The sequence below is a fragment of the Copadichromis virginalis genome, unplaced genomic scaffold, assembly GCF_057382275.1.
Source record: "Copadichromis virginalis isolate Kocher_CV1m ecotype Utaka unplaced genomic scaffold, C_Virginalis_male_GT1.1 unmapped_scaffold_1, whole genome shotgun sequence".
NCBI lineage: Eukaryota > Metazoa > Chordata > Actinopteri > Cichliformes > Cichlidae > Copadichromis > Copadichromis virginalis.
This window is the reverse complement of record NW_028188589.1, coordinates 8288566-8360654: the sequence shown is the minus strand read 5'-3', so window position 1 is coordinate 8360654 and position 72089 is coordinate 8288566. Positions and strand designations below refer to the sequence as shown.

Below are 72089 nucleotides of genomic sequence, written 5' to 3'. Positions count from 1 at the left end.
AACTTTAATTAATAATTCTAAAAACTAAATGTTTTCTGATCTGACCTTAGAGTATTCAGTTTACAGTTTAAACGTTGTAGTCCAGCAGACAGAAGCTTCACTCCTGAATCCTGCAGCTTTCTGATACTCAGGTCCAGCTCTGTCAGACTAGAGGACTGCGAGCTGAGAACTGAGGACAGAGCTTCACAGTTTTCCTCTGAGAGTTCACAGATGTTAAGTCTGAAGATAAAAACATGAATAAAGATTGTTGTTAAAGTGTAATCAAGGTGCAATAGCTTATTGTCTTGTGCTGAGCAGGTTAGTAAAACTTCTGTTTAACTTTGAAATTAATAAAAATGCTATGAAACAAGGATAACTGGATAAAGACATAAACAAAAACAAACATCAAACACATAAACAAACAGAACTAAACAGAATACAAATTGATCTGACCTCAGAACATTCAGTTTGGCATGTGGACTCTCCACTGCAGCAGACAGAAGCTTTACTGCTGAAGCCTTCAGGCTGTTGGTACTCAGGTCCAGCTCTCTCAGACTACAGGACTGGGAGCTGACCACTGACAGCAAATTTTCACAGCCTTTCTCTGAGACGTTACAGCTGCTCAGTCTGTGAGAGAAAGGAAAAAAAACAAAAAACAAAAAAAAACAATATATGTGATCAAATTAAATTTGTTTATATGTTGAACCCTTTTTTTAAAAAATTTATTTAAACCTATGAGACTATGAGTGCTACCAGTCCAGTGCACATGATTGGTACCTTGATGGTACCTTGCTCAGGGGTACCACAAGGTAACTATTCGGTGGATTCGACCCCTGACCTTATGATCATGGGGAGACCACTCTGCCTACTGAGCTAATAATTCTGTGTACACTGTCATACAATATTAACTAAAACAATTATTTTAGAAAATTTTAGTAATTCAATAATCATGCTCATTACCTGTGTATTGTGAATAACACTTGATTTTAAACACTAGCTGTATAAAACTCTTCCTGTTAAAGGTGTGTATAAAGGAGATGAGCTGAAATGCAGACTTCATGGAGAATGTTTGCTGTCAGCATATATCAAAGACAAAGCAGAGATCCATCCAGTCTCTTCCACTAAGCCCACAGAGGGACAGACAACCACTCTCACTCACACCTGCATGAAGTTTAGATCACCAGGTAACCTAACTGCATGTCTGTGGACAGTGGGAAGAAACTGTAGAGGACCCAGAGTGAACCCACTGTAATTCTGTGATAACACTGGTTATGGAAGCCTTACAGTTACATATGGTTACTGACAAGAAACACGACCTTAGAGGCAATTTCAGTAATGAAGACCGAGTTTCTCCCTCCATACAGGATGAAAACATGACAGCACAGCAGAGATTTATATTTAAAAAGGGAGGGTGTGCACTGAAAGTGAGATACAAACTTGAACTTAAATTATGAACATCAGAAAAAGATGTAGGTGAAGTCTGGCAGGTGAAGTTTGTGCTTTAGAATAAAACAACCAAACTCCTGGAGTTGGAGACAAATGAACAAGCTGAGGATAATAAACCTGTCAGAGGGGCTGAAGCATCAGAGCTCATGTTCTTATAGGCTGGGTCTGGATTGTCCTTTGATAAGAGTTACAGAACAAAGTGTGTTTTAGAAATGCTGGAGTGAAACATTAAAACTACCATATATTTACCGAGTGACTGATGATCATTTAATTTACTATTTTAAAAAAATGTTACAGTGCTCTTTGAACTCAGCATTTCAGATTTATTTCCCATGATTTTAACAATGAAGCGATGACAACATGTTTACTTACAGAGCTTTGTTGGAGGCTTTGACCACTGGCAGCATTCTCAGAAGAGCCTCCTCTGAAGCAGAGTATTTCTTGAAGTCAAACTCATCCAGATCTTCTTCTGATGACAGTAAGATGAAGGTCAGAGCTGAGCACTGAGCAGGAGACAGTTTACCTGTGGAGAGACTTCCTGAAGTCCTGTATTGTTGGATCTCCTCCACTAGAGAACGATCATTCAGTTCATTCAGACAGTGGATCAGATTGATGCTTTTCTCTGCAGACAGATTCTTACTGAGCTTCTCCTTGATGTACTGGACTGTTTCCTGATTGGTCAGTGAGCTACTTCCTGTCTGTGTCATCAGGGCTCGTAGGAGAGTCTGATTGGTCTGCAGGGAAAGACCCAGGAGGAAGCGGAGGAACAAGTCCAGGTGTCCATTTGGACTCTGTAAGGCCTTGTTCACAGCACTCTGGTAGAAGTGTTTCTTTGCAGATTCTCCTGTTTCAGACTTCTGGGAGGTTGTTTGTTGTTGTTCCAGCAGATTGAGTCCAGAGTTGATGAAGGTCAGATGGACATGAAGAGCAGCCAGAAACTCCTGAACACTCAGATGGATGAAGCAGAACACCTTGTCCTGGTACAGTCCTCTCTCCTCTTTAAAGATCTGTGTGAACACTCCTGAGTACACTGAGGCTGCTCTGATATCGATGCCACACTCTGTCAGGTCTGATTCATAGAAGATCAGGTTTCCTTTCTGCAGCTGATCAAAAGCCAGTTTTCCCAGAGACTCCATCATCTTCCTGCTCTCAGGACTCCAGTGTGGATCTGTCTCAGCTCCTCCATCATACTTGACCTTCTTCACTTTGGCCTGAACCACCAGGAAGTGGATGTACATCTCAGTCAGGGTGTTGGGCAGCTCTCCTCCCTCTCTGGTTTCCAGCACATCCTCCAGAACTGTAGCAGTGATCCAGCAGAAGACTGGGATGTGACACATGATGTGGAGGCTTCGTGATGTCTTGATGTGGGAGATGATGCTGCTGGCCTGCTCCTCATCTCTGAATCTCTTCCTGAAGTACTCCTCCTTCTGTGGGTCAGTGAACCCTCTGACCTCTGTCACCATGCCAACACAGTCAGGAGGGATCTGATTGGCTGCTGCAGGTCGTGTGGTTATCCAGAGGCGAGCAGAGGGAAGCAGTTTCCCCCTGATGAGGTTTATCAGCAGCACATCCACTGAGGTGGACTTTCTAGGGTCAGTTAGGATTGTAGTTTTGTGGAAGTCCAGAGGAAGTCGACACTCATCCAGACCATCAAAGATGAACACAACCTGGAAGTCTTCAAAGCTGCAGATTCCTGCTTCTTTGGTTTCAGTAAAGAAGTGATGAACAAGTCCCACCAAGCTGAACTTTTCCTCTTTCAGCACATTCAGCTCTCTGAAAGTGAATGGAAATATGAACTGGATGTCCTGGTTGGCTTTGTCTTCAGCCCAGTCCAGGCTGTATTTCTGTGTTAAGACTGTTTTCCCAATGCCAGCCACTCCCTTTGTCAGCACTGTTCTGATTGGTTCATCTCTTCCAGGTGAGGCTTTAAAGATGTCTTCTTGTCTGATGGTTGTTTCTGGTCTGTCTGGTTTCCTGGATGCTGTTTCAATCTGTCTGACCTCATGTTCATCATTGACCTCTGCAGTCCCTCCCTCTGTGATGTAGAGCTCTGTGTAGATCTGATTCAGGAGGGTTGGGCTTCCTGCTTTAGCGATGCCCTCAAACACACACTGGAACTTCTTCTTCAGGGTGGATTTAAGGTTACGATGACAAACTGGAGCTTGAAGTTCTGAATGAGAAGAAAAATAAACACTCAATTCCAAAAAGAACTAATCTTTAAAACATGTTGCTCCATCTTCCATCTCTGGAAAATGTTCATTTATCCAGCAGCTTAAATCTTTAGATAAATCCTCTTACTGCTCTGCAGACGGTCAGCCAGCTCCTCCTGCTTCATTCTCCTCAGGAAGTCCACTGTGATCTTCACAAACACCTCTCTGCTGCTGCTCCTCTGACTCTCTAAGCATTCTGGGTAACCTGGACTCAGAACCTTCTGGATCTCCTTCAGCTCGTTCTTCACAAAAGTGATGATGTTGTCCTCCAGCAGCTGGAACAGAATATTTATGAATGAGCCAATGAGACTGAAATCATGGAGCCAAACATCAGATCCATGTTGGACACACTGACGATCCACTGGTCTACAAAGAGCAGCATGGAGATGACTGTGAACAGAACAGATGTAACAGTAGTTGTTGTACATGTACAGACCATAAATATGGAGTCCAGCTGTGTTTGATGCTGCTGGGCAGACTGACCACTGGGAACCTCTGAGCTCTGCTGCTCCACTCTGTGGAGGAACCATGAAGGATTAGATCAACACAGGATAAAGATCCAGGAGTTTCTGCTCAAATAACTTCATCTGAATCAAGTCTGTCAAGCTTTAAACTCTCAGATTGTGAACATATCAGTAATTTTCAGTCTGTTTTCATGGACGTCCTTTCAGTGGTGATGTCAGGGATGATTTTGAAGAAGCTCATCAAACTGAACCATCAGCAGATCACTGCTCCAAAACCAGAACATGATCCGAGTCTCCCTCCACCACCAGAACACCAGCTTTACTAACGTGGTAGATCAGTGTAGTACAGATCAATAACTGATGAGTCATTTGATCAAAATCACTGAGTGCTTCACGTCTGACCCTCTGATGCTTCTGTAGACATTTTGCATATTTAATGAATGTCTGACAGTTTTACATTCATTCTATGAACACAGTGGAAATGTTGTGTTATAGTCTCCATGTTGTTTCCAGCATCATAAATTCTTAAGTTCAGAAAATTAGATTCTTTCTTCACAGCTGAAAAACAACAACATTTATTCTCTATTGAAATCTGCATCGTCCACTCCAAAGGTCACAATCTGAAGGTAACATCTGGTTTTGTTCCCTGTGGTTAACTCTGAGCATCAGTATGGTGGGATTTATCCACTACATCCACACCACTGTGGTTCAGTGTTGTCCTGATGGAGTAACAGCAGCCAGTATGATCCAGGCTTTAGCTGCTGGGTCTCTGTGTGACCTCTCAGACTGTTTAACAGATCAGACACAAAGAGAATCAGAGCAGCTCTGTTCTTTAAAGACAAACATGAACCCACTCAGGTCACACTTTCCCCACAGATATGAGCATCACTGTCCTCAAACAGCAAATGACCAAGTCGAACATTTGGATCTTTTCTCTTTCATTGTTTTCTTTTTAATGAATCTTTGTAACAATCTGAGGATGTTTCAGGTCATATTTATCCAGGAAACACAAACATGTAAAGGAGTCATCACAGCTCTCTGACCTCGTTGCTCCAGGTTCACCACTGAAGTTTGGAGGGTTTCCTTTGGACCAGTCACTCCTCACAGACGGACAGCTGGAGCCTGCAGACTGTGACCTCTGACCTCTGCAGACACAAACATGATTGAAGCAGCTGTGATCACACAGACTGCAGATAATGCAGCTGTTTCCTGTCAGTAACATCCTCTTAGATTAGAGTTCAGCTTTTTACAGGAAAACTGGACAAAACTGATTTTTGTTACAAACTCATTTTCATTTCCTCTCAGCTCACAAACACAGTCAGACAATCAACCAGAGTCAACACTGATTATAATGTCAGTGCAGAATTATTTCTGTTACTCAGTGAGTTCAGCTCTCTGACCTCGTTGCTCCAGGTTCACCACTGAAGTCTGGATTTCGACCTTTGGACCGGTCACTCCTCACAGACGGACAGCTGGACCCTGCAGACTCTGCTCTGTCCTCCTCTTCCTCCATCATCATCTTCAGTCAGTCTGAGAGGTAAACCACAAACACTCAGTGAGTTCACATTAACAGGAGGAACTGAGTTACAGTCGCTGACCTCTGACCTGTCATGTGACCATGAAACCAGGTCAATATGTCTGTAGGTTCAGTCATCCAGGTCATGTGATCTAAGGAGCTTGGAGAGAAAAGAGACGTCTTTAAGTTTCTGGAAGACGTTTCATCAGAGAAGCTTCTTCAGCTCTAAAACCAAACGGTGGAGAGTCCCAGATATTTAAACCTGAGAGGGAAAGAAAGCATGTCGCTGACCCACCACTGATGTTATTTCAAGGAGGAAACTGAGAGCCTTTGCACCAGGAGCACAAACATCAGCTCCAGCAATGATCCACTGATGTGTTTTTATTCCATGTATGAATGTTGTTATTGACAGAGATGACGTTTGTGTGTCAGTGATGCAGTGACTGTTGTTGTTACCTGTACAGGCTGGTTAGACTCTATGAAACAGATCATACAGATCTCTGCATGTTAGAAGAGACTATTAAAGGTCATGAATGAGACAAAGGCAGGGAGGCGTCCTTTACAGCTAAACAGCAGAGTGAGAGAACAGCCAGCACCTCTACATTTATCACATTATACAGCACATGTATGATACTGACAGGGATGAGAAGAATTTAGTGATTCTGATCCCATCATTGATATTACTTATTGATTCTCAGTAGCTCTGCTCTGACAGTCACCACCATCACTGAGCAGCATATCAAAGACATTTGTGCACATTAACTGCATGTTGTGGCTCAAATGTTTGTGCATGTTGGAGGCATTTCCTCTTTGTTGTGATCAGTGTTGGTCATTACTCAAAACAGTCATTATTACACATATTACACAGAACACTTTAATTAAAAGTAATGGAGTACGTTACTTCATTACTCCTCATAACATTACTTTGATGTTACTGTGTAAAATGAACAAATGAGCATGTAACAACATAAAGCTGAGGTACAGCCCCACACACCAACACAGATCCTGATGAGGTCACGTGATGTTTCTCTGAGTGTTTATGAACACAAATCAAAGATGAAACAGCACAAAGACACTTCAAAGTGATTCTACTGTAGAAACATGAACAGGTAGAAACCTGCAGCCTGACTGCTCATCACTTTGTTACCTGTTCAAGTTCAGCAGCAGCAGCTCACTTTATCATTGTGAAAACAAAAATGTCAAAAACCATTGCTATTCTCTATAAAACAAAGCATGTCCTGAACAAAAAATCATTATACACACTTTATTGTACTCTGTTGCTTCCATATATGACTTACTGTCTGGAGATATGGGGTAATGCATATAAAACGAACACTCTTCCTATTTTCAAGTTACAAAAAAGAGCTATAAGAATTATAAACCAATCAAACTATATAGAACCAACTAACATTTTGTTTATTAATCTGAATACCCTGAAATTTTATGATTTAGTTGAATATAAAATGGCACAGATAATGTATAAAGCACAAAATAACTTGCTTTGCCCCAGTACTCAGAAGCTGTTCAAAGTCAGAGAGAGTCAATATGACTTAAGGGGAAGAGATTTCTTTAAAAAAAAAACAAGATAAGGACAAATATAAAGCAGAGATGTGTTTCTGTTAGAGGAGGTAACCTGTGGAATAGTTCTGACAGGGATTTAAAAAGGTGTAGTTCATTTTCCTTGTTTAAAACATGTTTAAAAATAGAGTATTAGAAAAATATATAAATCAAGAATGAAAAGAGCAAAAAAAAAAAAACAACCTCTTGATTCTTTTGCTTTGATGTAGTTACTTATCTAAGGTGGAAAGTTTTTTTTTCTTGTTTGTTTGTTTGGTTTTTGCTTTGTTTTCTTATTTGCTTCAGGCCCTGTGTACAGGAGCTGCATGCAAAAAGATATTTTGTGAAAAGGGTTGGCGTAATAAGCAAATGCTTCAGCCAATACCTTTTGATTAGCCTTGTTTCATGCTTACTTGCTTTATGGTCGATTTTTGTTCTGTTTTCACTGAGATATTTGAATGCTAATCAATAAAATCAAAATCAAATCACGGTGCTGGTCTGGGGTCAGTGTTTACTCAGCTTTAACTCACTCTGGGTTCTAGGTTAGCTTAGCGTTAGCATGCTGTGTGCTAGCTTAGCGTCAGAGCTCTGCAGGTGTCTCCTGTGTAAATATTAATCACAGTGAGAGTAAAGGAGGTAAAGGGCTGTGACGTCATCACGTACGCTGCGTCCTCTGTGGGCTCTGAGTGAACTCAAAGTACAAACTACAAGTACACAAACACGAACGTAGCTCAGAGTGGCGGACACACTCGGCCTCGTTGGTCCAGCTGTGAGTCCGTTACCGTGAACTATGGAGCGGCAGATTTGTGCTGAACTAAGCTGCACACAGCTGATGTTAGCCAGGAAACATTACACACTGACTTTAATGGAGAGACCGGAAATACAAACACACACAGTTTGTTGTGTGAAGAACTCAAACACGAGCTGAACAAACAGTAAAGTTCCTAAAGACAAACTGTTAAAGGAGGAAACAAAGCAAACTTACAGTTTCTTCACACACCAACAACAAGCTCCACTCCACACCTGGACACTAAACACGGACACACAGGTGAGCTGCTTCCTGGAAGGAGGCGGGGCTCCACCTGAAACTCAGCACAGGTGGGAGGGGCTCAGCTCTGTGTGTGCTGATGTGTTAACTTTAAAAATATGCCGTCTGACTGCTCAGACTGAGTCAGAGTAAAGTTCACATGCTGACGTGTGGAGACATGAAACCTTGTTGTAGCTGCAGGTGTGAACACACTGATCCCAGATCAGCTCTGCTGTATTTGTAACATGAACATTTCTGCTGCAAAGCTTCAAATGTTCAGCATGTTTCTCTGTTTCCAGTCTATAGATCCAGTCACACTTTCTACCTTCACCTGTGCAGTAAAGACTGAGAGCAGAGCTGAAAGCAAGCGTCCAATCAGTGAGCAGCATCAACACCTGAGCTTCATTCAGACTCTGTTATTGAAGATGTTGTTGGTACAAAGTTCATCTGCTGCTCACATGAATCCATGAAAGATTTATTTCACTGAATGTTTCTTCAAAGCTCATTTCAACCTGTTGAAGTCATGAATGAAAGTGCAGACTGAGAGTGGATCACATGATGTTTGAGGTGTGTCATGTGACATGTTCAGTATTGTCACACATGTCTAGATTGTCCCTGATATCATAACTGCTCAAACACTGATGATTATATTTGAAGAATTATTCCTGATGGCAGCAAAGTTTGAATGGAGCTCTCTGTCTGTGCTGATTTGTCGCCCTCTGGAGGTCAAAGCACAAACTGCATGATGTCACTGTAACCACCACAGTGACAGGAAGTGTTTTTATGACTGAAACACTGAAATGATGCTAACGGCTGTCGTTAGGCTCACTGACAGCAGTGCTGATGTGTTCATGTCAAACACTGGCTCAGGTCAGACTCCTTCATCCTTCTCCAGCGTGAGGCCGCCCTCAGACCCACAGGAGCTCTGACCTTTGACCTCCTGACCCTAACCATTTTAGTCTTGTTGCATCTTTAAATGCAAATCCATCCAAACTGTAGCCGAGCAAAAGAAGCTGGAAGTTGTTCTATGAATGATGTTGTTGAAGGAGCTTGGAAAGAAAAGCGTCTGGACTTCTTTAAGTTGCTTGAAGAGGGACATGGACGTCTTAACACCCACTCACATCCTGGGACATTTGATCACAGGAAATCACATGATAGCATGGGGCTAGATCTCACAATGGGTTCACCCAAAACCTTGGCTGATTGAGACCCACACCCGTTCTCACACCGTGGCTCGTGTGATTAGGTAGAGGATCAACAGGGGCTCCATGTCCCTGAATTTAAACTGAATCTAAACACACCGTGCACAATGCCAAGTTAGATAAGGGTTAAAAGAACAAGATAAGAATAAATAAAAAGATAAAATAAGGATAAGAAATAACTTAAAAAAATAAAATAAAAAGATAAATAACTGCAAATAAGTACAAATAAGTAACTGAAGACACGTGTGGTCTGCAGATGTCGATGTACATGGATGTACATGGAGTTTAATGTGCAAAATGAACTTAGTGTGCAAAGTGACCTGATGTGCAAACTGCAGTTTGAGGTCGGTCAGCTGTTCAGGAGTCTGATAGCAGTGGGGAAGATGGAGTTGTTGAGTCTGGATGTTCTACATTTCACACTTCTGAACCTTCGTCTCGAGGGCAGAGGTGTGTCTCTCCTCTGGACTCTGTGATGGTAGCTGCTCTGCAGAGAGGGCAACGGGGTCCTGATGATCTTCTCCACAGTTGTTATCACTCTCTGCAGGCGTTTGCGGTTTGCAGTAGTGCTGCCGTACCATGCAGTGATGCAGCTGGTCAGGCTGCTCTCCACAGTGCAGCTGTAGAACCTGCTGAGGATCTTGGCCAACATACCAAATTTCCTCAGCCTCCTCAGGAAATACAGCAGCTGCTGAGCCTTCTTGACCAGCTGTGTGAGTTTGAGTCCCTCACTGACTCAAACTCCTTCAGTGACACTTGCAGCCTTGCAGATTAGTTTGCTGATCCTGATGCATCTCTGGAGCTGATGCTGTCCCCCAGCAGACAACAACAACATAGATGCTCTCACTAGTCCACTTTACCCTCTAATCACATCTCTGACATCTGCAGGTTGCTCCATAGAGACTCTTGTGCAATGCCAGGTGTTTGTGTTTGTCTGTAGGTACACATTAGATATGACCATAGACGCACACACACAAGTGAACACAGCAGCACAGATGGTTTCCACCTGCTTCCCTCTTTCTTCACACAACTGTGAGGATGATGAAGAGGTTTCAGGACGAGGTGGTCAGCAAGCACAGGATAAAGCAGGGCCATGAAACTCTCTGGTGCAGCAGATGTTTAATCAGACTCAGCTTTAGGCTTCTTTTCCCACCTGGCAGCAAAGTAACAGCTTCACTAATGTGAACAGTCACAATGTTAAACGTTTCTATATCTTCATATATTTTTATCTGTTGATGCTGCAGAATAAAGTCTGTTAACAGAGTGCAGGATGTGTAGAGCAGGTCCAGCTCTCCCTTTACTGTGTCCACTTTCATCAGCCCCTGTGAAGTGACACAGAGTGCATGTGTGTCTGTCAGCTGTTGTTTGTTGTGAAGGATGGAACAAATGAACACACACTTTTAGAGAAATCTGAAAAAGCAACACGTGCTTGGGCTCCTTCTGTGCTCGTCTTCATTAATGCTGATCTTTCTTTCCTGTTTGTTCTTTGGCACAAGCTTCAGTCTTTTCTCCCAGGGCTCCTTCACACTTAGAAACACACCTACATTCATTTATACACAAACATCATGAAACAAAGGCTTTGTAAAAGAGGACATGAGATCCTCTCTGAACAGCACATTCATATCAAACACAGGACTGAACAGGATATACTGAGTCTGTGCTGTTTTCATTGTTACTTGCTGAGTATTTTTCCAGTGTTTGAAATGTGACTCAAGTCTGATTCTTCTACTGTGTGTGAACTCTAAGCAGCTGCATTAAACAGCTGCTTTTCAAACCAGGCTCAATCCTATGACTCTGTGAATGTAAACTTTTGTCACCTGCATGAATAACAATCCTTGATCTAGTCAGGACTGCAGTGCTCCTGTGATCCCAGCTTATAGATGGAGGCTAGCATGAGAGGCTCAGCAGCTAAAGCAGCACACCTGGGTCTCCCAGCCTATTAAAAGCAGCCCTTTGCTTCACCTGCTTCACTAAACATTATTATTATTATTTAAGCAGAGTGGTGTGATTCATGTAGGCATTGCTGTGTGACAGGAGGACTTTTAGAAACAGCTCGTGTGACGTGAGCTGACGTAAAAACAGTGATGTTAGCTTGATTCTCTTGGCTAAAACTATTTTAAAAAGAGGGTCAATCATGCAAATCTGCCAATAGAAGCCAAAGTTACAGCCCCTCAGAGTTTAAAGAGAAAAGGCCCATTTCCAACACTCGGTTGTGCAAAGGGAAACAGGCCCACAGTGCCTGAGTGTGTGGGTAATTCTTCAAATAATATTCAAAAGCAAACATTTTTAAGCATGTAAATAAAATTCAATCATTTCTGCTCTTCAATACCTAAGAAATGAAAACTGGCAGATGGTCCCAAAATGTGAAACGCCTGGCTATCTGTGCATTTAGTGCTGCAAGTTTTCACTGTTTACCTTCAGAAGCATAAATCTCTGCACAGATAATGTTCATATGTGGATTCCTGGTTTTCTGCAGTTAATTGTGACCCAAAGTGTATTTTTAAAGTGGTTCCAGGCAATAAAGTCTAAAAATAAATACATCTACTTCCTTTTTCTGTGTTCCAGCCTCAGTGACTCTGACACAGTGCTGTAATATTTACACCTCTGATGAAAGCAGAGTTTGTAGTTGCAGAGAAATACTCGACTCATTTTGGGCATTTACGAGCAGGAACCTCAGAAAGCCCCTCGCTGCTTCACTGGTTAAGAAGCAAAGCAAACATTAGTTCACAGTGATGTTAATTAAGGCCCAAAGTTTAGGAACGAACGTCAGCACTTCACTAATGAATGTAATGCTGATTCATGTGCTTGTTTTGTAATGTGCATGTTGTGCGTTGCTATTTCCCATATTCTTTGGCACTGATAGATGAAGAGTCTCAGGCAGGACCGAGGCTGCCAGCTGCTGACAGTGAGCAGGGAGAGAGCAGCAGAAGCTGGGCAAGAGCAGGGCACCTTCAGCCCCCTTCATCAGTCAGAAATCATTTGGGTGTCTGTGTGAAATGTCTGATTTTTAAAATCTTTTTGTAGACATATTTATTAAATGTTTAACAATTATATAGAAGAAAGACAATGTAAAGAACAAAACATGACAAAACAAAAATGAGTTGAAGTTATGAACTGTTTCTGAGAGACAAATAACACCAGGATCCTTTTTGTGTAGCTGACAGCTGGTAACTGTGCAGGGGCGGGTCTAGCAAAGTGTTGCCAGGGGGGCAGGTAGGGCATTAACAGGGAGAGGGGGGCACAAAGACATACTTTTCTTTCTTATTCTCATTTAAAATGTCTCACTTTTAATAAATAATTATCTGAATCTTACAACAAACGTTTTCATCTGATGTAAAATGTATAGAAATCCATTATTGTACATAGTCATTTTTTAGGGTCCCATCATAATTTCTTCAGAAGTAAGTACTGCATATGATGCCAGTGTTTCCCACATTTTCTAGATTCTGCACCAGTACTGTGTGTAAAATGCATCAAAAAGTCCGTTTGATTCTTTCTCAGCTGTCTTTCTGTCTCCTTTCACTTTTTAAAGGTTGCCATGTTAGAAAACATATTTTGCCCTGCCGTGCTGTTTATTGATGTGGCAAATGAAAGGTTTATGAAAACATATCTAAATCTGTCATCAGTAATCAGCAATGATCATGTCTCACCTCTAGTCTCTGTCTTAATGTCAGGTTTCCACCGTGTGTTGTAGATGTTCAGGAGGTTAACTCGACCAACAGTCTACTTCCTGTTTAGAATACCAGGACAGGGAGGATGGTGCAGGTTTAAGTTTATTAGACTGATGCATGTATACCAACAAGACAGCGTCCATCACTGTGACAACAGCGTTTGTTTTCATTCAAAGGCTTCATGGTTTTTCCTTTAATACCTGGGGGGCCGGTCTCCAGTCAAAATGCCCGGGACCATTTTTTGTCCCAGTCCAGCCCTGGTGTCAGATCTGCATGCAGTGTCAATGAGACGATCAACAACAGATCAGACAAAACACTCAGGCGGACACTCCTCTGTAGAAGGAAACATGGAAAGTGTGAGGTAATCAGTGCACAACATCACTTTGTATTTCAGGCTGTTTTTATATAGAACTTCAGCACCAATGTAAAAGTTCTGGTTTTAGGAAGATGAAGAACATTTTCAGGAAGGATGCCGTCTGCAAGCAGAGCTGCTTGAACCTCAGCGCTGAGGTCCAGACTACTTCCTGTGAAGCCACGTGATGTAAATCTGCTGCTGTAACTTCACAGTTTACTGAAGCTAAATGCAACGTTACCATATAATCTGTTTTCAACAAAGGTTTCACTCCGTCCGGTGTTGATGGAATGATTCAGGCCGTACTCGTCAGGCTTCCCGTCGACCACACGCATTTCAGTCACAAACCCCGTGACTGACAACAAGGGAAACAGCAGAAGAAAAGATGTGAAAAATACTGGATGATGATGATGGAGGATTAACCGCGGTGGCTAAACTGTTTCCTGTCTTTGTGGGCGTACTCACAGGGAAGTTTCCAGGCACGTCAGTCTTGGTGGCTAAAGTCTCCATTTTCCAACATGTATCGCTACAGGTGCAAAGACACAACATTAATCATCAGTGTAAATATTTTAATGCTGTCCAAACGGTGTTTGCTTTGTCTGTCCTCTCGCACTCACAGAGGAAACGAGGACGCCACCTTCAACCCATCTTCAGTTGGCTCAACCATGGCCGGACTTCCTGTTGGCTTTGTGACAGCAAACCACTTGAAATGAGAGCAAACTGCAGTCAAGCACCACTTACAGCAACCTGTGGACACGCAAATGGAAAGCACTGAGAATCATACAGAAGCATAAGAGCTGTTTATTGTAACACGTGTGTGTGTGTGTGTGTGTGTGTGTGTGTGTGTGTGCACATTAATAACACACTGATGTATGTTAGTTTGATTTATGCTATATCTGAGAAAACAATTGCAGAATTTTACATCAAAGTTTCCAAAGCTGATGTTTTGTTGTTCACTCTGTTTTATATTCATATAGTTTGTTGTTTTTAAATCAGTGGACAAAATAAATATTATCACACAAAATCCAGGGTGAAACATAACCAAATAACCTAAATGGTGAAGTCATTATAGAAGTACATGTTGCAAAGGTCAGCCTCCTGTATAGACTGCTAAACTGTCTGGGGGGGCCTGCCTGTCCTCGTTGGATAAGCTCCACCCCTTTTCCATAAGACGGAGACATTTGTATGAAAATAGATGGGCAGTAAAATAAAAAATAAAAAATATTATGGATGACTCTGTAAATCAAAGTCCGCCTGAGGCAGAAGCAGAAACCATGAGGAGCACAGCACCACTCCCAGAAGGGCACGAAGTGAAGCCATAGCTGCTGAAGAGTGAAGACGTGATGATGGAGGAGATCACAGATGAAGATCTGCTGCCTGCTGACTCTTTACATAGAAGAGTGAGACTATCTCCCCACCAGCAGCTGCACTTATACAAACCCCAGGTGCTGGGATGGCTTTGAACATGTGACATTTTCTGCAAACACATGGACAGTTTCATAACCAGAAAGATTATTCCTGCAGCGGCAGAATCGTATCCACTGTGTGAGAGGTGAACGTCAGACAGTTCTTAGAAAATGTAGTTTCTCTTTAAGCTTTTAACGTCTCTTTTACCCCCATTTGTCTAAAACTACTTGACAGCCCTTCATGTCAGAGGTTTATTACCTGTGCAGGATGGAGCACATGGTCTCAGTCAGGCTGGACACGATCACTCCTACAGGAAGTAAATGTGATTTTATTTCACCTGTGAAATGATGAAAAACAGCAGAATAGCTCACGCTAACAAACGGGTGTTGAAGTGTTTCATTTTCTGCTGTTTCACAGGTCAAAAAGGGCGTCGAAGCAAACTGAAGCTGAGCTGCTGCTGCTGTTGTAGTGCAGCATCTGCTGTGTGCTTCATCAGAGAACCTTCTGTACACAGCAGACAGAGGCTGCTGCCACTGAAGTCCATCTGCTAGAGAGCTTTAAACACTGGTTATTGAAGTGGCTTTGATGACACTGATACACAGTCTTTGCTGCTGTCACAGGACAGGGATCCACCAGGGAGTAGTTGTCAGGATAAAGAGCCTTCGCTTCTCTAAATATAAACTGGATACTTGTAGGAAACTTTGGGAAGCAGCATTTTTCCTCATATCGTCTAAACTGAAGTTAGCTCAGGTGCTTCTTCCATACTTGCTCTGCAGAAAGCCAAAGAGTTTGGAGCTCTGCAAACATTTGCAGCACAGCTGGATGTTTGTAACTTTGGTCACCTCTGTATCATCCCTCAGATTCTTTCTGCACAGCTTTGAAACCACGACAGCACGAGTGATGCTGAGGAGACGTCCAGTTTAAACAGACCTTTATTCCTGGAACACAAACACATGAAGTGATGCTGCTAAAGAAGAACATTTAATCGCACTAATGAATCAAGCATCTGTTTGTCTGTCAGTCTGTCAACAGTTCCTCTGATCGACTTCAGACTTGGTGGGTATTTTGTTTTTGCAGCGGTCAAAGTCGATCAGCGTGTTGCTTTGTCTGCTGTAAATCTGCCTGTACAAAGGGAAACATGCATGTTTTAGATGCAAACTCACAACATGGCTGCATTTTTGTGATTATGTGTATTTTATATTGATTTATTCTATTATGTTTTGTATATGAATCTTTACAAGTGTGTCGATACAAAGGCTTGATTAAAACAAAGGTCTCAGCTGTGCTGTTAGGGATGCTCTCATATTTGTTTCAAATGTAATAAATCAAAGGATTTCAGGCTTTTCATCCTTTTTATTTGTTTGGTTCTAACAGCAGCTGGATAAAAACATGCAGGTGATGAATATAATTGTGTGATATTATGAGCATTGTGAATAAAGAAAGAGCAGCGATAGTAAAAAGGAAACAGGTGATGGACGTGAGATTTTCAGAACAAAAGCTCCTCAGTGAGACGATCACCTGGACACAAGGTCAGGCAGCTGGGACTCATCTAGAGAGCAAAATGGAAAAGTGATCTGTGCAGAACATCACTGTTGATTGCAGTTATTTACATCAGACTTCTTCTCTGAGATAAGAGCACCATTTGTGGGAAAGATGACAGTATTTCCAGGCTGGATGCTGTTTGCAGGGAGAACTGAATGAAAGTCTCCTGCACCTCAGCGCTGAGGTCCACACCTGTGAACACAGATGAGGTCAATCTGCTGCAGCACGTAGAGCTTTACTGATCAGCAGGTTCAAAGGATTCAGCAGAGCGTAGAGTCAGAGCTAAATGCCACATCACCATAGAGTTTGTTAACAACAGCTTTCTTTGCCCTTTGTCTCGATGGACTGAATCAGGGATACTCGTCATACTTCACCTCAACCACGTCACTGAGAGACCCCAGCCTGACACAGCAGCAGAGATGATGAAAGCAGAAACAGCAAACAGATGCTTCAGTTGTGTTTCTCTCTGTGTGTGCGCTCACGCCCACTTGTGTGTGTGAACTTTCCACGTACCTCAGCTTGTTTCTCCAACATGAGCCATCAGGGCTGAAAAACATCACTAACACATGAATTCTTTCTCTTTTTGTTATCACCTGTGATCATGTGTCTCATGTTTCTGTCATTCACCAGTTCTTGTATAGTTACGTGTAACTAGACTTCTGTGGGACGTAAATGATTGTTTTGTATGCAGATCTGTACAAAGGATGTAAACACTTGATTACAAAGGAGATCTCAGCTGTGTTGTTATGGATGGACTTCAACGTATTTGTTAAAAAAGAGAATAAAGCAAAGTGTTTTAGCTGTTTGGGAGTTTTTCTTTGATTCCATTCAGTTTTATTTCTATGGAGTCAAATAATAAGAAAGGCTCTAGAACAGCCCTGAGTTTGTCCAGGTGACACTCCTCTGAAGAACAAAGACAAAGAGGAAGAAGGGGATTCGTTTTCAAGTCTTGTTTCTTTCAAAATAAAAGCTGAAATGTTTTGGAAGCATGATAATATTTTCAGCCAGGATGCCGTCTCCAAGGAGACCTGCACCTCAGCGCTGAGCTCCACATCACGCCCTGTGAAAGCACAGATATAAATCTGCTGCAGTGAGAAGAACTTTACCCAACACAAGTGTAGAAGTAGACATTTGACTTTACCTACAACCTGTTAACAACAAAGCTTTCATTGCCTCTGTTGTTGATGTCATGTAGGACTAATCATACTTCACATCAGCCATGCACACGTCAGAGGATCTCCAGGCTTTCAGTAATAAAGCCAAGCAGATGATGTGAACATAGCAATAGTAAAACATGCATCATAATCAGCTGTATGTGTCGACTATGTGGCACCTCAGTCTTGTTGGCATGAAGAAAAGTTGTGTAACATGTAGCATAAGGGCTGCAAAGACATCATGTAGACAGCAGTCGTCTGTTAGTCGTAACGTATCTCCTGTTAAAGAGTTAAATGTGCGTTCTCCATCTCTGTCCTCTCACAGCTCGCCGTTTACCAACTCCAGCTGTGGTAAGACGCCACCCGTCACTATGGCGACTCCAATAGGGTTACCTGTCAGCTGTGGACGCATGAAAGGAAAACAGCAGAAACACAGACATGTTTACTGGAACATTTCCTGTTGACAGCTTTATGGAAAAGTGGGTTTAAACACTTTTCTATGTTTTATTTTGTTTATTTATGGATTTATTGTGAAAGGAATTTCAAAGGTTTAATTTGACCTTTCCCCTGTTTTTCATACAGACTGGAGACGAATGGATGGTGCTTTCTTTGTTTGTCTAAAGATAATGAATAAAACTCTACAGACATCTTAAACCACCCTCCTTTCTATATATTTTGTTATATAAATGGAAAGTATATAAGACACAAACTGAGCTTATATGATACTAAGGACCCTGGAGGTCAGTCCACCTTTATAATTCAGCACAGCCTGGAGTCTCTTAGTCAAGCTTGTTTGTGTTTTCTGTGAGGAAGTTTTCAGCAGCAGCTCTTTTCTTGGATGTTGGTTCCCTTTGTTTCCATCCTCTGTTAAGATGTTTCAGTAATGTTGAGGTCTGGGGAGGCCAATCCATGGCTGACGTCCTGTGATGCTGCATTAGCAGCTTGTTCATAGTGAAAAATGAAGCCACTGCCAATCAGACATTTGCACAGTGGATCAACTTCTGATGGTACTGTCCTGAATTCCACACCTATAATATGTTTGCACATACTGATGAATATGTGCAGCTGATTTTCAGTCCAGTTCCTGTGTGACAGACGCCAGTCTTTCTGCCTGTGTCCTTCCTTAACAATAGAGCCATCCTTCCACTGAGACTGTTTCTGATGAGGCTTCACTGAGCAGTAGATGGATCCCTCAGCTCATCTAATCGTCCTATTTCTAACACATGACTGTCAGAAACTGTTAATCTGCTGCAGCTCTTTAACTCCTCCACTTCTTTTTTTGTAATCTCTTAGTTTCCTCATCTTTTAAGGTGGCACTGCACACCAGATCCAAAGTCAACATGCTGTTATATAATGGAGTTGAACCTGTAATGGAGTTTGATTTAAACCAATCAGCAATTAAGTGAATGATGATGAGCAAAGATGGTGGAGGTGGTGGATGAAGACCCGGACAGCTGTGGTCGGCTCCTCGTATAGAGCAGAGTGAGGTTGTGTTTGCACATTATTATAAAACCATGTTCACCATATATTTTAGCTGCAGACAATAACATGATTTCTTTGCTGTGGTGATTTTATTCCACTTTGGTAAAATGGAAAACCATCATTTCTTGCTGTAATTCACACATTATTCCAAGAGCCTCAACACAAGCCTTGTAGTCCGACCATATATAGACAAATCAATAGTTGTGTTTGTAACAGCTCACGAACATGAATCGTTCCACATTACTTTAAAATCATTGCAAACTAAACTGGAATAAATGAGTGTTTATATATAGTTTTGTCTCAGCTGTTCATACACAGTGTTTCAGTTCTTATCAGAGTCCCACCGTCTCACTGTGGTGAACCTTTAGCTCTGTTGTAAGCGTGTTGTTAGACCAGGTTTCCCTCATTTAAAAATAATCTCTTATTAGAAATGGACATGATGTCTAAGACATAGAAATGCTTATTATGGGTTCACTTGATGTCACTGAAAAGATGCACATGGGTAACGTGCAGGCCGTCCAGCTCCGAGGTTTATCTCCTCACCTCGAGTCTGCGACACTCTCTCCGTGTCCTCTCAGATAAGGGCGCGCACATTTCTGCACCATCTTCTAAATTACAAAGAGCGATTCACAAAACAGAAGCTCACAAAACACTCATCACAAACCAAAAATGGCTCCACTGAGCGTCAAACTGTCACCAGAATTTACTGATAATCTAAAGACTCACAGAACTCATTTTGTCTCATTGTGTCTTAGTTTGAGACATAAGTGCATGATCATAATACTGTGTAGTTAGATGAGACAGAGCTGATGCTTGCTCTTAATTATCCTCTTCATGTTTCCCGAGCCTCAGCAGTGGAAGCTACCATGGATAGAAAGACTACGACTCATCTTAAATCTCAAATCTTTGTCTCCAAAGAGCTGCTGATGTGTCCGATATGATCCACAAGCTTAAACTAGGATTATAAGTGTGTGCAGTGATGTGTGTGAAACCTCTGAGGACTCACACGTGTGTGCTTCAGCCCACACACACATATGAAGCACTGCGACCTCACACAGAAGTGTTTTACACATCCAACCTGAATCCTGATCATTTCTACAGTTTATTAAGTTCAGCTTCACCTGAACATCAGTGATGAAGCTGCTCTGACTCCATCACAGCTCACAGCTGTTGGAATGAGTCAAACAATGAAGAAGGTTCAGAAACAGCTGATGATTTTACAGAAACATGATGCAAACATGAAAATGGACACATGATTTTTTATTAACAGACACTGTTTATGTTTCACTGTGCATGACGTCATCAACACTGACACCAGGGGGCGCTCATCACCAGCCTGAGGAAGTGTGATAATGGGGGGAGACGCAGTGTTGTGTGTACTGCAGTCGGACAGAAGGAAAAACTTCCTCCTGAAAACATTTTCATCCTTCCCAAAAGTGTTTGAGTCAAATGTTACAAATATATAAATACAATAAAACACAGGGTCTTACATAAAATTAGTGATGCAGTTGTGCACTGAGCACCTTTCCAATGTTCCTTCCTCAGATGAGTCCAGCTGCTGAACACATTAACATCTGTATGTAAATGTAGCCGAGAACCAACCTGAGCACTGCTGGGAAAATACAAAGGCAACCATCAAAGTGCTGTATTATCTTATTTATTCTGAATGTTGACTTAGATCCACACCACGATTTATGAAACTATAGAACTAAAATAACAACAATCGTCTGCTTCTTTAAAATTTCTTTCATTACATCAAACCAGTGAAAACTGAAAAAAACAAAGAGCTGTTAGCATGTTCAGACCAACTTTGAGACAGAGACTGTAAAGTTCTGCACTTTAAATCCTGCCTGTGTTCCTGCAAATGATTCACACTGAAAGTATCTTAGTTTAGTATTGAGTGAGCCACAAAGCAGCCTGATAGCTTTAAAACAGTAAAAGTAAATGAAATTGACAGTTTCAGTGTAGCTGGATCTATTATTGGGGGGTCATGACCCCCGTAACCCCGCCTGGTCCTGAGGTCAAATCCACCATCTTTGTTTCAGAACTTCATGTTCTCCCGTGTTTGTGTGCGTCCTCTCCGGTACTCCGGCTTCCTCCCACAGTCCAAACACATGCAGTTAGTGGGGTCAGGTTAGCTGTGAGTGGTTGTGTCTCTGTGTTATTCCACCTTAATCAATGACTTCCTGTTAGCATGAAGTGCTTCTGTAGGACTGATGTCATTTTCATGGTTGGATCATTTAAATGAAGCTGGACTCAGATGCAGTAAATAAGCTGATTGATCATTAATGAATAAAGCTGGTCAAACACATCACGTGGACACATGTGATTGTGTGTTGTAGTATTGATCCCAATGCTGGTATCAGTCCTGGATCAATAACACTGGATGGATGCGTTCAGCATGGAGCCCTGAGCTGTGTTACAGACAAACATGGAAACTGACAGGTCTGTGTCATTCACAGTCTGTAACACTTCTAAACAACAGAGGCTGACCCAAGTGCCTCAGAGCCAGGCACGCTCACATCACAGCTCTCTAAATAAGCCAGTTTCAAAATAAGAGCTGAAAGCTGTGTTTGCTTGTGTTAGCTTATTATTGTGGAGACTAACATTCAGTGATCATGTGTTCAGACTCATAATGATTACTCTCAGAAATCCTGATCTTTGTATTTACTGTGTGTTGGATCAATAACTGAGATTCATGGTATCACACAGCTGTGCTGCTGCTGATGTCAGCACATCTGGAACAATACGAGGTATCTGCTACCAGACTGAGCAGGACGTGAGACCTGTGGACTGTTTAAAGCTGTCCCTCCACAGCTCACTCAGACCTGATCCACACCTCAGTGATATTCTCTGACTTCCTCAGTAGAGACAGAAACCATTCAGATCTGGGACCATCAGCTGACTGATGATGTCACACAGACTGTGTTTTTCAGGAACAGTGATTCTGATGTGAGCCTGCTAGCTGACAGCAGACCTGATGAAAGCACATGTTCACATCTGTGAGGACAGACTGGACTCTTTGACTGCACCTTGGTTCTCCTCAGAGGTCTGTACAGGAGCATGTCCACCCCCACTGAAGATCTCAGTCACTGTGAAACATAGAAAGCTGCTTGTGTGGCCTCTGCCTCACATGTAGATACAGCTACAGGTTTCTCTGTCAGTCAGACTGAAACAGTGTCCTGATGCTGCATCATTCAGCTCTGTGCCCCAGTCAGCATCACTGGGAGCTACCAGTGTTTCTGCCCTTTTCCTGTAACACTACACTCAGCACAGGCTCAGCTGGTATCCAGTGTTGGACTTTGGCTTCAGCTGCTGTGATAGATCCTCTAACATAGATCAGCTCTGCTACATGTTGTTAGATAAGTGCAGCTGCTGTCATGTCCTGATGTTTCTCTGGCTCAGCAGCTTCTCCATCAGAGGTTCACATGGAGCTGATCCAGTATCTCCAGTAACTGTGTTCTGTGCCTCACTGGTTCATCCTTCTGTCTGTGTGACGTCAGTCAGATGTTGAAGTTAAACTCTGTAATCTTCACTGTGTCACAGAGTTCAGTGAGTCCCGTTATTCACAGTATCAATCAGATCATCAGAGAACAGCTGATCAGCAATCAGTGGTGCCAACAGCGCCTCCTGTGGTGAGAGGATGCAATAATGCAATGTAGCATTTTTCCACTCAACACTTGCAGTCATGGAAACTGTCTGTTGGATCTGTGTGACGTTGCTTTCTTGGTTAGAGTTCCTCACAAATGTCCAGATGATTCTTCTAATGAGGCGTCGACCATGTTTGCAGCTCTTTGGAAGAAAACGTCGCCCTTTGCCATCCTTACTTTTCTTTGACTTCTTCAAATGCAGCTGAACTCCAGCTGGTATTTTCTTGGACTTTGCAGCTGTTTCTGGTCATCAGTTCATTCCTGCAAACCTCTGAAGCTGAACAACAATGATGCTGCATTGCTGGCTGATCCCAAAAGGTTGATTCTGTTCATCTGGACGTTTTCAGAAACGTTTGCTCACTGATCAGGTGACTTCTTCAGTCTCAGCTGACTGCAGCTTTACAAGCTTACAAACAGCACATTTGCACAATGACTGAAAGCAGCAGCACCTGATATATATGATACTAATATAATACATATACATATATAATCCATACTAATGATGAAGGAACTGAGCTCACAGTCCATTGTTCATTCAGTGAACTACTCAGTTTATTTTGGGCCTCAGAAATGCTCATTCTGTTTGTACATCACTGTCAGCAATAGACTCATTCTGCTGTGTGGACAGGAACACATGTGACATCACTTCCTGTTTGTTTGTGACTGAAGAGGAAGAAGTTTACAAGGAATCATTTAGAAGAGTTTCAAACATCAACTGATTGAATCCATGAATCTGAAAACGTGTTTGTGAGTGAAAGAGACAGACATGTACAGACTGAACTATCTGTTCAACAGTCAGAGTGTTTCTGTAACAGGAGACACTCTTTACACTCCACTCAGCACAGGGACACTGAGCCACCAGACCAGACTCTAAACCCAGGATAAAGAGTTTGAGTGAATGTGGTGTTGAAGGTGTGGAGGTGGATCAGAGTGTCAGAGGAGACTCTGTAGAAGGACAGAGTGCCAGCAGGACAGTCCACATACACTGCTGCTCTGTTAGAGACAGAGGAGGAGATGGATGTTAGTCTGTTATTGTGCCAGAAAGAATCAGGACCATCATCAGAGCAGCTCAGACTCCAGGACTGATCATTTCCTCCAAACAAACAGTCATCACTGCCTCCTTTCCTTCTGATGCTTCTGTAACTCACTGATATATCAACGTTTCCTCTCCACTCGACCTCCCAGTAACAGCGACCAGTCAGACCATTTCTACACAGCAGCTGTTCCCAACCATCAAATCTGTCTGGATGATCAGGATATGACTGAACCTTCCACACATGTGTCACCTTCCTGTTGTTGTCAGACAGTTGGAGCTCTGTGTTCACTGTGTTTGTGTCGATTGTGAGTTGACAGGAATCTGATGGAGAGAACAAACACAATCCAGCTGCAGTTATTGATCCATCATCTGTTCATTGATTGACACTTTGATGATGACTCCTGACATGATGAAGATGGTTGAATGTGTGCTGCTTTGTTTTCATGAATCCCATTAAAAACACACTTACACTTCCTCAGACCTGGTCTCAACCATCGGACTCCAGCAGGCTCCACCCTGAAAGGAGGAGGGGGGTCAGAGCAGCACAGTCAGCATGCACACATGGACATTACATGGCTCTCACACACACACTGTTACACACTGAGCTCAAAGCTCGGCTCCACTGTTTTATTCAAAGAAATCTACATTTATTTATCAGCACATTTAAAAACAGCTTGAGCCAAAGTGCTGCACAGAGTAGAGAGAAAATAGGAAACATACACAGTAATGACTATAAAGACTGGTCAGGATTGAAAGCTACAGAGTACAAATGTGTTTCCAACCGGCTTTTAAAAATGTCCAGTGTTGGTGACGACCTGATGTGAAGGGCGACTGTTCCAGAGTTTGGCTGCAGCCATCGATAAAGCTCACCTCTGTTTTTACGTCTAGTTCTGGTCAGAAGCTGCTTATCTGCAGACCTGAGGGCTCCACTTGGATTCTTTTGTTAAAGAGAGATAAGATGGAGCCAATCCATTCACAGATTTAAAGACAACCAGATCTGGAAGTGGATTCTACCACGTACTGGTAACCAGTGGAAAAAGCTGCTGATGGGTCGTCTAGCACAGACCCACCGCTGGAACCAGACAATTGATGAGGGAGAGAACTGTGACAGCGCCGTTCCTTCACTTGACCTCAGTCGCTCTCGTCTGCTCCCTCGTAACACTGCTCTTTATTGAGCTTACATGAATATGCACAAGTTCATTATGACGTCTTACACAGGTATGAACAAAGAGTACCAGTCTGTGCATAGTGTGTGTGTGTGTGTGTGTGTGTGTGTGTCTGTGTGTGTGTGTGTGTGTGTGTGTCTGTGTGTGTGTGTGTGTGTGTGTGTGTGTGTGTGTGTGTGTGTCTGTGTGTGTGTGTGTGTCTGTGTGTGTGTCTGTGTGTGTGTGTGTGTCTGTGTGTGTGTGTGTGTCTGTGTGTGTGTGTGTGTGTCTGTGTGTGTGTGTCTGTGTGTGTGTGTGTGTGTGTGTCTGTGTGTGTCTGTGTGTGTGTGTGTGTGTCTGTGTCTGTGTGTGTGTGTGTGTGTGTGTGTGTGTGTCTGTGTGTCTGTGTGTCTGTGTGTCTGTGTCTGTGTGTGTGTCTGTGTCTGTGTGTGTGTGTGTGTGTGTTCCAGATGTGACCCTGTGACCCCAAAGCTGGTGCTAAGAGTCCAGCGGTCCCCCTAACAAAGGGCTCTTATACTTAACCAGACACAGAGTAGGTGTCCTCCTACACCAGGGGTCTCAAACTCGTGGTCCGAGGGCCAATTGCGGCCCGCAGGACGATAGTTTTTGGCCCCACCTTAATATGAAAATGTAATGTTAGTTTGATAATGTATGACACTTTACAGTGTTGTGGGCGGAGCTGAATTAACCCACCAATCAGGGTGGGATATGGATCTCAGGGGACACCAGCCGGGCTTGATGCAAGCAGGGAAACATTTCTCAATGAGTCAAAGTTCCAGCAGCGTTGCCCTGGAGTGTTTCTTTCTTTCTGTGCCTGGCTGGCTTCCTCCTTTCTATTGGGCAAACGCCGACATTCGCCCCAGCGCGCTGCGTTCACAACACTTCAAAAAAAGTTGTTTTTTTAAGTTGCTGCCCAGCGGGACATTATACGTATATAGATTTATACACACGTCAGTGGGATTTAAAGTTATTTTTCCACAGAGAGAGATCTCATATTAACTCTCACATGAACATTACATATATTTCAATATAATGTAAAAGCAGTCAAAACAACTAACATCAGAAACAGCTGATGTTATTTGTTATATGTCACGGTGTCATTTCCGGTGTCATATATATATATATCAATCACACAAATCCTTAGCAGAGCAAAGTGGCCTACTTAGCAATAGCTGCTCAAGTTGTAGAAAGCAAGGGAAAACAGTAATAGCATTAGCTGCTAAATGTGCACTTGAGAACAAATTATTGTGAATTCAGCCGTGAATGTAGAGTTTGTCATTATTTAAGCTTCCATTTCCAAATGTTAGCTGCTCCTGTCTGCCTCTTTGTCACACACACAGACTGAAACGATTCACAGCCTTGTTTCATCCTTCTGTCAGCGTCACTGACTGTCACTGTGACTGTGGACATACAGCATGGGAAACATACACATGGTTGACACTTTATTAGGTACACAGTGCCCACTATCTCAGGTACACCTGTGACCTAATAAAGTGTATCTAAAGTTACAAAATGTTGTCTCTGTCCAAATATTTATGGACCTAACTGTAGGTCTACTGTTAATGAAACTCTCAACATGACTTATCAGCTATCATTAATGTTCCTGCAAACAGACTCCTTGGAGACCCCTACATAAATATCCATGAACTATCCAGCTAGACTAGTGTGTCTGACCCTGAAAATATTCCTGCATGTGTGATTGTTCATGTCTCATCTGCAGGAAACAAACAGGAAGTGAGTGAAGGGCACAGGAAATGTTTCCAGCTCTTCCTCCTCTATCAGACATTCTCTCCATACCTGAGAGTGTCCAGTCTCCAGCCTGGTTCCTTCAGTCCAGCCGACAGCAGCTTCATTCCTGAGTCATCTGGATGATTGTAGCTCAGGTCCAGCTCTCTCAGATGGGAGGGGTTGGAGCTCAGAGCTGAGGCCAGAGAAGTACAGCCTTCCTCTGTGATCAGACAGCCTGACAGACTGCAGACACACAAAACAACAATCCGTCAACAATCGTTTTCTTTTTGTCACAATAACATCTATCCATTTACATCCATTCAATGTAACTTTATTTATAAGTGACAATTCCCAAAGGACAACAACAGTCATCTGAAGCTGTTTAACAGTGTAAGGTAACAGCCTCCAATATTAGAGAGAAAGCCCCAACCATCAGACAATTGTGGAGATACAGAAATTCTTTTATTGCTGCCATATAATCTGCATCATTATAACTGCATTAATAATGTTCTTTACAGCATTATTCCATCTAATAATATTTCTCACAGTATTGATATTGCATTAAAGTTGTCTATTGAACATGTTCATTTGAGGATCCTTCCATTATGTTAACTTTTATTACAAGTACGGTCAGAAGTATTTCATACACATTGCATATTTGTGCTTATTTTGAGTTGATGTTCGGTTCATTAAGGGTCTTAAGCTTCACTGGCGTGACTGTCCAGGTGATACATGCTGAGGGAAACTAGAACAGGATGATTGCATGGATGCTTACAATACATATAATCTAGGAATGTGTCAGGCCTGAGGCCTTAACTCATTTGGTGTCTCACTATATTTACTCTACTTGGCAACAGATGACCAGAGTCAATAATTAGCCCCAGAGACCCTGAGGGCTTGAAGTTTATTACCTTGTATGGAAGGTGTTACAGAAAAGAGAAGTTCTGTGTCTGTTTATAGCCGTTAAACATGTACAAGATGTACCATTAACTGTGACTAATGTCTGGAACCTATTTTACTCTGACTATTTTTATTGACGCCAAGGGGGGGGGGGGGGGGGGGGGGGGGCGTGTACCCCACTGCTTTGTAAGTGTCCACAACATGTATTTTTGTCAGAAGACATAGGCTGATGTTTTCTCCTGTGTGTTAATAAACTCATCGTTTGATTGCACTTCTCTGGGGCCTCCGTGGTTTGTCTCACTGCTCTACATTGATAGATTTCGCAACACAATCCACTGTGAGCAGCACTTGGTGATGGTGGGAAGAAGAACTCCCTTTGACACAAAGATCCTCCCAGTGAAAACAGGCTCCAGGAGGAGCATCTACCATGACTGGTTGCAGGGTGAGGGGAAAGAGAAGAGATGAGCTCAGAGAGACAAGAACAAAACAGAGAGACAAAAGTTAAGGACATGCAGTAGTGACATATAAAAGCATCAGGAGTGAAAAGAGGGGAGAAGAAAGCAGAGCATCATGGGAAGTCCACCAACAGCCTGAGCCTATAGCAGCATAACTAAGGGATGGGTCACCTGATCCAGCTCGAACTATAAGCTTTATCAAAAAGGAAAGTTTGAAGCTGATCTTCAAAGTAGAGAGGGTGTCTGTCTCCTGAACTCAAACTGGGAGCTGCTGCCACACCCAGTCCAACATAGCCAGGCTGAGTCGTTAGATTAGTCCAACGTAAAGTCAGAAAGTCATTACTTATGTCATATTTTAGTGCAAATGTAGAAAAACTGTCCAAAAGTTATTTCTAAATCTGATATTAAACAGTTTAAATGGTGAAAAAAGCTGTAAAGAAAACAGAAAGAGTCAATAAAAGCCTCTTTAGAGGGTCACCAGTTTAAAACTCAGACATTTAAACTGGTGATTCTCCTTCTCTGCTCCATTTCCTCTCTAGACTTCCTGTTGCTAGGAGGGATTTGATTGGCTGAACGTCCTTTTAGCCTTTCTTTAGTTCTTTGGGTGCTAATCAAAGAGGAAAACACACGAGTCATGTGACGTGACATAAGGAGCGCTCTGATTGGTTGGGATTGACAAACTATGGTGCTGTTTGCAAGCTTCGCTTTGCAGAGGCAAGAAAATCTCTTAGATAGGGATGAGATGCTCCACAGTGACGTTTCCACACTTTGGAGCTTCTGAAGTGCAGATGTTTGGAAACGCTGCTCCAACGTGTGGTTCAAACACTCAGATCACGTGACCTCAGCTGCCACAGGTGGCATACCTGCTGCTTCCATGTTAGCATGTTAGCTCCAACAGGTGGTCAGTGTGAGAGCAGAAGATGATATCAGTGACATCCAAACAAGGAAGGAAGAGACTGTTGAAGGCAGCGAGCTGTGACTGCTGTGAACAGTGTCCTCACACTATTTTCTCCCTGTGTCAACATGCATGAGGCTGTTTCAGCTGCAACACACCACAAACACCTTTATACAACTAAATATACTGAGAGCACACTGCTGTGGTTGCTCTGGTAACCATCCATATATCCAGCTGTTTGGGGCAGAGTCTGCTTCCTCATCCTTGGTTCAACCCTCAAAGTCTGATGTGTTTTTTTGTGATTTGGTTTTATTTGTTGTTCTATACACTGTGAAACAAAGCTAGAAGCCACTGTGGTTCAGTGGGGGACTCAAACCCAGGACCCAACCTGCTCCAACAACAGTCAGAAGGATTTTGTTAAGTCTCATTTTCTGTTCATTAGGAAAACATCAATAATGAAGAGCACACGTTTATAGAGGCACATTCAGACCAATGACAACAGTCCATTCACACTGCCCTCCACCTTTTTAAATGTGAGTAAACACATCATGGTTCTGGTGCTGACGTGGTATCAGGGACAGGTGATGATTTTGAACTCAGTCTGAGGTTTGATTACATTGAACCTGCACTGCTTTATCCTGTTTATGACACATTTATACCCAAAGTCTCAGCTGGATGACAAAGAACGAGGAGAAACACATTTGTTGAGAGAATTGTTAACAAATGTGGTGAGAGTGTTGTAATAGTTACAGACAGAACTATGATTTATTTATTTAAATGCATTTAAGGACATTTTTTTACTCACGTTATGTCTCTTCCACGATGTTATTTTTCTCTCCTACAACGTACGTTACAATTACAATTACATGACCATTTATCCAAATTAGGCGATGACATCATTTAGCGACTTCCAGCAACTTTTAGGACAGCCAATAGCGATTTTCCTTACTGAGGAATTGGCAACACCAGGAGCAGTGGGTGGATGGCAGCATCATCATGAAGGATCAGTGTGAGAATACATCATCATCCACAAAGAAAACCAGTCTGCGTGTCTGACGCTCTTGTTAGAAAGACGCAGTCGCAGCTTGTGGGTGCAGTTAGCTGGTTTGCTAGTTAGCTGCTCTGCTAGTTAGCTGGGAGCTAACTCACTCGAACATTTAATACTAAACTCTCTAAAGTGTGTGAGCAGCATTCATTGCTGCTCTGTGTTACTCTCCAGCCTCTCTTTCACTTAGTCCTCTCAGTTTTTTCCTCCTTACAAACTAGAAAACCTTCTTTTTCAGCTTCTCCTCCACACCCGAGCTGTGGCTAAGGTGCTACCAGCACGCAGGCTCGGTGTGTCCAAATTCATGGGCTGCATCCTCCTGAGGACACATTTGTAGACCAATTACGTCACAGCGACGCACCGAAGGCTGTCCAAATTCCTCCGAATGCAGCCGACAAATGCGTCCTCCATTTCCCCGAATTTGAAGGATGGGTCGGGTGTGTCCTTCGTGGCCCACCATATCCCAGAATTCATAGTGCGGTCCAGCCAAACTGCAGTTTCCGGTAATGGTGACCGCTACTAAGTTTTAAAATTACTCTTATTAATCTTCCTGGGTCACAAAATAAACTTTTAACATATTTTCAGGCGAGAATGTGGGTGTGTAAACTTCAAATATCTGCTCGGTTTATCAAGATATCGCATATTTGCAAAAGTGCTTCGACGTTTTCGGAGACGTCTGTTACCCACCAGCTCGATAGCTAGTCGAGAGCTCGAGGGTCACTGAAGCCGCAGAGAACGGCACAACTCCCGGCACATCATTTTCAGATCACCGCGAACTTTCACTACTCAGGTTAAAAGTAATATTAGTAACATATGACTGAATCTATATCTCACTTAAAGCTTTCTGTAAATGAAAGAATCAGTGAAAATGAGGCACTTCAGCTGATTTTAAATAAAAACACTGAACATAACCTGATCCAGACCAGGTTATTGGTTCAGCATCAGTAACCACGGTGATGTAGCCAGGTAGAAACAGAGCTAGACAGACAAACATTTATGCTCACAATCACACATCTCCAGTTAACCCAGCATGCATGTTTTTGGACTGTGGGAGGAAGCAGAGAACCTGAAGACAACCCACACAGGCCACACTATCACTCTTATTTACAGAATTATAATCTAATTAGATGATAAAGTAATAAATTATTTGGTATTTTAATGAAAATACATTTTAAGCAATAGTTTATAAGTCAACAATTATAGTTAAATAAAGTGACAAATCAAACAGTCAATAAAACCTTCTACAGCTGAAATTAATGTAGACAATGTTGGGGTAAAAACCAGAGACGATAACTACCAAAATAAAACAGGAAGTGAATAACATTCAAGCTCACTTTAAGCTCAACAGTCAAACTCTGTTTTGTATTAATCTATTGTTTTGAATTTTTGTTTACATTTTATGTTTAAGTGAGGCAATGAGTCATATCACTATGACCAAATATACAGGGAGTGCAGAATTATTAGGCAAGTTGTATTTTTGAGGAATAATGTTATTATTGAACAACAACCATGTTCTCAATGAACCCAAAAAACTCATTAATATCAAAGCTGAATGTTTTTGGAAGTAGTTTTTAGTTTGTTTTTAGTTTTAGCTATTTTAGGGGGATATCTGTGTGTGCAGGTGACTATTACTGTGCATAATTATTAGGCAACTTAACAAAAAACAAATATATACCCATTTCAATTATTTATTTTTACCAGTGAAACCAATATAACATCTTCACATTCACAAATATACATTTCTGACATTCAAAAACAAAACAAAAACAAATCAGCGACCAATATAGCCACCTTTCTTTGCAAGGACACTCAAAAGCCTGCCATCCATGGATTCTGTCAGTGTTTTGATCTGTTCACCATCAACACTGCGTGCAGCAGCAACCACAGCCTCCCAGACACTGTTCAGAGAGGTGTACTGTTTTCCCTCCTTGTAAATCTCACATTTGATGATGGACCACAGGTTCTCAATGGGGTTCAGATCAGGTGAACAAGGAGGCCATGTCATTAGTTTTTCTTCTTTTATACCCTTTCTTGCCAGCCACGCTGTGGAGTACTTGGACGCGTGTGATGGAGCATTGTCCTGCATGAAAATCATGTTTTTCTTGAAGGATGCAGACTTCTTCCTGTACCACTGCTTGAAGAAGGTGTCTTCCAGAAACTGGCAGTAGGACTGGGAGTTGAGCTTGACTCCATCCTCAACCCGAAAAGGCCCCACAAGCTCATCTTTGATGATACCAGCCCAAACCAGTACTCCACCTCCACCTTGCTGGCGTCTGAGTGGGACTGGAGCTCTCTGCCCTTTACCAATCCAGCCACGGGCCCATCCATCTGGCCCATCAAGACTCACTCTCATTTCATCAGTCCATAAAACCTTAGAAAAACCAGTCTTGAGATATTTCTTGGCCCAGTCTTGACGTTTCAGCTTGTGTGTCTTGTTCAGTGGTGGTCGTCTTTCAGCCTTTCTTACCTTGGCCATGTCTCTGAGTATTGCACACCTTGTGCTTTTGGGCACTCCAGTGATGTTGCAGCTCCAAAATATGGCCAAACTGGTGGCAAGTGGCATCTTGGCAGCTGCACGCTTGACTTTTCTCAGTTCATGGGTAGTTATTTTGCACCTTGGTTTTTCCACACGCTTCTTGCGACCCTGTTGACTATTTTGAATGAAACGCTTGATTGTTCGATGATCACGCTTCAGAAGCTTTGCAATTTTGAGACTGCTGCATCCCTCTGCAAGATATCTCACTATTTTTGACTTTTCTGAGCCTGTCAAGTCCTTCTTTTGACCCATTTTGCCAAAGGAAAGGACGTTGCCTAATAATTATGCACACCTGATATAGGGTGTTGATGTCATTAGACCACACCCCTTCTCATTACAGAGATGCACATCACCTAATATGCTTAATTGGTAGTAGGCTTTCGAGCCTATACAGCTTGGAGTAAGACAACATGCATGAAGAGGATGATGTGGATAAAATACTCCTTTGCCTAATAATTCTGCACTCCCTGTATATTTCATCTTTTCAGTCAGAAATAATCAATTGATCATATTTGTATTACTAAATGTTTCTGAAAATAAATTTCTGATATCTGAACAAACAGCTCTGTAAAAACCTTCAGCATACAGGAATCGAACTAGAAGGTTTGGTGGATGAAGCACTGCTAAAATAAAGATTTTGGACTCAGGAGCAGATGGGACATTTCATTGCAAATGAAAGACAGAAAGTAAACAAATATCACTAAAAACCCCAGACACTAATTTCTACATTAAGACTTTTTTAAAAATCTATTTCCTGTTTATGCAGTAATAGAAATCAGGTTTAACGTGATCATCATTGGAAAATTTTAAATCCTGACCTGAGAGTTTCCATTTTACAGTGTGGACTCTTCACTCCAGCAGACAGAAGCTTCACTCCTGAATCCTGCAGGTCAGAGTTACTCAGGTCCAGCTGTCTCAGACTACAGGACTGGGAGCTGAGAGCTGAGGACAGAGCTTCATAGCCTCTCTCTGAGAGCTTACAGTGACTCAGTCTGAAAAATGACAGATAAACATTAACACTGGGATTGCCAGGCTTCTACCGTTCTACCTTTAAAAGCCGGAGAGCAGTCAAATGCTGGAAGTGGAAGCTAAATTGGCTAGTCATTCATATGTATATTGGGTTGTTACCTAGGAATTCTGGAGGGAGGGGAGTGGGGGAGTGGAGTGTTTCGGTTTGCCATCTTAGGGAGAAATCAACACACACGTCCTTTGTTGCTGACATTTATTGATGAAAATAGAAAAAAAACCCAACCATTTGTACACATATTTACAAATAATAACAAAAATTGAGTGAGTACATTTCAACATTTTCAGCAATCACTCACAATCCTGGCACTGCCACGGTATCTGTCGTCTGCATTTACCACATGTGTACCTGTAGCAGTGAACACATCGCACAGTGGCCTGATTTTTTTTGCATCTGTGTTTGACCTGACACGTGGCCCTTTTTCCAGGGCTCGGTGTGGAGGGTTGAGTCCGAAGCAACTGTTCTTTTCTTTCCTTCTTCGCAGCTACATGAGAGCGAGCCAATTCTGTTGCAAGCGCCACCAGGAAGTCCACCCGTCTTTCCTTCGTCCCGGTGCATGCTTGATACAGCACATGTGCATTCAGTGCTGCCATGTCGATCATGTTATAAAACACGGCAACTGGCCAGCGCCGTGTTCCTTTGCGGACCGTGTACTCCCGAACCAGATGGTTCGGGAGTACACGTGCAACACCTACGCTTTGATGACAAGTCCACCCGCAGTGATCGAGCAAAGACTGATAAGTTCGCTGCAATTTCCAGTGTGTGGGGAGCATTTGTCACCAACTGCATCACGTGCTACAACCCTGGTCTACATATCACCGTTGATGAACAGCTTTTCCCATCAAAAACGCGGTGCAGTTTCCTGCAGTATATTGCCAGTAAACCGGACAAGTTTGGGATCAAGTTTTGGGTGGCCTGCGACCTAAAATCCAAGTACATTTGCAATGTCTTCCCATATCTTGGCAAGGACCCCAATCGTCCCACTGGGGAGAGACTTTCTGAAAATGTAGTAATGAGGCTGATGGAACCATTCCTAGACAAGGGCAGAAATGTTACCACGGACAATTTCTTCACATCGCTTTCACTTGCGGAAAAACTTCTTAGACGGAAAACCACCATCCTCGGCACAGTCAACAAGATTCGCAGGGAAATTCCTCAATCCACTAGACAGACAGATCGCAATGAATTCACCACTCAGGTATGTTGCAGGTCTTTTGTGGTTCTATGTTTATGTGTTTCATTGTGTGTAAAAGTGCTATGGAAATAACAATTTATCGTATTTCTTAGGTGTTTTCAACCTCTGCTGCCACGCTGACGGCGTATGCGGCCAAACGGAAGAAGACAGTCTATATTCTTAGCAGCATGCACGGCGTGGTTCAGACTGATAACACTACCAAAAGGAAGCCAAACACTGTCACCCTTTACAACAAAACAAAGTGTGGCGTGGATGTGATGGACCAGATGGTTCGGGAGTACACTGTCCGCAGAGGAACACGGCGCTGGCCAGTTGCCGTGTTTTATAACATGATCGACATGGCAGCACTGAATGCACATGTGCTGTATCAAGCATGCACCGGGACGAAGGAAAGACGGGTGGATTTCCTGGTGGCGCTTGCAACAGAATTGGCTCGCTCTCATGTAGCTGTGAAGAAGGAAAGAAAAGAACAGTTGCTTCGGACTCAACCCTCCACACCGAGCCCTGGAAAAAGAGCCACGTGTCAGGTCAAACACAGATGCAAAAAAAATCAGGCCACTGTGCGATGTGTTCACTGCAACAGATACACATGTGGTAAATGCAGACGACAGATACCATGGCAGTGCCAGGATTGTGAGTGATTGCTGAAAATGTTGAAATGTACTCACTCAATTTTTGTTATTATTTGTAAATATGTGTACAAATGGTTGGGTTTTTTTTCTATTTTCATCAATAAATGTCAGCAACAAAGGACGTGTGTGTTGATTTCTCCCTAAGATGGCAAACCGAAACACTCCACTCCCCTCCCTCCAGAATTCCTAGGTAACAACCCAATATACATATGAATGACTAGCCAATTTAGCTTCCACTTCCAGCATTTGACTGCTCTCCGGCTTTTAAAGGTAGAAACGCAAAATGATGACTCCGCGGGGGTCTAAGGTACAATCGAAAAATGACTGCTCTCTGGGGGTTTAATTAAACAAACACTGTTGTTAAGTTGCAATGAGGGTGCACTAAAGAGTTATTAGATTTAGCAATTAATCCTGTGTTTTTACTGAGCGTCAACAAATGGATGACGCTGACATTTGTTAACTGACAATGGTCAATCAATTCTGGTATTCTATTGCAAATGCCAATTGGGCTCCATGTGCCGGGCAGTGCATTAGCACCAAAGTAGCTGACATATTGATCAATAACGCTCTGCTCATTAAAGTATCATAAAACTATTACAGAAGTTTAACTGACTTTATTCCCATTTAGTGGATTCTTATTGGTTAATTCTGTCAATTGATGAAAAGCACAACATATCTTGATCTCACCTCAGAGTATTCAGTTTGCAGTGTGGACTTCTCAGTCCTGCAGAAAGATGCCTCACTGCTGGATCCTGCAGGTTGTTGTTACTTAAGTCCAGCTGTCTCAGTGTAGAAGACTGGGAGCTGAGAGCTGAGGACAGAGCTTCACAGCCTCTGTCTGAGAGATCAGGGACACTCAGCCTAAAAAACAAAATAAAAACACAATTTGAAAAACTGTAATTTGATAACAAACTGTTATCAAATGACAAGTTAAATGAACTCTCTGACCAGTTACAGAGACTCAGTCTGGGGGAACAGAAAATATTTTAAAAGTCCACGTAGTAAAGAGATTAGAAATGTGGCAGATGATTATAACTTTAGACCAAAAAGGTTCCTCTCGCTCATATATTTGTTAAAACAAGAATAAACGCTCATCTTGATTTGCTTTGAATTTTTATTGACTTCTTATGCTGATTCATAAAGAATATGACTTCATCTGACCTGAGAGACTGAAAAACAATCAAGCATGCATGACTGAATCTGCCAGCAGCTGCAGATCCTTGGAGCTGTACTGGTGATGCTGATTGTAACATACAGAAGTGAACTCCTCTTCAGCTGAGCAATAAGACCAGAGGAGGAATGAGGGAGTTGATCACCTATGGCTCCATCACAGACTTTGAACGTCTTCAGTCAGTACAGAATGATGCTGCGAGGCTTTTAACCAGCACATGAAACAGACTGGACATTACTCCAGTTTAATCTCTTCACACTGGTAACCAGTTCATTTTAGGCTTTATTTAAAGTTTTAGTCCTTACTTTAAGTCCCAGTCTATATTTCTGACTTTCTACAATCCTACAGCTCTTCTCACATCTGAGATCTTCCAGTTAAAGGCTGTTACTGGTCCCACTAACTCATTTATTCAGACTCTAGTATTCAGAGTGGCCTTTAACTAGTTTTAGGCTGTATGATGTTCAGTGTTTGCTGTTTAATGTTTTTATTGCCTGTTTCTATTGTAAAGCACTTTGTGATTTTTGACCTGTGAAAGCTGCTGTATAAATAAAGTTTACTTACAGGATGATTCTGGATATGACTTTGATAAAAGCTGACACCCAGATATGTTTAAGACACTGACATTTACTGCTGCTATCAAACATTAACTATAATATACTGTATTTAGTGCTGATGATCATGTAAATAAATATGTTTAAGTTTTTAAGGGTCCATCACACATTACACTGTTTATGTTATAAAAGCCTGATCACATATGTACTTACAGAGCTTTGTTGGAGGCTTTGACCACTGGCAGCAGCCTCAGAAGAGCCTCCTCTGAAGCAGAGTATTTCTGCAGGTCAAACACATCCAGATCTTCTTCTGATGACAGTAAGATGAAGACCAGAGCTGACCACTGAGCAGGAGACAGTTCATCTGTGGAGAGACGTCCTGATCTCAGGAACTGTTGGATCTCCTCCACTAGAGAACGATCATTCAGTTCATTCAGACAGTGGAACAGATTGATGCTTTTCTCTGCAGACAGATTCTCATTGATCTTCTCCTTGATGTACTGAACTGTTTTCTTATTGGTCTGCCAGCTACTTCCTGTCTGTGTCAGCAGACCTCGTAGGAGACTCTGATTAGTCTGCAGTGAAAGACCCAGGAGGAAGCGGAGGAACAAGTCCAGGTGTCCATTTGGACTCTGTAAGGCCTTGTTCACAGCACTCTGGTGGAGAGATTGTAGGTTTGGTTTGTTAAATAATTTAGATTTCTTGGAGGTTGTTTGTTGTTCTTCCAGCAGATTGAGTCCAGAGTTGCTGAAGGTCAGATGGACATGAAGAGCAGCCAGAAACTCCTGAACACTCAGATGGATGAAGCAGAACACCTTGTCCTGGTACAGTCCTCTCTCCTCTTTAAAGATCTGTGTGAACACTCCTGAGTACACTGAGGCTGCTCTGATATCGATGCCACACTCTGTCAGGTCTGATTCATAGAAGATCAGGTTTCCTTTCTGCAGCTGATCAAAAGCCAGTTTTCCCAGAGACTCCATCATCTTCCTGCTCTCTGGACTCCAGTGTGGATCTGTCTCAGCTCCTCCATCATACTTGACCTTCTTCACTTTGGCCTGAACCACCAGGAAGTGGATGTACATCTCAGTCAGGGTGTTGGGCAGCTGTCCTCCCTCTCTGGTTTCCAGCACATCCTCCAGAACTGTAGCAGTGATCCAGCAGAAGACTGGGATGTGACACATGATGTGGAGGCTTCGTGATGTCTTGATGTGGGAGATGATCCTGCTGGCCTGCTCCTCATCTCTGAATCTCTTCCTGAAGTACTCCTCCTTCTGTGGGTCAGTGAACCCTCTGACCTCTGTCACCATGCCAACACAGTCAGGAGGGATCTGATTGGCTGCTGCAGGTCGTGTGGTTATCCAGAGGCGAGCAGAGGGAAGCAGTTTCCCCCTGATGAGGTTTATCAGCAGCACATCCACTGAGGTGGACTTTCTAGGGTCAGTTAGGATTGTAGTTTTGTGGAAGTCCAGAGGAAGTCGACACTCATCCAGACCATCAAAGATGAACACAACCTGGAAGTCTTCAAAGCTGCAGATTCCTGCTTCTTTGGTTTCAGTAAAGAAGTGATGAACAAGTCCCACCAAGCTGAACTTTTCCTCTTTCAGCACATTCAGCTCTCTGAAAGTGAATGGAAATATGAACTGGATGTCCTGGTTGGCTTTGTCTTCAGCCCAGTCCAGGGTGTATTTCTGTGTTAAGACTGTTTTCCCAATGCCAGCCACTCCCTTTGTCAGCACTGTTCTGATTGGTTCGTCTCTTCCAGGTGAGGCTTTAAAGATGTCTTCTTGTCTGATGGTTGTTTCTGGTCTGTCTGGTTTCCTGGATGCTGTTTCAATCTGTCTGACCTCATGTTCATCATTGACCTCTGCAGTCCCTCCCTCTGTGATGTAGAGCTCTGTGTAGATCTGATTCAGGAGGGTTGGGTTTCCTGCTTTAGCGATGCCCTCAAACACACACTGGAACTTCTCCTTCAGCTTAGACTTAAGGTTACGATGACAAACAGCAGCTGGAAGTTCTGAATAATAATAATAAAAATACAACTTTAACAATCACATTTTACAAAATGCTGATGACAATTTCTGACCCACTGAGAAATGACTGAACACACTGGTGTCACAAGTCTCTCATTTATCCAGCAGCTTAAATCTTTAGATAAATCCTCTTACGTCTCTGCAGACGGTCAGCCAGCTCCTCCTGCTTCATTCTCCTCAGGAAGTTCACTGTGATCTTCACAAATGCCTCTCTGCTGTTTCTCCTCTGCTCATCATCCTCCCTCTGAAACTCCAAGCACTGGGGCTTATTTGGATTCAGAGCCTTCTGGATCTTCTTCAGCTCGTTCTTCACAAAAGTGATGATGTTGTCCTCCAGCAGCTGGAACAGAATATTTATGAATGACCCACCACTCTGAACTTTAGTCCACACAACATCCACTTCTTTACGATCAAGGGGCATATCATCCGCGAACTCTTTACCAATTATAGGTTTGACTTTATCTGATTAACTGAGACTTTGTCCACAACTCCATGATCCCAAAACGTTGATGCTGTTCATATGAATGCAGCGATTTCAGTGGGAGAAACATTTCACTGGTGTTCAGAGCTGAACTACCAACAGGTTGATGATCAAAGCCAAAAACTTGGAGATGTTTCAGGTGACTGAGTTGATCGTACAGACAACTGGTCTTAAAGGTTCACTCTGTTTACACATACAGATCAGTATTTAAGGTTTGACTCTCATCATCCACTGGGGCACAAACTGGGCGTCATCAGGACACTACAACACAGAACAAACACCATCCCCACAGACACAGCAGCCAGGGAAGCAGAAGAACTTCACATCAAGAAGGTCCTGAGTAAATATGAACGCTGGTTTGAGGGCGGAGTCAAGGAGGCCATTTATGTGAAAAGACCATCTCTGAATGGAGGAGGGGCCTAAGGGTACAACTGTCACCATCTTACATGCTGTGATTGCAGCCATTCCCCAGCTCTCTGTGAACTGGACTCATGACCATTGATCAACAACCATTGATCAATGGTCCTGACAATATGCGTACCAATGATCAATGAACTGACCTCCCAGCCCATTGTTCCTTCAGTGGGCTGGTTTCAGTCATACAAATGTCCTGTTTATGAGATTGAAACCTGCAGTCAGCTGAGACTGAAGAAGTCACCTGATGATGATGAAACGTTTCTCCCACTGAAAACATCCAGATGAACAGAATCAAGCTTTTTGGGATTTACGTACCTGGATGATTGAGCATCAAGACACAACTCTGTGACTTTTCTCAGATGAATAAATCCTCTCCTCCAGCTTTGTTTACATCTACCAGCCCTGTGGCGCTGCCCAGGGACAATAATCTATGTGAGAGGTGGAAAGTCATACAGGTGTCTGCTCCTGCCTTCAGTTATTTTATCTACTGTGTGTCAACTGGCTGAACCTCCTCCAACTGTCTACTGTCTCCCTAAACTCAACAATGACTTAGTGATCTATCCATTCTCTGACCAAACACATCCTGCTGCAGGAGGTTAACATAGCAGCCAATGATGATCCCACTCACTGTGAACAACACATTTGGACCTGATTTGCTGCTCTGGTTTACACGTGAACTTCCACTGCTGCTGTCACCAACTTGAGAGGCTCTACAGAAAAACTGGACTTGTCCATAAAAATCATAAACTACATTACAAGGACAGCATTGCTCAATCAACTCTAATTACTACTGACATGTTATCTCTTCTAACTAAGGTACAGACACTCAAACTTGCTGCTTTCAGTGAGAAGTCAAATGTCTGAATATGAGCTGGAAGCCGCTGAGAGTCCTCCTCCTTCCCGTGGGGTTTACTTTCTCTACTACTTTCACTATAAACACGCCCCTTTCATGCACCTGCAGAGGGCCACCAGCAGATGGAGCTGTCTTAAACAAATCCACTTGGATAGTTAGCTGTAGATGATTTTATCAGTATGATTGTAGGATTTTGAGTTATTCTTTAGATTTATTTAAACTCTTATATTGTGCACAAGTGTTGAGCGACCCATAATTTCTCTGTACTTTTCATAAGAGCAGCCAGACTTTCAGCTAGCTTTTGTTTTTTTAAGAGCTCAAAGTTATTGAAGAAACAGTTATTCAGCTTCATTCCCACTGATCTCGACTACAAACTGTTTCACTTTGGTTTCTGTTTAAAGCCTCGATGTTTAAAACGTTTCCCTGTGATCACATTTGCACCGTCTGATTTCAAAGTTTGTTTCTTTTGGTCATTTAGTCCACAGAGTCCTTGGTGTTCTGAAAGGGACCTATAAATAAATGCATTATTATTAATAATAAAGTAGTTGTTGTACATGTACAGACCATAAATATGGAGTCCAGCTGTGTTTGATGCTGCTGGGCAGACTGACCACTGGGAACCTCTGAGCTCTGCTGGTCCACTCTGTGGAGGAACCATGAAGGATTAGATCAACACAGGATAAAGATCCAGGAGTTTCTGCTCAAATAACTTCATCTGAATCAAGTCTGTCAAGTTTTAAACTCTCAGATTGTGAACATATCAGTAATTTTCAGTCTGTTTTCATGGACGTCCTTTCAGTGGTGATGTCAGGGATGACAAAGTGCAAAGCACTGATGACACAACTGCCAAGTGGACAAACTGCAGACCTGTTAGTGTTGTTAATAACATAGTTTTGGTTCCTCGTGTCAAAGACTTGAAGAAGAGTGACAGAGAGTGTTAGACTGCTGCAGGATCAGTGCCACCTCCACAGACCTGTGAAGAAAATGATTGTTTGACAGATGGGCTCAGATTCAGGATCAGCTGAGGAGTTTGTGGCTGACAGAATCCTGCAGGTACAGAGCAGAGCCCATCATTAGCATGCAGGACTGTCCCTGGGGGGGTCGGCTCATTCAGGAGGTTAATCAATGTTTACATGTTCAATAAACATGTTAAGTGTGTAAATTTGCCCTTTTCTCTCGAGTCTGTTTGCTCATGAAATGAACTTTGATTCGTTTACATTAAAAATGATGTTTAATGGTGATTAATCCAAATTAATCCACAGTAACCCTGTGATGAGTCTGATTAAACATTTTCATTAACAGCAGTAATATAGATTATATATTATTATATATTAGTGCACACTTAGCTTTTAGTATATATGTTTGTTACAAAGTTGTATTTACAGCAGAGAAGCTGAGTTAAAGACTGAAAACTATTCAAAGTCTCTTTGAATTGAAGCGTTTAACATTCTTTGTGTTTATTCTGCATTGACTTCATTATATGGTGTAAACGTCTGTTACAGGCTTAAATATAAAGTTGGAAAAATGTAACTGCAGCTATTGATCAAGTAACTGTGATTAATCAGGATTAATGACAGAAGATTGTGTCATTAATTAGTCATGTTTTAATCTACTGACAGCACTAGTGTTCACTCTGGTGCCTCCAACTGTTTTACGCCCTTTCAACACCTTCGTGGTCAAAAGTGTACACGCACAAAATCTACAATAAAACCCTCACGCAGCAATAGGACAGACACACAATCCATTTATCTCTGTGTCTCAAACACACACACGTGTATTCAAAGCCTCGATTTGTTCATATTTCATCTGTTGTGTTTTTATCTTCAGCGTTTTCAGTGTTGCTGCATTTACACCAAAAATGTTTCCATTGATGAATCAGATTGATTTGAATGTGTTTCATCCATACAAATCCCTCCCTGGTGGTCACATGACTCTATAACATAACAGGAGTCATGTGACAAGAGTTTCATGCTGTAAAATGTCAAAATGGTTGAATGTGGTGGAGTAAAAATGTGAGATGTCAACTACTTTTCTTCAATATGAAATGTTTGCAGGGCCTGACAGGAAGTGGACGGACGCTCTGATCACTTCCTGTTTGCTGAAGTGGGTTTTCAGTTGTTTAGAAACCAAAGGCTTGTTTTAAAAGACAGTTTAAATGGGACTGAGGGAACGACGTGTTTGTAGTTTATATCCAACAACATCGAGCAGTTTAATCAAAGAGTTCATGTTGCTAACAGCTCACCTCTCTGCAGCAGACACAGGCTGGACTTTAAAATTAATGGGACGATCTTTAGACCAGTCACTCTGTAAGGACACAGAGCTGGGTGGAGGTCCAGGCTGGTTCCTGTGAATAATGATGGAGCAGTGATGTGAGTGCTGAGCTGTGACATGGAGAAGAGTCATGGACAGTTAGAGATGGTCATCTCACCTCTGAGCTTTGGTCTGGCTCTCATGTTCCCCACACAGAGTGCTTTTAGAGGGAGGGACTCCCTCCTCTCTGTCCTCACACTGATCCATGCTGCTCAATTCAGCTCACACACACTTTCTACCTGCAGAGGAAACACAAATCATTCATGTGCACATCAGCTGAAATCCTCCTTTCATCATGTGTGCTGTCCAAATATCAGCTGCTTCTTTCCTGCTTCATCTCAGTGTCAGCTGGATGCAGTCAGACAGCAGTGTGAGGCAGAGGAAGCTGCCATCAGCTGCTCTGCTATCAGTCCACTAGATGGAGCCTGAAGCACACACGATGCATTCACTGACACACACTGATTCACTGTGACTGGAAGCTTCAGTCAGTCCAACACGTGTGAACAACATTTTAAACATTTCAGCTGATCCAGGATTCAAAGAGGATCAGCAGAGTTAAAGCTTCACACTAATTCTTCCTGCTGAGTTTGCAGAGAACTGCACACACACTGATTCACTGCTAATGAGAAGCTTCTTCCATCCAGTAATTCATCATCCATCAGCTCTGCTGCTGCTCTCAGTCCTGGACTCTGATCACACACTAAAAGCAGCTTTTTAACTCGTGTCTGTAAGAACTCTTAGTGTTAGCTTAGCGTTAGCTTAGTGTTAGCTTAGCGTTAGCTTAGTGTTAGCATGCGGTGTGCTAGCTCAGCGTCAGAGCTCTGCAGGTGTCTCGTGTGTAAATATTAATCACAGTGACAGTAAAGGAGGTAAAGGGCTGTGACGTCATCACGTACGCTGCGTCCTCTGTGGGCTCTGAGTGAACTCAAAGTACAAACTACAAGTACACAAACACGAACGTAGCTCAGAGTGGCGGACACACTCGGCCTCGTTGGTCCAGCTGTGAGTCCGTTACCGTGAACTATGGAGCGGCAGATTTGTGCTGAACTAAGCTGCACACAGCTGATGTTAGCCAGGAAACATTACACACTGACTTTAATGGAGAGACCGGAAATACAAACACACACAGTTTGTTGTGTGAAGAAATCAAACACGAGCTGAACAAACAGTAAAGTTCCTAAAGACAAAGTGTTAAAGGAGGAAACAAAGCAAACTTACAGTTTCTTCACACACCAACAACAAGCTCCACTCCACACCTGGACACTAAACACGGACACACAGGTGAGCTGCTTCCTGGAAGGAGGCGGGGCTCCACCTGAAACTCAGCACAGGTGGGAGGGGCTCAGCTCTGTGTGTGCTGATGTGTTAACTTTAAAAATATGCCGTCTGACTGCTCAGACTGAGTCAGAGTAAAGTTCACATGCTGACGTGTGGAGACATGAAACCTTGTTGTAGCTGCAGGTGTGAACACACTGATCCCAGATCAGCTCTGCTGTATTTGTAACATGAACATTTCTGCTGCAAAGCTTCAAATGTTCAGCATGTTTCTCTGTTTCCAGTCTATAGATCCAGTCACACTTTCTACCTTCACCTGTGCAGTAAAGACTGAGAGCAGAGCTGAAAGCAAGCGTCCAATCAGTGAGCAGCATCAACACCTGAGCTTCATTCAGACTCTGTTATTGAAGATGTTGTTGGTACAAAGTTCATCTGCTGCTCACATGAATCCATGAAAGATTTATTTCACTGAATGTTTCTTCAAAGCTCATTTCAACCTGTTGAAGTCATGAATGAAAGTGCAGACTGAGAGTGGATCACATGATGTTTGAGGTGTGTCATGTGACATGTTCAGTATTGTCACACATGTCTAGATTGTCCCTGATATCATAACTGCTCAAACACTGATGATTATATTTGAAGAATTATTCCTGATGGCAGCAAAGTTTGAATGGAGCTCTCTGTCTGTGCTGATTTGTCGCCCTCTGGAGGTCAAAGCACAAACTGCATGATGTCACTGTAACCACCACAGAGACAGGAAGTGTTTTTATGACTGAAACACTGAAATGATGCTAACGGCTGTCGTTAGGCTCACTGACAGCAGTGCTGATGTGTTCATGTCAAACACTGGCTCAGGTCAGACTCCTTCATCCTTCTCCAGCGTGAGGCCGCCCTCAGACCCACAGGAGCTCTGACCTTTGACCTCCTGACCCTAACCATTTTAGTCTTGTTGCATCTTTAAATGCAAATCCTGTGAAATGGTCAGGGGCGGCTCTAGAGAAATTTTCTTAGGGTGGCAAAATCAAAGCCTTTTTCCCCCAAACACATATGCAGGTGGTTACATGTGGTTAAAATGATTCAAATGCAGTAAGTATGCACGTTTTTCATATAAATATAGTCGATAACTTAATTATTGTCTGTACCCACATGATTACACACTTTAGTTACATGAAACATGTGAGTTTTGATGTTATGTACTGTACAGCCTGTATATTAAATACATATGTAGCCCAATAAGTATAAACTCCAGAAAGCTACACAACATGGGGCGCTTCATTTACAAACACAAGTCTAACTTAAGTTTCACTGTTTTTGTTAGAAAACAGTCACATTGTTGCAGCTTAAATGACACAAAATGTCAGAAATCTGCACTGTCATGAACAAACATGTAAACCTCATTTTTCATGATTTGTTGGATTCACCCTCTGAGGTCTGAAATACAACCGGACATTTGTGACTCCTTTGAGTTTACGTTTGTATTTCACCCTCAGATTGTTTCATTTTATTTTTTCCTCCTCTTGCTTTGTTTGGTATCTTTTCAGCTCAACTGACTTTAGTTGTTTTTTCACTGACATACTGCATTAGTATTACTATTACTATTAATGTAACTATTACTGATCTGAAATCACACAAAGAACCTAAAATCCTAGCAGTATTTTTTACTGTAAAAAAACCACAGACGTGTTGGGTAAATGTTTATAACTTGAAATGCAAATATAAATTGTACATTTTGTAAACAGATACAACTATTTATCTAAAAATGCAGCCAATACACCTGCTGTTTTTTCATTTTCTACAACCATTTAAAATAGCACTCACCTTCCTTCATTTCCACAGTGTAACATCCACCCACCTGTGTAAAATCAGAGATTCCCATGGTGTTGTTCAAAATGTGCTCTGGCACAATCATAAGCATCGCTTGCTGCTGAAAACAAGAAGAAAGCCGTCCTGCTATGGGCTGAACCATTTGTTAATGTGGAGGGGGGGACACTATGGAATATATCCAGTTCTAGCATTTATATTCACTGCTGACTGTAACTACGCTCAAACTGTTAAACTTATTTTAATAAACAACACTGTCATATGCAAAACTGGGGTGGCACTTGGGGTGGCAAGGGATCATTTTAGGGTGGCACTTGCCACCCCATGCCACCCTTCTAGATCCGCCCCTGCTGATGAAGCCAACAGGTTTGCTTCATTTGCAAAAAGCAGATATGAGTTTCTGAGGCCACAGTCTTCTGTGGCAGAAGGGGAATCAGGGGAAGCCCTGGAGGAGTCCACCACCCACCAGAAACAGGTCTGAGCTCTCACTGCAGTTGTAAAGGGGCTACACAGCCCACATGAGGCTGAGGGATGCAGCCTTCTGTCAGACTGTCACTAACACAGAGAAACACCCGTGTACACTCATACTCATGGGCACATACACCAATCAACCTAACCCCACTAACTGCTCGTCTTTGGACTGTGGGAGCCAGAGAACCCAGAGAGGACCCAGACATGGGGAGAGCATGCAAACAGCTTAGATGTTGGATTTGAACCCAGAACCTTCTTGCTGTCAGGAAACAGTGCCAACCACTTTTCCACTGTGCTGCCTGTTTGACTCTGATACACCCATTTTTGAGCTCTTAAAAACAGCCCTCCACACAACAGAGACAAACCATAAAGGACTTTGTGGCTTGTAGCAACCAAAGAAAGTTTAAGGTGCAAAATAAAGAGGTTGAAAGGAAAGTAATAAAGGAAACATGTAATTATAACAGTAATGTTGGCTGTGTATCACGTGTGGCATGTCATTGTGGGGCTGGCCTCTGTTGGGATTGAGAATATGTGATGGCGGGGGCAGGGTTGGTTACTGGGGTTTATCCTGATCTCCTGTTTAGTGGAACTGTGCTCCTTTGAATCCACAGCACTAACCTGGCACACACACATAAAATGCATCATTGCTACAGAGCACAGCAGGACTCATTATGAGTGGTGGGGCAGGCTGGATGGTGTTGAGGAGTCGTATCGCAGTGACATTGGCTCCCCTGCTTCACTCTCTCCTGCCCCACTAATGCAACTCACTAATCCCTCTGTCCCCTTTAGGTGGGGCTCACGCTGACAAGATAAAATAAGCTGCACGACTGGTGGGTGGGGGCTGTGCTGTCAGCCCCCCTGGGTCTGCTCCTCTGTGATCCTCAGTGGGCCAGTATGCCTCTCCTGGTAGCTCCATGGGGGATGGTGTGGTGGGTTGGTGGGTGCCATGGCGACTATGTGCGGACTTCACATTTTTGTCTGCTGTGACAGCTCCTTGATCTGGGCGGGGCCAGTGGGGTGTGGGTAGGTCCTTTGTGGGGCTTTGGACGTTGCCTGAATATTGTCAGGCAGCTGGGTGCTGTGCCTCGACCCTTTCTTCCTTTGCATTTGTGGTTTGGTGCCATAAATGCACAACATAGAAGAGCCACCTCGACGGGACAACACTCAGCGGTTCATCTGTCTCTCTTCCACAGCATGTCTTTATCCTGTCTTCCTTCTCTCACCCCAACCAATCACAGCAGATGGCCCCGCCCCTCCCTGAGCCTGGTTCTGCTGGAGGTTTCTTCCTGTTAAAAGGGAGTTTTTCCTTCCCACTGTCGCCAAAGTGCTGCTCACAGGGGGTCATATGACTGTTGGGTTTTTCTCTGTATGTATTATTGTACGAGCTACCTTACAGTATAAAGCACCTTGAGACGACTGCTGTTGTGATTTGGTGCTGTGTAAATAAAACTGAATTGAATTAAGAAACAACTCTTAGATTCCTCACATGATTCTCCTGTATTCCTACGGGACGCCAAGGTAATATAACATGGAAGTGTGTCGCAGTGCCTGGTGGCCACATGTTACCCATAAACTGTCAACCTGACCGTGCTGTAGCTACGTCCAAAGACTAGTTAAAGATTAAAGCTTTTTGGGGGGTTAAATCTGACATAAATAAAGAAAGAATAACATTAAAGTCGATTCTTTTGATCACTGTAGTTCTACTTTGAGGATATGATGTGTAAAAACCCTCAGTTGTGGCTGGTGGATCTCACATTCCTGGTCTTTGTAATTCCAGTTCAATGAAGCCTCATTTTCACCTTTTTCCAGGTAAATTTTCCCAACTGTTCTAATGTCCATGCTGTGGCATTGTCCCATCATTTGTATTTCCTGTTAATGGATTTTTAATATGGTCTGGGAAATTACTATATATGAGTAACTTCCTGTTGTATTGCAGCTTAAGGCCATTGTCACTGAAATAAAGCCCAAGTTGTAATAGTTTGCATCCAGAACGAGGAAAAGGAAGAAACCCAAACACTGCTCAGTGGATGAGTCCGTCCTGGAATAAATACCAGGACAAAACTAAAAAGAAGAGCTTGTTTCCTCGAAGCAACAACAGAAAGCTCTTTGTCTCTACAGATGTTTCTGGGAAACACGTTAACAATATTTAAACATTTGTTCTTAATAAACGTTTTTACTTAATGATGCTTTATGATATTTCTATCTGACCTAATGCAGCAGCGTATCCACATGAACTCTGCAGTGTTTCTACCCAGAGGCCACCGTGGTCCTTCTTTACTAATGCTGAGGGTTTTCTCCCAGCCGTGATAGCCTTTGACAGGTAAACTGAGTCATTCCAGCCCAGTGCAAAAATAACCTCCCTGTCTGCTCTTAACTTCACGCATCGATGCTAAAACGTTGCATAACTGAACCTGCAGACTGTGATCCTGTAGCTGTCGAGGAGAGGGCTTGATGCCGTCCATCTTCTGCTCAATTAACAACGCCTGCAACCTTTTGAGCCTTGGTCCTGCTACAGTCACAAATATAACATCATCACTCTTTATTTGATCCACTACACTGCTGTCATTTCTGTTATGGCCCCACAAGGTCACTGAATCAACCCCACAGCATCACGTACAAGTTTTCAAAGCGGTGTTCTAATCTGCTTCGAGCTTTCATCATTTTAGCCAGCCCCTCCGATCTTCTCCAGGTAAACACTACAAAGAAAGAGTTCAGTCTGCATAAAACATCTTGTGCATGTCACACGATACAGCATCCACAGCAGTATACACTGCAAACAGCAGAAGCTCTTCCTTCTTAGCCTTCGGTCCAGCAGTGATGACCTCCTCCTGCTTTTGGTTCACATCACCTTTCTCCTGAAAATCTGAGCTGGGCTTGACAAACCCTCAGCTCAGCGTGATATAAAGGTGGCTCTTCTAGTGTATTTGCCATCTCCTGAGCTGTCATTGTTACCATCTCACATTCTTCTCCAATCCATGGTTAGGGTGCTGCTCATAGGGGGTCATATGATTGTTGGGTTTGTCTCTGTACCTATGAAGCGCCTTGAGGCGACTTTTGTTGTGATTTGGCGCTATATAAATAAAATTGAATTGAATTTTCAGGGTCAAAGTTCAGAGGAAAGTTTGTTCAGCAAATGAATGACAATAAATCATACATGTTTGCTGATTCACAGGTTAACAGCCTGGAGGAACAGGGCTGTGTCGTTCCTGTGATGTGATTCAGCTTTATTTCAGCCACTCAACAAAACAACATTATATTATATTTAATATATATTAAATATGTGCCAACTGATTCAGTACGTTTCATGTAGAAATATGTGTGGCAACTTTTTGTTGCAGCAATGATCTCAAAACACAAGGGGGGGGCTAAGATGAATGTCTGCTGTGAGGACAGGGGGTGTGCGTGTGCTCAAGTCAGGTGACACGTCATTTACGCAACATTTGGTCGATTTAAAAGTTACAGTGAGATAAAATCATGTTATGGATTGCACTCAGTATATTGTGCCGACATGGTGAGATTGTGTCTGTCGAGCCGAGGAGAGCGTCGCAGTGCCAAAAGCTGTAAAATGAACTATCAGGCTGGAGTGTGCTGCCACAGCACAGAGCAGTCACAGAGTCCTGCAGGCAGAAGAGGAGTGATCGTGTTAGCCACCTTACAAAACAAAAAGACATGAAGTGAAAAGCAGAGCGCAGAGTGAGGCAGAAGAAGACAGACTGGGCCAAGTCCTGCATGTGCGAGAGCGAGCGAGACCCGGGACAACGTCATCCGCCTCGCCTGGACTAGTCCGCCGGCCGGAGGAGGGACAGTGGCTGCACTGTGCAGCCGAAGACTCACTTTGATCGCGCAGGAAACGAGCGACGCAACCGGTCCACCGTCCGTGCAAACTGCGCCAGGCAGCGTATTGCAAGCTGGAGGACACCGAGGAAAGTCACAGTAGGAGCGGCGCTTAGTGAGAGGTGATGTCGGGGGGACATGGCTTCTTCTCCGGTCACCCCAGCATCGCTTGAAGGAGAAACACCTTCACCCACCGGGAACGAGGAGCCCGCGACCACCCGACAGGTACGACACGCCTCCGAGACCCTCTGCGTGCCCGGTAACGTTGTAACGTTTTACCGAAGTTCATTCGCAAACACACCAGTTTAAGATGGACCCGAGAATCAGCACACGGGAGCACTGGTGTCTGACTCAGCAGAAACGGCGCGACGTGCGTGTAATGCTTCGTATTTGATAACGATGGAATAATTCTTTAAAATAAGCACACAGATAAACACTGGTGGGTGGAAAAGCTCGTGTTTTGGTGAAATGAGTCCCGCCTAGTCCGGTCTACACCTCATTCAGCAAACATCTGAGTCACCCTGAGACGCCAGTGCGCGTCCTTGTGATGCAAAAAGCCGTAAGTGACACGCTGTTTACACGCAGGAGCAGTTTAACACATGCAGGTTGTGCCAGTAGGCGTTTCCTTCAATGTGACACCAAACGTGTAAATCAGTGCTGGGAGCGGATGTTGGACCTGATCAGTCTTAATCTGACAAACTGTAGTTCCTGCTCTGTTTCTAATTCAGCCCCATGACAGACAACCAGCATGTTCTCCTGTCACGTGTTATTGACACGCACATATTTAGTCCGTGTGTGGGATGTTAAAGGTGAGTTTGTTCAGGGCACGATCAGACTGAGGCCATTTCAACAGGTGCAAGGAAGTGTTAGTGTGGTTACTACGGCAGCACTGATGCCCTGATGAGTGCACATGGCTGGAATGAAAAGTCAATGCTATGTATAGCATGAACTACTTGTTGTCTAAGGCGGTGCAGAGAGTGAGCAGGAAATATCTGAGGTTGGATATTTCAGTACATACAGAGCTGTGCAGAGACATTAGGATCTTAAACTATTGTCTGTATCTGGCAAAGCGAGAATCTGAGCCTTGTGTACAAACTGTCTGGTGTTTGTTCTGGCAGGAATATGAAACTACTGTGCACAGCATGCTTATTAAGATGGCCCAGGACCAGGTCATCTTGCAGGATGGTAGTGTTACATCGAGAAGGTTCCTCTTTAATTGTTGGATTTCTGTGTGAGTTTTCTCCCTGTGCCTCTGTGGCCTCTCCCCACAGTATCTGTGTTTGTGTTTAAAGTGTTTAAAGTACAGCACTAGATGATCGTATGGGTGAATGTGACTTGTTGTAAAGCACTTTGAGTTGTTGTCTATATAAAGTCTAAATGGAAATCCACTTATGTGCAGAGGACCAGAAGATCCAGCGCATCGAAATAAAAAGTTCTTTGCTTAAACAATGAATTGTGCGATAAAATATTAATTTACAAATTCATTTTTAAGTTATTTTATTTATTCAATACAAAAGTAATTTATTATCTAGTAATTTAATTTAAAATAAAATTCTGTTGGTTTTTGTTTTTTGCCCTTCTCCCCCGTCCCTCTTCTCAGCTGTTTCTCTTTCTTTCTCCCCTTCTTTCCCCCAGTCAAGTCTGTCCCATATTCAGTAAGTGAAAATAAAATAAACAATAAAAGGTGAATCAAATGGACCATTATGGCAAGGCTGGGATGGTCAGTTTGGTAAAGTAAATCCGTTGGGCATCTTTCTTTGCCTTTAGACAACAATTCTGATGCAAAAGAGCCAAACGGGACAGGCAAAAAAAATAAATAAAATAAAATAAATATTTATAAATCAGTATTTGAAAATAAATAATTATTCCATTAATAAATACTTCAAATCAGAAAAAAAAGAAATAAAATCTCAATAAAAACCTCACATCAAAAATCCTTTTTCTGTGTCGTCTCATGTCCAACATCTGTGTAGGCAGAGTGTAAACACAGAGGCTGAATGGCCTTTGGTATAGGTGCAAAGCTAAGACTGTCTAACCAATGACAGAGCTCCTTACCTCGCACCGGCTAATTTGCATTGCTCCGGGATTTTGGAAATTTATCCATTTATTCATTATGATGTGGTTCAGCATCATAATGCTGAACCACAGAAACACACACATATATATACATATATATGTGTGTGTGTGTGTGTGTGTGTGTGTGTGTGTGTGTTTCTGTGGTTCAGCATTATGATGCTGAACCACAGAAACACACACACACACACACATATATATAAAAAAAACACCCAGCACGCCCCTGCGGGCGGTTTATCCTTCAAGCTCGGGTCCTCTACCAGAGGCCTGGGAGCTTGAGGGTCCTGCGCAGTATCTTAGCTGTTCCCAGGACTGCGCTCTTCTGGACAGAGCTCTCCGATGTTGTTCCCGGGATCTGCTGGAGCCACTCGCCTAGCTTGGGAGTCACCGCACCTAGTGCTCCGATTACCACGGGGACCACCGTTACCTTCACCCTCCACATCCTCTTCATCTATATATATATATATATATATATATATATATATATATATATATATATTAGGGGTGCAATGATACTCGTAACGATATTGAACCGTTCGATACAGTGCTTTCGGTTCGGTACGCATGTGTATCGAACAATACAACATTTTTAATTTATTTTATCAACTTTCCTTCTGCAGATGCTGTGTTGAGCGCTCAGTGGATCTGTGTTCGACTACTCCGCCTAGGCTGCACTGTCGAGCACAGATCCACTGAGCGCAGCGCAAGCTAGCAGACAGAAGCTAAGCTCGTTGCAACATGGCAAACTGAACCTCCCCCACTAGTGATGGCCAAATGAAGCTTTCCGAAGCACTGAAGCTTGTATTGAAAAACGGTTCATTACTCGAAGCTTTTCAACACAGTCCTCTCCGGTGACATCTGGTGGTGAAAACTTTGAAGAGCAGCTTGAATCTGCAAAATAAAACGGACTGCTCAATCATCGCTGCTCACTCAAGAGTGGAGTTCTCTCTGATATTGGGCCACCGTTCCGTTGCTTTGAACGTGTAATTGGTTTTGTTTTCTCGATTGGGGGGCTGAAAAAAATGTAATGCGTATCTGCGTAATACATTTTGATCAATAAACTTTCCCTATTTAAACATGCACTATGGTGTGGCCTTTCTTTGCTCATAACTCCTTGATGTTGGTAAATACAATAAGTGAGCAATATATATAATATACATATGAGAATGCACAGCACATTATGCAGTATGCCCCTGCTCTGGAGTCCTGCCTCCATCTACTTGTCGTTTAATCACTGGACAGCTGGACAGGTTCATACAAAATATTAGATTAGGCCAATTGTCCTATACATATTTTTGACCTAGGGGTGGGATTGATTGTGAACTGGAAAGGGAAAATGCTTAGGAAGCTGAGTACGGCTGCATCGTCACTGATTTGTAGAATCATTTTGATTCGATACAGGATCCGATTCAATTTGATTGGAATCTGGAAAGTTTTGCCTCAGTCAGAAATATTACAATTCTGATCATTTAACAGTATATATCCATAATTTCGTATCTATTAAAAGAAAGCTGACACACGTGAGACTTAATTAGAGATGTAAACAGAGAGTTATGAAACCTGCAGCTGCAGAAGCCAACGAAAAAAAAAGAGGCAAACACAGCGCGGACCCGCCGACACATCAAAATCTGACTCTGACGCGTCGGGTCCGCGCTCTGTGTTCACGTTTGTATGCAGAATCCGTAAACCTGTTCCCAGTTACTGTTTTAGCTGTATGGTGTTTGACGACATGTTGTGAGGTTTAACCTGAGATGCTGGCGTTTCAGGCATAATAACGTTAATTTACAAATCGACACGGGATTTTAATGAATCAATATCACTTTATTCAATTTAGCATGGATTGTAATCAGAAAGGCGATAATCAAAACCCACCCCTAATCAAGAACTTGCAAAGTAAAAACATGCTCTATGTCAGGTAGCCCTTTTGTTATTTACAGTTAAAAAGAGGATTAGTGTTACTGTGCGCTGGCTGAGTCTGTTTCTTTTCTTAGAAATAGTTTCTCCTGCCCTGAAGAAAATCCACTTGCATGGAACAGAAGAGGCTGTGGAGTGCAGGAACTACACTGCAAGCTGGTAGATATGCAGGTATTCCTGGGTCCTGCAGACTATCACCTAACAACAATAAACAAAATGATTTTCTAAACTGTAGCAATGTAATGTACGTATAGTGTCAAATACATTTTTGTAGTCTTCATTAGCTTTAATTCACATGGAAGTGTTCCTAAAGTCATATGCTGTAATGATATTTACATTATGAAAACATGATTTTGGACATTTCAGGTTTTTCACTTCGGCAGATAAAATAAATTGAGCAAAATCAACTCAAAATATTTCCACACGCCAGAACGTCCTCTCTTCCTCGCTGGCTCCATATCTGTCAGTGGAATGATCACCTCTTCGCTCTCTGTCACCATCAACACACTCCACGAATCCCGTGGATGATTCACTTCCTTATATCCGTTTGAATCAGGTACCAAAGCAGTTACGTGCGTAATGAAGCTTCGGACGTCACTGGTCACGTGACTTTTGCCAAACGAAGCAAGCCTCGACACAGTGCTTCTGAACCAGTGTGTTGTTTTTTTCGACACATGCTCCGGAGCATCAGCTTCAAGCGGGCCATCACTATCCCCCACCCTCATTCAGATCTGGCCTTTGGAACTATTTTGGTCTTCATGTGACGTATGACCCTGAAGGTAAGCGCGTCATGGACTAAAGTAAAACAGTATGTTGGATGTGCCACGCAATGCTCAATTACATGGGTGGGAACTAGTGTGTTAGCGCAGTTAGCTCGTTAACGTGTTGGCCGTCTAGCCCCACGCACGGGGCGATCCGCGGTAGCTCGTTAACGGAGATTTGCCGTGTTGTGGCGTTAAGGTCATTTCAGATTAACGCTGACAGCACTAGTGGGAACACAACGAATATGACTGCACATTTACTCCGACATCATCCTAGTGCAAAGACAAGTGGAAGCAGACAAAACAACAAGCACCATGCTACAAACTTTACCCGAGTCATTTAGACAGCTGTTAGCACAGGATTCTCCTTATGGGGACCTGATATGTTTAATATGCTGCTGAGAATATAGCCCAGAAGAAGCGTATAGTATAGCTTTTATTTTGAAAGAGACATTTCTCTGTAATAAACTCTCTTTTCCAAAGATGAGGGATTCCTCCATCAGATAGATTTATTTATTATTATTTTGTTGTTTCAGCAACATTAAATTTAAAAACTGTACGTTTGAGTTAAAATATATATTTATAATTTTAATAAATGACAAATTAAAAAGGCATGAACATTTTTTTTGTATCGAAAAAATATCGAACCGTGACACCAAAGTATCGAACTGAACCGAACCGAACCGTGAATTTTGTTTGTCGTTGCACCCCTAATATATGTGTGTGTGTGTATTTATACATCAATCCATTTTCTTGCTTATGGAGTTCAGGGCCTGGGACCTACTCCATGTCAGCTTTCAGTGTTTATGAACATGAACATTATGAACTCATGACTCCCTTGGGAAGCCTATGGTTTTTCATAGGCAGGGGATATTTGTTTTATCACAGTTCATTACCAAACAGAGCAGGGTTCTAATTGATTTGTGGCTTTTAGGATATTATGTACAGGTGTGTAAAAGTGGAGTGAATATAATTACAAACAGCAATGCTAGTGGAGTGATGACAGACAGGGCGGTTGGGGGGTGGTGAACAGTTTGCCAACAGTTCTCCCCTGTAGAGAAGGACATCTGCCATTTCTTTTTCCTTTTAGTCAAACAATTCAGGTAGTGATGAAAGAAAATCAGACTGTGGCAGTGCTTGCAGCAGGTAACGGAGTGATAATGCAGAGTTTTACTGCAGTGGACAGTCCCTAGTGTGACCATCGCTGGAACCAACCAGCTGATTTACACCATGGCAGCAGTCACCAGTGAAGTTCTTGGCTGCAACATGAACGATCTCAAGTAGCAATGCTACTGAACTTGCTGGAGAACTTTTAGTTCAGGCCACTTGATGAGTTTCACACAGTACTGCATATTATTTTATTAGGTTGGCACAAATGTAGGATTGTGTTTGTGATATCACGATGTGTCTGTTTCCTTTTCATATTACACTAAAGAGATCATCGCCTACAAGCCTCTGTAAACGAACAGCATGTCTATAAAAGCCCATTCATCATCCGGCCCTCCTGCTCAAACACAACCATGTAGCGCTCATCCCTCCACCCGTCTCATTCAGCATCCACACACATGTTGCAGGGAACGGGAAATAGAGTAGAGCAGCAAAGCTTGATTTTCTTTAGGATTGGTTAAACTAAAAGACGTTGACAAGGAATTTTAAGGGTTTTAGGAAGCATAAAACCGAAATCAGTTGTATTGGATACGAGTATAAATGAGTGCTTAGGCTCATGCAAGAAAAAACATCTTAGACAGGATATGACAAAACGTACTGTGATACAATTCTTCATTACTACAGCTCTTTGAGTGCTTTTGTAAAAAGTCAAATCTGTGTGCTCCATTAAACCCTGTAGAAGTTGTTTCGAATGCTGACAGTGGACAAACAAAGTTGTCATTTAGCTTAAACATTAACAGTAGAAAAGGCCCGATAGGAATCTAACATCCTTGGAATCAAGCTGTGGGAGTGAGTTTTGAAACCTTTCTGTAGGACTGCTTTAAACTTGCCTTCTTGGTGATGTGTTGTCTGATGTCTTGTTTGACTTGAGCAGATTCTTTACGTGCTTTAAGTTTCTAACACATTTGCTTTAACCAGTAATTGAAACTGCTGAGTAGGAAGTACTAAAGTGGGTGTTGAGCATGTTGGGTGTGTTCTTATTACCTGTTTCGATGTTTTCTTTTAATTGAAAGCGTTTCATGAATATGAAATGCTTCTGCGTAATGTTAAACGTTATAAAATATTCTTATGATTTAAACTCTGTATTCATGGCTTATTCTTTCCTGGCCTTTCCTGTAAGCACTTTTATGCTCGGTGGTAAAATATCACAGAACTAGCAGTTTGGCGAGTGTCATACCGCCTGGATTAGTGGCTCAGCTGGTAATTCAGAGATTTATGTAGCTTAGTTTGCTGTGTCATGCTGATTTGGGGAGACTGGACACAGACCTGAGTCATTCTCTTCTGGGTGATCACAGTGGTTACTCTCCTCCCTTCCTCATCTCACCCTGCAAAGAAATCTGCCTTGACCTCTTCCTCTGTGTTAGTTTGCTGTCCTTTCATTAGCTAGCATTAAGTCTCTGTCTCATTCTCCTCTCCTCCATGAATTTATCCCCACTGATCCCATTACATGCTTGTCCTGCAGACACACCAGCAGATGACAAACCATCCATTATCTTGGACGGAGGTACACGTAGCGATGAATTAGGCAGCAATAAAGCTTTTATTCAGCTGCAGTTATTTGTCTTTCACAGAGATACGTTGGGTTGAACACTGTTGCACTGCTGTAATAGAAACATGTACACACTAGTGATGGGTCGGTCGCGAACGAAATGGCTCTTAGAGCCGGATCTCTGACATGAACGACGCGAGTCGGCTCCTTATCCCGAGCCGTGGGGTTTTTTTTTTCTCTTTCTCTCACCCTCTCTCTCTCTCTCTCGCACTTTTTCCCGCTTCACTCTGCACGCGAGCCTTGTGCTTTACGCTGGGCAGAGGGGGGAGGGGCGGTAGTTACACTCAGTAGCACAGGAACAGAGCGGGAGAGAGAGAGAGAAAGAGCAGGGACAACAACGTCACATTAGAAAGGTATAGTAATCATCCACAACTATTTTCAGTTGCAGATGATAAAGGACTCAGAAAGTTTATTCATGCAGGTCCATATGACAGAGAATGTGCATCTTCTTTTTGTTTTCATATTATAATTTATATTTGTGTTGTGGTTTGCAGTGTTTTGTGTTGTTTCACTTTAAATTTGTAAAAGGAAAAAGCTGAAAATTTAAATAGTTAAAAGTTGAAATGTGAATAGTTGATTTTTGTATTATATGATTTATTTATTACATTTTATGTGGAGTGAATAAATAAAAGTATATTTACGGTGGCCCCTAGAGACAAAACACATAAAAACTCCAAAACACGTAAAAACTCCAAAACACGTAAAAACACGTACAAACACGTACAAACACGTACAAACTCCGAAGCACGTAAAAACTCCGAAGCACATAAAAACTCAAAACACGTACAAAAGACAACAGAAGTGCTCCAGGATGCTGGGCGCAGTGTTGAGCTTTTGTTACCTCGTGGCTACACAAGCCAGCAAGTACCAACGACCGGATTTGGTGTGTGGTAGTAACAGGTAAATGAACTTTTTTTTAAATTATTTGACTATATATGAGTGCTTGTGTATAAATACACAAACAATACACATGTGCTTTCAATTGTGTAATTTAGGTGATCTAGTAGCTCTGCTTTGGAAGTTCAGTTCATGCTAGAAATGTGTTTTGGAGTTTGTACGTGTTTTGTCTCTAGGGGCCACCGCATATATTTATATATAAACATATATAAATAAAACCACTTTTTTTTTTTTTACATTAGTAATTCCTTTTGTGCATAATTTTATATTATTGTTAATAATAATGTAAATTATAGCAACAAAACAACCTGAAGAGCCGGTTCTCTAACAAGAGCCAGAAATCCCATCACTAGTACACACTGACTATAACATCAAATGTGAAGTCGTGCAGGCCGTGGTCATTTTTTAACATGTCTCTTCCAGATTGGACATGACCTCACATTTATCAAACATACTTTATAAAATCAAACAGTTAGAAATGACATTCATTACTTCATTATGTAACATGTGATCTAAACAGCCCTCACAGCACATTTGTTTCCAAAGCAAAGTAAATTGAAATAATTGTGCCAATAAATTAGATTTGAAAGCTCTTATTCTAATTTTCTGTTTTGATGATATTTGGGATATGCTGTTTATGTAGAACAGCTAAAACTAGTTCTTTATATTCCCATATAAATGATAAACACACATTATTTACAAAACACTGCCCGGTGGACGCCAAAGGACGGCCTGTTTTGATTACGCTGGGATCTTTTTGGACTGCACATTTTTGGTCATAAGTCATAAGAAAGGAATGTCCCACACGTTCCTGCTGTTACACCATATTTGGACTGGGACACCTTTGCTAACCTCTGTTGCTCAATGACACACTGATTTGAATCTGAAGGCGCTGGCGACATATTTGCAGCAGTGTGGGTTCACAGAGGCTGTTTAGACTCTGAGCATGTGACACACCAGTAGCGTGCCACGCTGGGCCTCTCGGGGTGGCGTACAGTGTCACTGTGTGTGTCTATTTAAGTGTTTGTCGTGTAAATGAGGACAACCAAGATATGTGAAGTATAGAGTGGTGTACCACATTGACAGGTTAATGTCAGTGTGAGTGTGTAGCAGTTTGTGTGGCCAGAGAAGGTCAGCAGCCTCCAGAGGACAAAGCGCTTGTGTTCTTCCACAATCGCCCGTTTGATCAGACAGATCATTTGGCATCTGTCAGGCTAAAAACAACAACGCAACATAAAACCAAGCATACGCTCTGCAGTCCTGCAGCTAACTCCTGACAGTCTGTCTGCTGTAGGCTGAAGAAATCAGGGGCTCATTCATCTGCACCTGTCAGCGTCTTTATGCTAACAATAGATCAAACAGTATGTGTCCACAGGATGTGTAATGTTGAAGGTTACCGTACATCCTTATCTCCAGCACTGAGAATCAGTTATCACTGATCGCTGTCTCTGCTTTGTTTTGACATGTTTCATATTTATATATTTCATATTTATAAGGTAAATACCCTACAACATTACAGAGAAGAAGAAGTAACCCCAGGCTCGGTGAGGGGCAGCCATCTGCCGTCACCAGCTGGAGGTGATGAGTGGAAGACTCGATAGGCCACTCTTATTTTCATCCACTGCTTCGTTACCTCGACACGATGTTTTGGATCATCATCATGCTTGAACATCCATCTTCATGGGACGAAGGTTCCTCGTCACAGTACGATACGCGGTCCTGTCTATTGGCCCCTCCATGCAGGGAGGTCATCTTGTGCTCTTAGCAGAAAAATGACCCATGTTTCCACCGCTTTACTGTGGGGGTGGTGTTCTTTGGTTTTTAGTGATTGTAAAGAAGTTTTCACAGACAAACCATCACAAAAAACCCATTAAGTGCCAACATAACATAAACCTGTAGTTTTAAAAATAAATAACTACGAATTTTCAAAAACTTCTCAACAGAAAATCTGTTTAAACAAAAAGGTTTTGAACTGCTTTTTAAAAGAATTGACAGAGTCAGCTGTACACTGGTGCAGAGCCTTGGTGGTTTCTCTAATCCAGCACAGAGGCCAGTACATTAATCTAAATGCAGTGACACAAACGCATTGATAATTTCTTCCAGTTCAGCAGAGGAGACCATGTTTCACAATTTAGAAATGTTAGGGGTGAGATAAAGATTTTACACAGTTGAAACTCAGAGAAGACTCAAACATTACACCAAGACTTTGAATGCTGAACTTAGCATGTGAACAAAAATAGAATAGAATAGAATGCGTTTTATTGTCACTACACACATGCACAATAAGCTTCAGAGCATCTCCTATTCAGTGCAGACGTGGGAAAGAAAGAGGGGTGAGTTGCACAGTTCTGCAGCACTATCTACAAATATAGAAACAAAACATAGTGCTATATATTACAGTGTGGGTTACTGCACCTAAATTAAGTGTTGCACAGTGGTGATGATAGTTGTGTAGTCTGTGTGTAGAGGTCCTAGATTGGGGGGTGGAACTGTGTTTATCATGTGTGAGTTTAGGCTGGTTATGGGTCTGTGGGTCTCCTTGCTGATGCACCTGTAGCGCCTCCCTGAGGGAAGCAGGCTGAACATGTTGAAACCAGAGTGGGAGCTGTCCTTGATGATGTTTGCTGCTCTGCTGAGGCAGCGGGAGGAATAAATGTCCTTCAGGGAGGGGAGGGGGCAGCCGATGATCTTCTGTGCTGTCTTGACCACACTCTGAAGCCTCACTCTATCCGCCTTGGTGCAGCTGCCGTACCATACTGTGATGCAGTAGGTTAGCAGGCTCTCAATGGACGAGCGGTAGAAGGTCAGCAGCAGGTTGGAGTTCAGCTTGTACTTCCTGAAGACTCTCAGGAAGTGCAGCCGCTGTTGGGCCTTCTTGACGACCGCTGAGATGTTGTCTGTCCAGGAGGTGTCAGCAGAGATGAGGACACCAAGGAACCGGGAGGTGTGGACCCTCTCCACACGCTCCCCGTTGATGTAGAGGGGGGCCAAGTCAGTGCCTCCTGACATTGACAATGACCTCCCAGTCCCAGGCTGTTTTCTGAAAACCATGCTGCCAGCTTCAGGACTCTGTATGCTGAATCTTTCATCCGGGCTGGACTTCTTATTCTTGACTGAACTTGGCTTTGCCCTGGTGAGTTCTTTTCTTTCTCAGAACCAACCCGATTCACCTTTCTGAGCTCACCCCGGTCCACTGACAGAGGTGGAGGGCCAGCTTCAGTTTTTAAAAACAAATTTCGATGTCGGCCGCTGTCATCATGTACCCCAGCTTCGAGGTGCAGTTATTGGAACTGAACTGAACCTCATTTCTTTGCGCTGTGGTGTATCGCCCCCCGAAATTTGTTACGGATTTTATTTCTGAATTTGCTGACTTACTGGGGAGTGTCGTCTTACGCTATGATCGTATTTTAATTCTTTGTGATTTTAACTTCCACGTTTGTTGCGAGGACGGCTCACTAGTCAAAGACTTCCTTGCTCTTATGAATTCGTTTAATCTCACCCAGTTCGTAAGTGATCCAACTCACACAAAAGGTCACACACTCGACTTGGTACTGTCCCGTGGTTTAGATATCTGCATCACGGACATTAAGGACTTCGGGATTTCGGACCATTTTCCGGTTTTGTTTAATACTGTTATTAACAATGTTGATTTGTATAGTGATGGTTCTCTACGGCAAACGCGCTCGATGAGCTCTCAGTCACTTGCTCATTTCACTGCTGCTTTTCTTGATTCTCCTCTTTCTGATGTTAATGGTATTGCAGATTTATCAGCGGAGGAACTTGCCAACCTTCTTAATACTACATGCGCCGACATTCTTAATTCGGTGGCACCTCTGAGGACAAAAAGTGCCAAATTGTTACGCCAACCCTGGCGTAATGACCCTACCGGCGCCTGTAGGCGTGGATGTCGGCGCGCTGAGCGAAAATGGAAAAAAGATAAACTCCATGTCTCTCTGGACATGCTTCGTAAATGTCTATCTAGGTATCAAAAGTCTGTTAAAGCTGCTAAATCTGCCTCCTTCTCTGGTATTATTTGGTCTAACTGCCATAATCCCCGAGCCCTTTTTAGTATTTGTAATTCCTCGATAAACCCTTGCCCCTTTACTTGTAGGGATGCCTCTCCTGTACTTCGTGATAATTTTTTTAAATATTTCACTGACAAAATTTAAGTTCTGAGGGCGTCTCTCTCATCTTGAGTCGTTGTTAGTTTCTGACCCTGTTCCAGTCCCTGAATTCTTGACTGTCCTTCAACAGTTCAATCCACTGTCTTATTCTCATTTAACAGCTATAAGTGATCATCTCTAACTCCCCCCGTGATATCGTTCCCTCTCGTTTTCTTAAGGAAGCTTTGCACACTATCGGTCCCTGTATCCAACTTTTACTAAATGTATCCCTGTCATCAGGTTGTGCACCGTCAGTATTTAAGCGCGCTGTCGTGCAACCCATTATAAAGAAAAAGGATCTTGACCCTAGTGCTCTAACTACAGACCGATCTCCAAACTCCCTCTTATATCCAAAATTCTGGAAAACGTGGTTCTAAAACAACTTCAGTCCTTCCTTGATACTAACGGTATCAGTGAAAGTCAGTCTGGCTTTAAACCTCGCCATCGCACTGAGACAGCGTTAGTTAGGCTTTTTAATGATCTTCTTCTACCTGTGGGCCATTGTTTTAGTTTTACTAGATCTGACTGCTGCCTTTGACACAGTCGACCACAAGATTCTCATCTCTAGAACATGTCGTTGGTCTTAAAGTTATAGCTTTATCTTGGTTCATCTGTCAAAGAGGTCGTTTTCCGTAGCCATGGGGCAACACTCCTCGGCCTCTGCCCCATTGTGGTGTGCCTCAAGGATCTGTGCTCGGCCCAGTTCTCTTTTTCCTTGTACATGCTGCCTTTGGGAGTAATACTTAAAAAATATAACATTTCCTTTCACTGCTACGCCGACGACATACAAATTTATTTCCCTTTGACATCAGATGTCTCTACGTCTCTGGAACCCCTATTTGACTGTCTAAATGAGGTCCAAACGTGGTCACGTCTCTCACACTGAACGAGGATAAGACAAAAGTTATAGTTTTTGATAGTCACACCCCGCTGGAACAACTTACTGATGCCTTAGGGTCCCTTGGTAGCCATCTCTCACTCACTGTTAGAAACCTTGGTGTTTTCCTGGACAGCTCAAGAAATCGACCTCCTCTGTGGTAAAAAACAGTTTCTACCAGCTGCGTCAGATATCTAAAGCAAAGCCATACCTCCCTTTGAAGGACCTTAAAAAACTCATTCATGGTCTTATCACTTCCAGATTAGACTACTGTAATTCTCTCTACTCGGGCCTCCCACTTTCCTCTATTCACCGGCTCCAGTTAGTTTGAAATGCAGCTGCGCGTCTCTTAACTGGAACTAGAAATTATGCCCACATCACACCAGTTTTAGCCAACCTACGTTGGCTCCCTGTTGAATATCGTGCCAATTTCAAAATTCTTTTGCTTACCTTTAAAATTTTGAACAATTTAGCTCCCAGCTATCTATGCGAACGCCTCCATTTGTGCATCCCTAATAAGGCACTTAGATCTTCCAATCAAACGCTCCTGACGCAACCGAGGTCTCGTCTGAAGTCCAGAGGGGATCGGGCCTTTGCTGTCGTAGCTCCCAGACTCTAGAGTACCCTCCCTCTTTATATTCGTTCCTCCGAGTCCATCCAGTCTTTTAAATTGCATCTTAAAACTTAGTCTGGCTTTTGATCCAAACTACTATGTTATTTCTATTTTATTTATTTATTTATTTTGATAACACTTCTGAAGCGTCAGAGCTGTCCTTGCCTGTGATAGAGCTGACCTGCCATAGGACACTGGGACGAGTGTAAATCCAGGCTGAATTCCTTGTGTTGGACAGTATTTGTGTGCAGCAGCAGAGCGCACAAATCAAACTGTATGTTTTGGTAAGCCTGGCCTTCTTGTACTGGATGTCAGTGAGCCAGTAGCTGGTGAGTTTATCACATTAACATCTTTACTAGCAATTTCACTAGCTGGGACCACATCCTCAGTTACGATGAGCGATGATGGATGAGGGACCGTGTACTGGTGCTGCAGTGTGGGGAAGGCCTCAAAGAGGACCGGCAGCAGCTCCTGGGCTCCAGGTGGGCATGAAAATGAGAACAGAGGGTATTGGTGAAGGGGGCATATATAAACTGAGGCGGCATGAATGAGGTGTGGTCCCACTCCTGAAATTCAGATAATATCTCCACTTAGAATAAACTGGGTCAAAGAAAAAGTGCCTCTGATTGGGCTGCTTTCTACAGTTGGCTGTGAGTCCATTGCAGGGCATCAAACATGGATAAGGGGTTGTTTCAACAGTAATTCTATGATGAAAAATTAATGAGGCATTTATCAGGATCTATATTTAATTTAATATCTATTTAACATATTTAATCAATATAAAGCTCAGTGTCTATTTCTTAGCTTGTAAAGTTGTGAAATTCATGGCAGATTCACTTCTTGGCTGTTTTGCGTTTTATTAGATAGTTGATAATAAAGAGTGTCTTTGCCTGTGGCTTTGTTAAGACTGCAGGTTTTTGTCCGCCTGACCTTTGGTGACCTTGGCGAGCTCAGGATGAACAGGCTGTCTGCTCTGTTTGGGTGTGATGCTGCCTGCAGAGACAGTCTACTCTCATGCAGACACAACATCTTTACTGATATAACGTGGTCATGGACTCTTCTCTGTTCTTCCTTATTAAATAATAGTAAAATGACTCTGCAGTTTTGATTCAAAATGCACCAGGTCTGCTCAGTCTGAATCACACCGTTAGAGCCAGACCAAATGATTGGAGCACCAATGTTAGCACTCAAAGAGTCTAAGCTGTACCACTACCAGCTTTGGCCAGTGCAGGAGTGAACATGTAGATCCATGTTCTACTGAGCAGAGGCAACATGCAGTAAATGAATTAGTGGTCTCCACATGTTTGCACCCAAGGTTTCCCTGCTTTTGTGAGCTGAGCTGTTTTAATATTTTCCATGTATTAGATGATACTGTCCAATGCTTCCAGGGCTGTGAAGATGGAAAAAATGATGTTGCAGTCGTTGCTGAAGTGTTGGTACCATTTGAAGGAAGTCATTAAAGCGCCAGAGCGAGCAGACAAGGCAAGCACTCAAAGAATGTGGAAGGCAGTCGGGGAAAGTTGCCATGGACGGACTTGATTCCTCCCAGCCCCAAACAGCTTTTATACTGTGGACAAAAATACATGAAAATGTGTGTGTGTACCTGTTTAGATGTCTCTGTGGGGACCAAGAATTGGAATGTTACTATACTTGTGGGGACCAACAGTCATTTATGAGGACAAAAGTGCCTCACGGGTTTGAGACTCACAATGTGGTTCTAGTGTCAGGGTTACAGTTAGGTTATGGTTAGGTTTAGGTTGAGCGTTAACCATCCATTATTGATGGTTACAGTGAGCGGCTAGGATCATGTCAACTAGGTGTCCTCACTAAGATATCAAAACTAGAATGTGTGTGTGTGTGTGTTAGTGAAAGGAACTGTAACTGGTCCCAGTAGCAGCAGGATACAAACGCCATAATGACACAGCTGCCTCTCGTCTGCCTTCCTCCCCTGAGTGAAATAAGACATTTGGGACCTTTGAATAGTTTTTTGAAAATATTTTTTTGTTTAAAGAAAGGAAAGAGAAGTTTAATCCTTTAACTATTTAACTGTTAGGTGTCAATCCCTGGGAGGGTTTCCCCCTTTTATTTGGCGTGGAGTCAGAATTATGGCTTCTCCACACTGTGGAAGTAGCTCTTTGACACAGTCGAGCAGTCATTGGTCATAACAGGATCATTTAAGACTGGATGATGAATAAGACTGTTGAAGTGCATGAGAAGGATCTCATATAAAACAGTCTGTGTCTGCTCCTCAATTCAATTTAATTCAGAAGACCCCTATGAGTGCAAGATCAAGGAAACAGTTCACCCTGCCTGGGATAGTGTTACCAGGGCCCTGCCCTGGAGCCAGGCCCGGGGAGGGTGCCAGAAGCTGTACATCTGGTGGCCGGGCACTGGTCCATGGGGCCTGGCTGAGCGCAACCCGAAAAAGGGACATGGGCCCATTCTTATGCAGGCCCACCACCTGCAGTGGGCGCCATAGGGGTCGCATGCAATGTGTGCCACGTGGCAGCCAGGATCAGAGGCCATGGCGGACGGATCCCCGGCTACCAAGACCAAGACTAGACTTAGTGTCTCATAGTCATTGAAGAACTCTGACTTGCTTCCTGTTCTAGTTGTTCTCTGGAAAAAAATCTGCAGGTCAAACAGGTGCACATACAAAGAGCACATTATTGATTAAAGCCTGGAAAACAACTGAGGCATTTGTCAGCCCGGCACGCTTGAAATGTCCAAGTGTTGAAAACAGTTTTCCATTCGTCACCTCCCCAATGTCCACCAGATGGAACGTGTTTCTAAGATCAAGCTTAGTGAAGATTATTGCTCTATGTAGTGGCTAAAAGCTCCAGCTGAAGCTGTTCTACAGTGGCTGGATGCAAAGCCCAATCACCATATAACACAACGCCTCGCAGATTCATTCCCCATTCTGACTCTGGGATGTGTTGCACTCAGAGAGAGGAAATGTTTGCTGCTATTAGCGTGAATGCATCCCTCCCCGATGGCTAATATAAGCCCCCATGGTGGTATTGTCAATCCTCACAAGAACAGTAGGAAGCGCCTGAAGAAACCACCCAGCGCTGAAACCCTCTTAAACAGCCAAGCCAGACCACCAGGATGGCTGAGCCATCATACCCAGTAGCCGAAGGTATAATCTAAAGGGGACTGTTTTGTGCAGGCGAAAAAGAGTCAGGAATGCTGTGAGCAGGGCTGTGGAAGCTCTGCCATAGCCACCACCAAACAACAGAGTTATTTTTACACATCGTCCAGCATCTGGCCAATCCACCACCTTTCATTGCTCATGCCGTTACAAAATAAACAAACAAAACAAAACCCATCAACCCATAAATACGAAGAATCACTGTCGGCCCACCAGGCAAATGCCCAGTATGCCCGATTGAAGGCACTCACAGCTATGGCCTCTGACAGAGTGATGTAAAAGAGATGGAGTCCAGAGATAAACCCAGAATTGTTATGTGTTGTACTAGAGACAACACACTCGTTTTGCAGGATCCACCTGTGTTATCGCACAGGGAGAATTGATGTGGCCATTCTTCAGTCCTTCTCTACCACTCCTCCTGAGTAAGTCTGCTCAGCTGCACTGACTTCTCACGATGTTCTTGATGAGGAAGCTGATCGTGACTTGTAGTTTCTTTCAGTATTCAGTTATGGCAGTGGTGTCCAAACCCAGGCCACGAGTGTCCTGCAGGTTTTAGACGTGTCCAGCTGATTTAAATGGCTCAACATGCCTTGAAGTTCTCCAGACACCTGGTAATGAACTAATCATTTGATTCAGGTGTGTAGACCCAGGGTGAGATCTAAAACCTGCAGGACACCGGCCCTCGAGGCCTGGAGCTGGCCAAGTTATGAAGCTAACTATTCTCAAGGCTAATGTAACAAGTTCTTCAAATGATTTCGTTTGCAGTACGTATTTTTCAGACCATAAGCTGCAGGGGATTATAAGGCACATTAAGCGAAACAAAGCAGTCAGATAAATCAAACTTTATTAAACTCATTCTTCTTGCTTCCTCCACTTCTCTACCATTGATTCATTAATGTTGAATTCTCTGGCAGCTGCTCTATTCCCATGTTGTTGCAGTATATTAATGACTAACCTCGTATTGTGGATGGATTATCTCAGTTGTTCTCCTGACTGAAGTTTGGTCCATTTACAGCAGGGGTGTCAAACTCAAATACACAGTGGGCCAAAATTCAAAACTGGAACAAAGTCGCGGGCTAACGTTAATATTTATTGAAATATATTTATTCCTCCAGATATAAGAATGAATCTTTTCTTATGGACTCAAACACGTTTTGCTGAAAAACTGAATATGGAACAAGCAAAGCTTAATACTAAACAATATATATATATTAGCTGTATAATACCAGTAGGCCAGCTCTGATAGTAATTTGGTATGGCTTCGCGGGCCAAATATAATTAGGTTGCGGGCCAAATTTGGCCCGCGGGCCAGAGTTTGACACCTATGGTTTACAGCAGGGGTGTCAAACTCCAGGCCTCGAGGGCCGGTGTCCTGCAGGTTTTAGAGCTCACACTGGGTCAACACACCTGAATCAAATGATCAGTTGATTACCAGGCCTCTGGAGAACTTCAAGAGATGTTGAGGAGGTCATTTAGCCATTTGAATCAGCTGTGTTGGATCAAGGACACATTTAAAACCTGCAGGACACCGGCCCTCGAGGTCTGGAGTTCGACACCTGTGGTTTACAGCATCCTGCCATGCGATTGCATTTGTCTCTAACCATCAGGAACCCTCACGTTAACTTTTATCGAGTGGAAAAGTGTTAGTGTTCGTCCTCCAGCTTCACTGTGTTTATGCTAACATAGCTGTGTCGCTAGCGATCACGTAGCACATCATTATATAGCAGCTAGCCCAACTTCAGTAACCCTACAAACGTCACTGCTGTTTAGTTTCCTGTCTTCATTTATGTTGGAAGTGACAGCAGAGCTGTACGTTTTAATTTGTTCAGAAATCTCTCAGTCAGAACATGCTATATCATGCTTAGGCACTAGCAAAACCAGTGAGCTACCTTCCGCTAACTTCCTGCTAACTTCCTGTTAACTTCCTGTTAACTTCTAAGTCCGTTAAATATAATAAATTCTGTTTTCATGGATGCCTGGATGTTAAACTTCATAGTTACACCTGGTAAAGCAGCAACACTGATCGTTTTATTAAAGATGAAAGAATTTAGACCGTTTTTAACTCTCAGTGATGTCGCAGTGTTCGTTTGACTTTGGGTCCTGAAGGACGGAGTTTAGGACCCAGATTACTCCCAGATTTAAGAGCACCTTAGTCCGAAAAATATGGCAATAACGACGGCCGCTTGCATGTTCTACAAAAAAATGGTGCTTTGTTGTGTATCTGACGGACAAACACCAAACCAGTTCCACACCACTGAAGTTGCAGCATTTTTACAAACCAATTCTGGTTCATGTGTTTCACTCAACGATCCGCTTTCCCCCTTCTCATTCTCTATCGCCACCATGTGGGTATGAAAACAAAGGCACTGCGCATACGCACTTTACCCATATTCTATCGCGATATTTTATTTTTTTTATCGTTGCCCAACATTATACTGGTATTACCGTGAACAGTATGATGTGGCACAGCCATAGGTGGGCTGGTAGGAATGCTGCGGAGGGAGGAGAGAATGGGTTAGCCAGAGTCTAGAGTGAGATGTACACTTACAGAGAGAGTCGAAACCATCCTACCGGGCGATGTGGTGACAAGAAGCAGGTAGTAAGCGACGTAACAGGCGTGTCTTTTCCTCTGTAGAGCTAACACTCCTGCTGTTTTACTTCTGTACTCCTGTGCATACGTCAAGGATGTCACAATCACATTTTACAGCATCCATGTTATATTAGAGATACTTTAGTCCCAGCAAAGTAGTGTACTGTTGTTGTTTGCTCCATTGCAACAAAACATGCAATGACATACTGAATTGCACCAGTTTTTAGGACGTCTATCTTTTACTTTCTGTGGGTTTTTCACTGCTTCTCTGCGATCAGATGAATTGTGCACACTATTTTCTCTTCCACAGCTTTATTTTTAGTCTTTGAATGTTCCCATCACTTCTGTGATGACAAAAGTCATGATTATGCCATAGTCAGTCTATTTATATAGACCAAAGGCTCATCAGCAGATCCAAACCGACAGAAAGGCCACGGTTTCCTAAGAATAGAGCACTTACCAGTTATTCACATTGAAATGTCCTGTAACGTAGACGCCGTTATCATGGTTTTGTTAACCTTAAAGAACAAAACTATGTGCCTGTTTAAATATTTATGGTCTGTATATACATTAATAATATTTACCATTAATGGCAGTTTACTTTATACCTAGATCATCGATCACAGTGCATCGATCGGCTTCCTGCTTTACTTCCTCATTGATGACTGAGATGCTGCAATTAGTCCTCCAAAATATTAAGCAGGGTGCACGCCATCCCATCAGTTTCCATACTCCTGATATAGAGTGAGATTTCCTGAAGCCTTGCTATTTATAGCTGCAGGAGGCAGCTTCTAGCTTCTCCCTGGAGGAAGCTGTCCTTGTTTTTGTCTTCATCAAAAAACCTTAAAATCTAAAAATACAGACACCAGGTTCTTTGTTGGGCTTCTCTTTGTGGTTTGCTGTGGCTTTGCATCTGCTCTGCATCCCTGACCATCAATGTCACCAACATGTGTTCAATGATCAGCCAGTTCACCTCTGAGGGACTTTGGTCTATTCAAACTGGCTGAGATGCTGTGGCTTAAAAAGGCGGTTCAGACTTGAAAACCCTCCGATGGGCTGAATTATAACTCTAATAAGAATAAATAGCTACATTTACAACCTGCATGTTGTGTTTACTTGTGTTGTCTGTGTCTAATATTAACATTTTGTTGATGATCTGAAACATTAAAATGTAACATTTTTGGATTCATTCCTGTGGAGCTCAGGTCGGCACTCCCAGTCAGCGAGCCATGGCATGTATGTATGTGTATGTGGAGACATGTGTCTGTATGTTCGCATGCATGTATTTATACATACATGTATGCATGTGCGTGTATGTTTGTATGGGTGTATCCGTATGTTTGCAGGTGCATGTATAACTTGTACATATCGTTCTTGTGTAAATGTAAATTTGTCTGTGATTGTGTAAATACTTCACACACATGGAGAAATGTCAAACAGCCTTTCATTGTTCTTGTAACAGTGACAATAAAAGCTATTCTATTCTATTCTATTCTATTGCTCTGTCATGCATTCTTGCATCTCTTGCCTGCAAGCACACTTTGCAGAGTGCACTCTGTAGTTTATTTTACATAATAGTTATTACAGTACTTGTATTTAAGTGTATTTCGGTTTATTTTTTTACATCTCATAGCACTGCAAACACTTATAAAGCATAAAGTTTACTGAGAACCGATTAGTAATTAGGGATGGGTACCGGTGTCCGGTGCCATGATGGCACCGGTTCTGACATAAACAGTGGTAACCAGACTGAAAGGCAGCGCACATTTCGGTGCTTTTTTTTTTCCTGAGCTGTCATACACTTTAGATTCTAGCCAATCATTTTACGTTTCCGAGGATAGTAGGCGGG

General features: G+C 42.7%; 3 protein-coding genes and 1 long non-coding RNA gene across 4 annotated transcripts in view; 1 reads left to right on the top strand and 3 right to left on the bottom strand.

Annotated features, from left to right (window-relative positions):
• The window catches only part of LOC146679748 (protein NLRC3-like), a gene marked incomplete at its 5' end in the record, with an annotated part of 9487 nt that extends 5912 nt beyond the window's left edge, over positions 1 to 3575 (bottom strand). The window contains 3 exons of the mRNA XM_085450175.1: positions 46 to 219; positions 433 to 606; positions 1798 to 3575. Coding sequence (XP_085306301.1) covers positions 46 to 219; positions 433 to 606; positions 1798 to 3575 — 2126 coding nt within the window. The remainder of the gene's footprint in view (positions 1 to 45; positions 220 to 432; positions 607 to 1797) is intronic.
• A 9111-nt stretch (positions 3576 to 12686) lies between these two features.
• On the bottom strand, positions 12687 to 14656 carry LOC146679747 (uncharacterized). The gene is made up of 3 exons (XR_014918507.1): positions 14039 to 14656; positions 13887 to 13947; positions 12687 to 13776 (listed from the first exon to the last, which is right to left on the bottom strand). It is a non-coding gene; the product is annotated as an uncharacterized LOC146679747 (long non-coding RNA).
• An 8579-nt stretch (positions 14657 to 23235) lies between these two features.
• LOC146679746 (protein NLRC3-like) lies at positions 23236 to 43488 on the bottom strand. Its single transcript, XM_085450170.1, has 10 exons — positions 43203 to 43488; positions 43017 to 43118; positions 41339 to 41417; positions 39159 to 39363; positions 37207 to 39007; positions 35959 to 36132; positions 33236 to 33409; positions 26656 to 26829; positions 24162 to 24208; positions 23236 to 24013 (listed from the first exon to the last, which is right to left on the bottom strand). The coding sequence occupies exons 1-10, from the start codon at positions 43289 to 43291 to the stop codon at positions 23493 to 23495; spliced, it is 3366 nt and encodes a 1121-aa protein (XP_085306296.1). The 5' UTR covers positions 43292 to 43488; the 3' UTR covers positions 23236 to 23492.
• Positions 43489 to 50083: 6595 nt separating this feature from the next.
• Positions 50084 to 72089, top strand: part of LOC146679745 (uncharacterized) — a 37504-nt gene continuing 15498 nt past the window's right edge. Inside the window, exon 1 of the mRNA XM_085450161.1 lies at positions 50084 to 50710. Within this exon, the coding sequence (XP_085306287.1) occupies positions 50624 to 50710 (87 nt within the window). The 5' untranslated portion in view covers positions 50084 to 50623. The remainder of the gene's footprint in view (positions 50711 to 72089) is intronic.

What these genes read in the sequence shown, in the direction of transcription:
- LOC146679746 (XM_085450170.1), bottom strand. Translation starts at nt 43,291, where the DNA reads ATGGATCAGTGTGAGGACAGAGAGGAGGGAGTCCCTCCCTCTAAAAGC. An exon ending in CCTGTGTCTGCTGCAGAGAG is followed by an intron (nt 41,418 to 43,016) that starts GTGAGCTGTTAG and finishes GTTCCTCCACAG; the next exon opens with AGTGGACCAGCAGAGCTCAG. An exon ending in GGCTGACCGTCTGCAGAGAC is followed by an intron (nt 39,008 to 39,158) that starts GTAAGAGGATTT and finishes ATTATTATTCAG; the next exon opens with AACTTCCAGCTGCTGTTTGT.